The sequence below is a fragment of the Oncorhynchus mykiss genome, unplaced genomic scaffold (assembly GCF_013265735.2).
Source record: "Oncorhynchus mykiss isolate Arlee unplaced genomic scaffold, USDA_OmykA_1.1 un_scaffold_278, whole genome shotgun sequence".
In the NCBI taxonomy this organism is placed as follows: Eukaryota; Metazoa; Chordata; class Actinopteri; order Salmoniformes; family Salmonidae; genus Oncorhynchus; species Oncorhynchus mykiss.
In genome coordinates this window covers 108,262-180,350 of record NW_023493732.1, presented here as the reverse complement: position 1 = coordinate 180,350, position 72,089 = coordinate 108,262, and positions in this window count along the sequence as shown.

The window sequence follows — 72,089 nt, the reverse complement described above, 5'->3', positions numbered from 1 at the left end:
AATACAAGGTGTTATGTTTGTGACAAATCCAATACAACACATTACGTCAAGGACTTGGAAGTTTTTCGGAATATAACATAAATGGAATGTAGCTAAGCACAGGTAACATCCAAGAGGAAAACCTGGTTCAGTCTGCTTTCCACCAGACATTGGGAGATGAATTCACCTTTCAACAGGACAATAATTTGAAAACACAATGCCATGGTGTCTTTCACACATACATATACTGTACATATACATACAGTTGAAGTCGGAGGATTACATACACCTTATCCAAATACATTTAAACTCAGTTTTTCACAATTCCTGACATTTAATCCCAGTAAAAATTCCCTGTCTTAGGTCAGTTAGGATCACCACTTTTTAGAATGTGAAATGTCAGAATAACAGTAGAGAGAATGAGCTTTTATTTCTTTCATCACATTCCCAGTGGGTCAGAAGTTTACACACACTCAATTAGTATTTGGTAGCATTGCCTTTAAATGGTTTAACTTGGGTCAAACGTTGCAGGAAGCCTTCCACAAGCTTCCCACTAAAAGTTGGTTGAATTTTGGCCCATTCCTCCTGACAGAGCTGGTGTAACTGAGTCGAGTCAGATGTGTAGGCCTCCTTGCTCGCACAACCTTTTTCAGTTCTGCCCACAAATGTTCTATAGGATTGAGGATAGGGCTTTGTGAAGGCCACTCCAATACCTTGACTTTGTTGTACTTAAGCCATTTTGACACAACTTTGGAAGTATGCTTGGGGTCATTGTCCATTTGGAAGACCAATTTGCGACCAAGCTTTTACTTTCTGACTGATGTCTGGAGATGTTGCTTTAATATAACCATACAATTTTCTTTCCTCATGATGCCATCTATTTTGTGAAGTGCACCAGTCCCTCCTGCAGCAAAGCACCCCCACAATATGATGCTGCAACCCCCGTTCTTCACGGTTGGGATGGTGCTCGTCGGCTTGCAAGCCTCCCCCTTTTTCCTCAAAACATAACGGTGGTCATTATGGCTAAACAGTTCTATTGTTGTTTCATCAGACCAGAGGACATTTCTCCCAAAAGTACGATCTTTGTCACCACGTGCAGTTGCAAACCGTAGTCTGGCTTTTTTATGCCGGTTTTGTAGCAGTGGCTTCTTCCTTGCTGAGCGGCCTTTCAGGTTATGTCGATATAGGACTCGTTTTACTGTGGATATAGATACTTTGGACCTGTTTCCTCCAGCATCTTCACAGGGTCCTTTGCTGTTGAACTGGGATTGATTTACACTTTTCGCACCAAAGTACGTTCATCTCTAGGAGACAAAACACCCCCTTCCTGAGTGGTGTGACAGCTGCGTGGTCCCATGGTGTTTATTCTTGCGTACTATTGTTTGTAAAGATGAACGTGGTAACTTCAGGCATTTGGAAATTGCTCCCAATGATGAACCAGACTTGTGGAGGTCTAAACATTTTTTTATAGGTCTTTGCTGATTTCCCCAAGATGTCACGCAAAGAGTTTGAAGGTAGGCCTTGAAATACATCCACCTCCAGTTGACGAAATTATGTCAATTAGCCTATCAGAAGCTTCTAAAGCCATTACATCATTTTCTGGAATTTTCCAAGCTGTTTAAAGGCACAGTCAACTTAGTTGCATGTAAACTTCTGACCCACTGGAATTGTGATGCAGTGAATAATAAGTGAAATAATCTGTCTGTAAACAGTTTTTGGAAAAATGATGTGTCATGCACAAAGTAGATGTCCTAACCGACTTGCCAAAACCTATAGTTTGTTACCAAGAAATGTGTGGAGTGGTTGAAAAACAAATTTTAAATGACTCCAACCTAAATGTAAACTTCCGACTTCAGCTGCATATAAGCTCAGCAAAAAAAGAAACGTCCCTTTTTCAGGACCCTGACTTTCAAAGATAATTTGTAAAAATCCAAATAACTTCACAGATCTTCATTGTAAAGGGTTTAAACACTGTTTCCCATGCTTGTTCAATGAACCATAAACAATTAATGAACATGCACCTGTGGAACAGTCGTTAAGACACTAACAGCTTACAGACGGTAGGCAATTAAGGTCACAGTTATGACAACTTAGGACACTAAAGAGGCCTTTCTACTGACTGAAAAACACCAAAAGAAAGATGCCCAGGGTTTCTGCTCATCTGTGTGAATGTGCCTTAGGCAAGCTGCAAGGAGGCATGAGGACTGCAGATGTGGCCAGGAAAATAAATTGCAATGTTCGTAATTTGAGACGCCTAAGACAGCACTACAGGGAGACAGGACGGACAGCTGATTGTCCTCGCAGTAACACCTGCACAGGATCGGTACATCCAAACATCACACCTGCGGGACAGGTACAGGATGGCAACAACTGCCCGAGTTACACCAGGAACGCACAATCCCTCCATCAGTGCTCAGACTCTCCGCAATAAGCGCAATAATAGGACCTGTTGTAAGGCAGGTCCTAACCAGACATCACCGGCAACAACGTCGCCTATGGGCACAAACCCACCGTTGCTGGACCAGACCGGACTGGCAAAAAGTTCTTCACTGACTAGTCGCGGTTGATGTGATGGTGATGGTCGGATTCGTGTTTATTGTCAAAGGAATGAGCGTGACAGAGGCCTGTACTCTGGAGAGGGATCGATTTGGAGGTGGAGGGTCCATCATGGTCTGGAGTGCAGGGTCCGTCATGGTCTGGAGTGGTGTGTCACAGCATCATCGGACTGAGCTTATTTTCACTGCAGACAATCTCAACGCTGTGCGTTACAGGGAATACGTCCTCCTCCCTCATGTGGTAACCTTCCTGCAGGCTCATCCTGACATGACCCTCCAGCATGACAATGCCACCAGCCATACTGCTCGTTCTGTGCGTGATTTCCTGCAAGACAGGAATGTCAGTGTTCTGCCATGGCAGGTGAAGAGCCCGTATCTCAATCCCATTGAGCACGCCTGGGACCTGTTGGATCTGAGGGTGAGGGCTAGGACCATTCCATCCAGAAATGTCCATGAACTTGCAGGTGCCTTGGTGGAAGACTGGAGTAACATCTCACAGCAAGAACTGGCAAATCTAGTGCAGTCCATGAGGAGGAGATGCACTGCAGTACTTAATGCAGCTGGTGGCCACACCAGATACTGACTGTTACTTTTGATTTTAATCCCCCCCTTTGTTCAAGGACATATTATTCAATTTCTGTTAGTCACATGTCTGTGGAACTTGTTCAGTTTATGTCTCAGTTGTTGAATCTTATGTTCATACAAATATTTGCACATGTTAAGTTTGCTGAAAATAAACAGTTGACAGTGAGAGGACATTTCTTTATTTGCTGCGTTTTTATATATACACTGCTCAAAAAAATAAAGGGAACACTAAAATAACACATCCTAGATCTGAATGAATGAAATATTCTTATTGAATACTTTCTTTACATAGTTGAATGTGCTGACAACAAAATCACACAAAAATCGAAAACCACACTACAGGCTGATCCAACTGATGTAATGTCCTTAAAACAAATCAAAATGAGGCTCAGTAGTGTGTGTGGTCTCCACGTGCCTGTATGACCTCCCTACAACGCCTGGGCATGCTCCTGATGAGGTGGCGGATGGTCTCCTGAGGGATCTCCTCCCAGACCTGGACTAAAGCATCCGCCAACTCCTGGACAGTCTGTGGTGCAACGTGGCGTTGGTGGATGGAGCGAGACTTGATGGCCCAGATGTGCTCAATTGGATTCAGGTCTGGGGAACGGGAGGGCCAGTCCATAGCATCAATGCCTTCCTCTTGCAGGAACAGCTGACACACTCCAGTCACATGAGGTCTAGCATTGTCTTGCATTAGGAGGAACCCAGGGCCAACCGCACCAGCATATGGTCTCACAAGGGGTCTGAGGATCTCATCTCGGTACCTAATGGCAGTCAGGCTACCTCTAGCGAGCACATGGAGGGCTGTGCGGCCCCCCAAAGAAATGCCACACCATGACGGACCCACCGCCAAACCGGTCATGCTGGAGGATGTTGCAGGAAGCAGAACGTTCTCCACGGCGTCTCCAGGCTGTCACGTCTGTCACGTGCTCAGTGTGAACCTGCTTTCCATCTGTGAAGAGCACAGGGCGCCAGTGGCGAATTTGCCAATCTTGGTGTTCTCTGGCAAATGCCAAACGTCCTGCACAGTGTTGGGCTGTAAGCACAACCCCCACCTGTGGACGTCGGGCCCTCATACCACCCTCACGGAGTCTGTTTCTGACTGTTTGAGCAGACACATGCACATTTGTGGCCTGCTGGAGGTCATTTTGCAGGACTCTGGCAGTGCTCTTCCTTGCACAAAGGCGGAGGTAGTGGTCCTGCTGCTGGGTTGTTGCCCTCCTACGGCCTCCTCCACGTCTCCTGATTTACTGGTAGCGCCTCCATGCTCTGGACACTACGCTGACAGACACAGCAAACCTTCTTGCCACAGCTCGCATTGATGTGCCATCCTGGATAAGCTACACTACCTGAGCCACTTGTGTGGGTTGTAGACTCCGTCTCATGCTACCACTAGAGTGAAAGCACCGTCAGCATTCAAGTGACCAAAACATCAGCCAGGAAGCATAGGAACTGAGAAGTGGTCTGTGGTCACCACCTGCAGAACCACTCCTTTATTAGGGGTGTCTTGCTAATTGCCTATAATGTCCACCTGTTGTCTATTCCATTTGCACAACAGCATGTGAAATTTATTGTCAATCAGTGTTGCTTCCTAAGTGGACAGTTGGATTTCATAGAAGTGTGATTGACTTGGAGTTACATTGTGTTGTTTAAGTGTTATTTTTTTGAGCAGTGTATATATAGTCTCAACGTCAACAGTGAAGAGACAACTCCTTGATGCTGACCTAGGCAAAGTTCTTCTATCCAGTATCTGTGTACTTTTGCCTATCTTAATATTTATTTTTATTGGCCAGTTTGAGATATGGGTTTTTCTTTGCAACTCTGCCTAGAAGGCCAGCATCCCGGAGTTGCCTCTTCACTGTTCACGTTGAGACTGGTGTTTTGCGGGTACTATTTATTGAAGCTGCCAGTTGAGGACCTGTGAGGCATCTTTTTCTCAAACTAGACACTCCAATGTACTTGTCCTCTTGCTCTGTTGTGCACCAGGGCCTTCCACTCTTTCTATTCTGGTTAGAGCTAGTTTACGCTGTTCTGTGAAGGGAGTAGTACACAGCGTTGTACGAGATCTTCAGTTTCTTGGCAGTTTCTCACATGGAATGGCCTTCATTTCTCAGAACAAGAATAGACTGACGAGTTTCAGAATATAGTTCTTTGTTTCTGGCCATATTGTACCTGTAATCGAACCCACAAATGCTGACGCTCCAGATACTCAACTAGTCTAAAGAAGGCCAGTTAAATTGCCTTTTTAATAGCACAACAGTTTAACTGTTAGCCTTTTAAAATTATAAACTTGATTTAGCTAACACAATGTGCCATTGGAACACAGGAGTGATGGTTGCTGATAATGGGCCTCCATACGCCTATGTAGTTATTCCATTAAAAAATGTACCATTTCCATCTACAATAGTCATTTACAAAATCAACAATGTCTACACTCTATTTACGATCAATTTGATGTTATTTTAATGGACAAAAAATGTCCAAACCTTTGAACGGTACTGTACATATTACCTCAACTAAGCGGTGTACCCCCCTGTATATAGTCTCTCTGTTATTTAATGCTGCTCCTTCATTACTTGTTACTTTTATTTCTTATTCATATTTTTTTGAAACTGCATTGTTGTTTAGGGGCTCGTAAGTAAGCATTTCACTGTAAGGTCTACATGTATTCGGCGCATGTGACCAATAAAATTTGATGACATTTTTTACTTGAAGATAAAAAAAAATGTAGACAGCATTTGATGAGAATCTGTTGCTCCATGTCTTTACGATGGTTCCACTACAACTTTCAGAAATTAACAACAATTATGCATACAAATTATAATGAAAATGCAGTATGATTTATTGATCAACACCAAAACCCATTGTCACATACAGGACGACTTCGGCTTGTGCCATCTCGCTCTATACAGACTGGTTGCTCCGGCAATGTACCAATACTCCAGTTTAACATGTGTGTAGATGTTTCTGCATCATTTGAGACAAAGAGGACAAGTCGGAAATGGGAAACATGACACCGGTAACCTCGCTGCCGGATCCGCTTCTTGCCCTAGCTAAACATGAGCAGAATTACTGCCTGCATTTTGAACCCTGCCTACCCAAACTCTTAATTTGTTGAGAGTTATGTCTGAAGATTATCCTCCCGTAACAGATTTTTTTCCCCCATTTCGAAGTGTCAGAGTGCAGCCGACATCCTCTCCAGACCTTCTGCCGTTACCTAGCTTACGTTGTCTGACGACTCATGCTGAATTAATTTCTACTGCTCTATCGATTGCTACATACATTCTACATTCAGTCTCAACCTGCTATCCTAGAAGTCAAAATCAGTGGCATGGTACAAAACAAACTCAGCGATTGGATGGTCTTTCAGACTCATAGAGAAGAAATGTCAGTTGGCCGGAAAGATGTGGATGGGTAACCAGGCAATAGCTTACGATGCTACAAGGTCTAGGATATCAGAGACTGTCATCTCAGGTTTTGTTGAATGTGAAATGTCATATTACCACAATGATATTATTTCCCTGCACTGTCTCTGTGAATAGGTTGCGCAATATGAGCCTTACACGCTATTGCTGTCACACCCTAAAAAACTACAGCCTAAAAAAATAAAAAAAACACGTTCTCTGCGTCTAGCAAGTATAACCAGAATTGCACACACTTTACATCCACGGCAACGTTCCTTATTAGCCAAGAAGGCTCTGAGTTGAACAACTTGACAGGTTGAGTCAGCCATCCCTCACAGGGAGCATGTAGAAGTTCAGAAGCGATACATGATGCTGGTTAGAAACAAGTTGCACAAAATCATTTGCTTTTAGATCACCTATTGTATTGATCACTTTTGGGCATAGTGCCCAGCTAAAGGGCACAATCTTCAAAAGCAAGCTCCATTTTTGCAACCCATTACTTCATCTGGATTATAATAATAATAATAATAATAATAATAATAACAACATTTAATCTGTAGAGCATATTTCCCAAGCTCAATGAACATAAGGTATAAAACAAAAACAGCATCAGTACATCAGAAAGTAGAAACAACTATCACAAGACATTAAAACATGACCTACTAATGCAAAACATAGAAATTAATCAAATATTAAAAGCTAGCCTGAATAGGTGGGACTTTCGTTGTTTTTTAAATGAGGAAATGTAAGCTGCCTCATTGACATGTACAGCTAGAGTGTTCTAGAGCTGATGTGAGGAGTTCCTGTCACTTATGCTGTGCAGGTTTGTGGCCGGTATGACCAGGCTGTTTGAGCCTGATGATCTTAGGTTGAGTGCTGGTGAATAGTTCTCTAGAAGTTGGCATATATATTTAGGTGCATCACCCTTGAGGGCCTGAAATGTGAGCAGAATAATCCTGAATTTGATCCTATATTCAACAGGCAGCCATGGGAGGTTAAATAAAACAGGGGTGATTGCAGTGCATTGCAGTAGTCAAGATCAAATCAAGATTAAATCAAATTTTATTAGTCACATGGCCCGAAGAGGACAGTTGTAGACCTTACAGTGAAATGCTTACTTACAAGCCCCTAACCAACAATGCAGTTTCAAAATAAATATGTAAAGAAGATCAGTCTTCCGGAACAGCTAGTGCTCTCATGCATGTTTCAGTGTTATTTGCCTCGAAGCGAGCATAGAAGTAGTTTAGCTCGTCTGGTAGGCTCATGTCACTGGGCAGCTCTTGGCTGTGCTTCCCTTTGTAGTCTATAATGGTTTGCAAACCCTGCCACCTCCGACGAGCGTCAGAGTCGGTGTAGTACGATTCGATCTTATCTTGTATTGATACTTTGCCTGTTTGATGGTTCGTCAGAGGGCATAGCGGGATTTCTTATAAGCTTCTGGGTTAGAGTCCGCTCCTTGAAAGAGGCAGTTCTACCCTTTAGCTGAGTGCGGATGCTGCCAGTAATCCATGGCTTCTGGTTGGGGTATGTACGTACGGTCACTGCGGATGACGTCACTTATTGATGAAGCCAATGACTGATGTGGTGTACTCCTCAATGCCATCGGAGGAATCCCAGAACATATTCCATTCTGTGCTAGCAAAACAGTCCTGTACATTCAATAACAATAGAACAAAAGGAAGTCTATATATAGTGTGTGCAAATGGCGTGAGGAGGTAAGCAAATAAATAGGCCATAGTAGCGAAGTAATTACAATTTAGCAGATTAACACTGGAGTGATAAATGAGCAGATGATGATGTGCAAGTAGCGATACTGGTGTGCAAAAGAGCAGAATAGTAAATAAAAACAATATGGGGATGAGGTAGGTAGATTAGGTGGGCTATTTACAGATGGACTATGTACAGCTGCAGCGATCGGTTAGCTGATGTTTAAAGTTTGTGGGGGAAAAATAAGTCTCCAGCTTCAGAGATTTTTGCAATTCGTTCCAGTCACTGGCAGCAGAGAACTGGAGGGAAAGGCGGCCAAAGGAGGTGTTGGCTTTGGGGATGACCAGTGAGAAATGCTGTATAGTATACCATCTATTGCACCTTGCCTAAGCCGCTCAGCATTCGCTCATCCATATATTTCATGTATATATATTCGCATTCACCCTGTTTAGATTTGTGTATTAGGTAGTTGTTAGATTACTTGTTAGATATTATTGCACTGTCGGAACTAGAAGCACAAGCATTTCGCTACACTCGGATTAACATCTGCTAACCATGTGTATGTGACCAATACAATTTTATTTGATTTGGCTTAAGGTTAACAGTCTGGTTAAGGTTATGGTATAAGCGGAAATGACAGCATTTTAGGAAATCTAAGTGCTTGTTGACAAGCAAGCACTTAGATATGGTCATTTTCACATTTTCATAAATTCTTAGTATACTTCATTCCCATTTGTGAAAATTCTATAGCAATATAGTGTGGGAAAGCGGCCGTGCGTTTGGAAAAATGAATAGACCCTGCGGTAAATAACACCTAATAAAAACATATGTATTTTCTAGGACCAGAATTTATGCAGACCGGTGCGCCATAGCCAATCAGAGCTACTAAGCCTTTATGCAAACAAGCCATTTGCCACAAAGGCCTGCCATCATTCACTTTGAACTGGACTGTGTGTTTACAGGCAGTTGCAACAGCGTGACTTTAGATCAAAAGCCAAAAGCCATAAAACAAACCTGAATGGATTTCTGCAAATACGTCAATACCACGGGAGTCCTCTTACATTTGAACTTTACAATCCTATTGATCAAACAAACATGAAAAGCTAGGCTCTCTCTCCCTGAGTTATGCACATCAATAACAAGATCAACAACTAATGCTAGCCAGAGCAAGATTACCTCAAATCTAACTCAGGAACATTAGATAAACCTTCTTAAACTTTTTCAGCAAGTTGGCTGTTAAAATTGCCCTAATAAACAAATGGGTATTGTAGCCTACTCATCCTTCAACTGGCTAAAGTTGGCTAACTTGCTACCAAGCTACTTCATGACACAAATGAGAGAACACTTATTTACAATGACGGCCTACACAGGCCAAACCCGGACGACGCTGGGCCAATTGTGCGCCACCCTTTGGGACTCCAAATCACAGCTGGTTGTCATACAGCCTGGATTCAAACCAGGGTGTCTGTAGTGACCCCTCAAGCACTGAGATGCAGTGCCTTAGACTGCTGCGCCACTTGGGAGCCGAAGTTTAAAGTTAGCCTAGGCTATTACCCCCTGAACATAGACAGGATCCACACTGAAAATATGCTAAAACATTAGTTTGATAAAGACAAAGAGCATATTTTTATCAGAATCATTCATCCTAGGCCAACTAATCAAACAGATGTTGTGGCCATAATTCATCCCCATGCCGTGTTCACTGTAGAATTGTTAATCCATTTGCAAAATTCCAAGGAACAGGCAAGCTAAATTGAACGTCTGTATATCGAAAAGACGACACATTTTGGTTTGTAACCCTGAAAAATGTGTCTTTCAACTTGCCAAATTGAGCCCCGTTTCATATGATCACTCTGAGAATAACTGTTCAAGAAGCGAGATGCAAATCACTTCACACTGTTCTATTCCCTTATATTACATTATATTTTTACTATAAAATCAATATCTTGTCTGTTAACAAAACAAGGTTATGACATTGTACAGCCATAGGCTTCTACAAGCAAGGTCCACACTGCTGAGGTTAATACCTTTTTGTTCCAGGATATAACCAGTTGACATTACAGTTTCGTTAAATTAATCTTCAATGGTACTTGTTTTTTCATTAAATTAATATATAGTACCAGTCAAAGGTTTGGACACACCTACTCATTCAAGGGGTTTTCTTCATTTTTTAAACTATTTTCTACATTGTATAATAATAGTGAAGACATCCTAACTATGAAATAACACATATGGAATCATGTAGTAATTAAAATATATTTTAGATTCTTCAAAGTAGCCACCCTTTGCCTTGACAGCTTTCACACTCTTGGCATTCTCTAAGGAGGAATGCTTTTCCAACAGTCTACTGCCATCAAAAGTAACTTGTTACATTACACGGTTACTTACTGTGGAAGGTAACTCGCTAGTTGTTACATTACTTTTGCGTTACTAAAAACCAGCGGTGTAAAGTATTTCAGTAAATATACTTGAAAGTACTACTTAAGTCATTTTTAGGGGTAGCTGTACTTTACTATTTATATTTTTGACAACTTTTACTCCACGACATTCCTAAAGAAAACAATGTACTTCCTACTCCCCCCTGACACCAAAAGTACTCGTTACATTTTGAATGCTTAGCAGGACAGGAAAATGGTCTAATTCACGCACTTAGAGAAAATCCCTGGTGATCCCTCCTGTATCTGACCTGGTGGACTCACTAGAAACAAAACGCTTTGTTTGTAAATTATGTCTGTTGGAGTGTGCACCTGGTCATCCGTAAAATAAAATAAAGAATAATCATTGTGCTGTCTGGTTTGCTTAATGTAAGGACTTTAAATGATTTATACTTTTACTTTAGATACTTAACTATATTTTAGGATTTAATTTCTCTTTTGATACTTAAGTATATTTAAAACAAAATACAAGTAGGATTTCTGTGTGACTCACTTTTACTTGAGTTATTTTCTATTAATGTATCTTTACTTTTAAGTATAACAATTGGGTACTTTTTCCACCAATGCCAAAAACAGAAAAACCTCTTAAAATGCCTTGGGGGTGTTAGTCATTGTTATGCCCAGTAGACCACCCTACCTTAGAATGGCTTGCCTACTTCGTACTCGCGGGATATTCAAAGTGGAACTTTACGCTCAGCACCTAAAGGGTTGTCAATGCGCCACACTGTAGGCAGCACTGATGTCATCGGATATCACGGGAGAGCTCAAGACCGAGATCTGTCAGATTTCTCAATAGTTTCAGTTCTATTAGTAAATTGAAACGTGTATTTTGCAAGAAACAATGTCTTATTTTTTTAAATCTCATTATTATTTGGCCTTTGTAGTTCAGCAGCCTATTGAAATGTAACTGTTCCACAAAAAAATGTGTAATGGAGGAGAAATGTATACAGATTATGATAATAAAGAAAGATGTATGAATAATAGCCTTTGTCCAAGTGTTCTAACAAAATTCTACATTAAACCATCGACTGTGATGAATGCAAAGAAAAGTGTTGCATCACAACGAAATAAATATATCTAAATCCAACGGATCAAAGGAACATTGTCCATGAATCAAGAAGAACATTTAGGCAGCTTTATGAAAGTCACTAAATACAGCCTACTAAGTTACAACAAACCCGACCTGAAGCAATGACATGAACATTTAAAGAATCTGCCCACTAAACTGCTGACTATGAATGCAAACTGTCAAATAACTCCAGAACATAATGCATTGAAATAAATGGCATGCCATCAGGAATAACTTACAATCATCAAAGACGCATACATTTTTATTTAGTTCTGGGGGTGACAGGTTTAGACGAACAAAAATCTAACTTTTGCTGTTTTGGAGCAGAAAACCCGTCATACTCAGCGCAAACGGCTGGCGTGGGTCTTTCTCCACCAGTCTTGAGCTGTGCTTGTCCTGAAGGTGCTTCTTGATATTTGAAGTTGATTTTATTATTGTTTTTCTCATTTTCTAATACCAATTAAAAATAATGTGAATACTTCCACGGTGTTAAGGCTGTTGTCTCTGCCATCTTGCTAGCTGCCTTCCCGACACAGCGTTCTTGAAGAAACAGGAAGAGCGTGAATTTCAGGGAAAGGATTTACATTTTTGGGGGGGCCAAAATAATAAAAATGGAAATCAGATTTAAAAGTAACTAGTTATTTTAAATGATAACTAATTACTTAATTATGGCTTGAATCCCGCTAACGGGATTGATATGACAACAGCCAGTGACAGTGCAGGGCGCCAAAATCAAAACAAAAGACATCTCATAATTAAAATTCCTCAAACATTGAAGTATTGTACACCATTTTAAAGATAAACTTTTTGTTAACCTCTCTGTGCACCAAACCCGTTAGCGGGATTCAATTTGACAACATATGGTGATCGCTACATAAATAGTCATTAAACATTCATGAAAAAACAAGTGTCTCACATGGGTCGAAAGCCTAGAATCTTGCCAACCCAACTGCGTTGTCAGATTTTAAAAAAGGATTTACTGCGATAGAATACGATGTGATTATCTGAGAACAAAGCCTCAAAAAAATAACTATTTTAACCAGCACAGGCGTAACATCACAAATTGCAATAAAATAAATTGTTTACCTTTGACGACCTTCCTCTGTTTGCAATCCCAATGCTCATTGTTACACAATGAATGGTCTTTTGTTTGATAAAATCCATTTTTATATCCTAACACGAAACATTTTGTGAACCGCTTGTGCCGTGAATTCCGTCTCATTTCATTTGACGACATATTCGATGTAAATACACACACTAAACGTGATTTTTCCAGTCATGTTTGGTTTCATTGCAATCAACTGGTTTGTTTGTAACATGGGGCTTTGTTCTCAGATAGTCGCATCGTACTCTTTGGCAGTAAATCCTTTTTTGAAACACAACCAAACCTGATGGGTCATTTCGCGGGACGTATTGACTAAAAGAAACCGATTGGAAGACAACAAGTAATGACATCATTGTGCACCAATGATATGACCGCTGTTTTCGTTGATTGACTGTATTTTAACCCAATAACCACTGATTGTCTTGAAATCTAGCTGGGTAGATAGCCAATGAGCTGAGGTAAACGGCAATATGTAATGTTTATGTGTTGGAAGACCAACCTATGTAGTAAACTCCGGCATAAAGAGGTTAATTCGCCATTGAAGATTCATACCGGAAGGAGGCACGCATGTTACGCACAGCGTTGTTTTGGTAAAGCGCATCTTCAGCTGTTTATATACAGTGGGGCAAAAAAGTATTTAGTCAGCCACCAATTGTGCAAGTTCTCCCACTTAAAAAGATGAGGCCTGTAATTTTCATCATAGGTACACTTCAACTATGACAGACAAAATAAGAAAAAAATCCAGAAAATCACATTGTAGGATTTTTAATGAATCTTTTTGCAAATTATGGTGGAAAATAAATACTTTTGCCCCACTGTATCAATCAGTATGGCGACTAAGTCAGGGAAAGTTAAATCTAAGTCTAGATATACAGATGTACACACCATTTTAGAAGAAATTGATCGGTAAAGTGAGACAGATTGTTGGAGGACGATTAGTTTAGCGATTCCCAAATGGAGGAATATTTTTTGAACGGAGAGGACATCGTTCTGGACTGGTAAGTTCTTCTCATGCTAATGCCGTTGTTTGAAATGAAATAGCCTATGAGGCTGTTGAGGGGAGGGCAGGCCCACAACAATGGCCAAAGTGAAATGGAGACAGTAGATACAGCTGGTCTGTTGTAATATATTCAACCTTATGATCCCTGTACTCTATATAAATATATTTGTTTATTATACCTGTTTATACAGGGCTCATGTGAAACTATTCTAACTGAACATTTTTCACAGTGACACCGACTCCAAATGGGAGCCCCCAGTGCCACAAGTGGTGTTCATCTGCCCAAATGTATTTCTGCAGGCATGGATGTGCCTCAGGGCCAAAATGGCACAGCGTCGCTGTGTTCTTTGCTAAATGAAGTCCCCCATCACCTGCACCACATGGTTGGTGACCCTCTGCTTTACAGCAGAAAGAGACTGCTATGACACCTGGCATCCGCAGCACAATATTGTGTAGAGGACTGAGGGTCTTCCAAATATTGAAAGTGTTATTTTGTAAATGTATATATTCTCATGTTTATTCTAAAAAAAATGTTTTTGGGGGGGGGGGTGTGTTAGAATACCATTTTGGTATTTTGTATATAGTTATTCCATTCAAAATGTATAACTTCACCAATTTGGCCACTTGGGTACATTTGGGCTACTTGTGTGGGACACCTGGGTGACTTCATGATAAATGTCATGTAGCACACTCGTTTTGGAAGTTATCATTCTGAAACTTTGCATAAGCACTGTGGCCCTGTTATGTTTTTCACTGAAATTGTCCTCATTATCCTATCTGAATGTTTGTTTTGTCTTGTTCATTTTAAAGATTATTCAACAATAGAAATGAATAAACATGTTTTTTTTAATTATATTATCTAAACCAGATCTATTGTGTTACATTCTCCTACATTCAATTCACATTTACACAAACTTCAGAGTGTTTTCTTTCAAATGAAATCAAGAATATGCATATCCTTGGTTCTGAACCTGAGCTACAGGCAGTTAGATTTGGGTATGTCTTCAGGCGGGAAAAAAGTAGGGGGGTAGCTGTGAGAGGTTAATCTACCCATCGTGTCTGATTTTAAAAATGCTTTACAGTGAAAGCACAACATGATTATGTTAGGTCATAGCCTAGTTAAAAATATATATATATATATATATAGATAAAATTAATCACTAACCTTTGATGATCTTCATCAGATGACACTCATAGGACATCACGTTACACAATACATGTATGTTTTATTCGATAATGTGCATATTTATATCCAAAAATCTCAGTTTACTTTGGCGCGTTACATGTAGTAATGTTTGATTCCAAAACATCTGGTGATTTTGCAGAAATAATAAACATTGATAAAAGATACAACTGTTATTCACAGAATTAAAGATAGACTTCTCCTTAATGCAACCGCTGTGTCAGATTTCAAAAAAACTTTACGGAGAAAGCATAATCTGAGAACGGCACTCAGAACCCAAAACACCCAGAGGAATATCCGCCATTTTGGAGTCAACAGAAGTTAGAAATTACACCATAAATATTCACTTACCTTTGATGATCTTCATCAGAAGGCACTCCCAGGAATCCCAGTTCGACAATAAATGACTGATTTGTTCCATAAAGTCCATCATTTATGTCCAAATAGCCACTTGTTGTTAGCGTGTTCAGCCCAGTATTCCATCATCATGAGGCGCAGGCACTTTGTCCAGACAGAAACTCGGAAAGTTCCGTTACAGTCCTTTAGAAACATGTTAAACATGTTAAACGTAACTAGTCAGAAAAAGCATTATAAATATTCACTTACCTTTGATGATCTTCATCAGAATGCACTCCCAGGAATCCCAGTTCCACAATAAATGTTTGATTTGTTCGATAAAGTCCATCATTCATAAATACCTCATTTTTGTTTGGGCGTTTAGCCCAGTGATCCAAATTCATGACGCGCAGGCCTGACGGAAAGTAAAAACGTTCCGTTAGAGTCCGTAGAAACATGTCAAACGATGTATAGAATCAATATTTGTAACATAAATCTTCAATAATGTTCCAACCGGAGAATTCCTTTGTCTGTAGAATTGCAATGGAAAGCAAGCTACCTCTCACGTCAACGCGAGTGGTCAGCTCATGCCTCTCTGGCAGACCTCTGACTCAATCCCCTCTCATTCGCCCCCACTTCACAGTAGAAGCATCAAACAAGGTTCAAAAGACTGTTGACATCTAGTGGAAGCCTTAGGAAGTACAATATGACCCCATAGACACTATTTGATAGGCAATGAGTTGAAAAACTACAAACCTCAGATTTCCCACTTCCTGGTTGGATTTTTTTCTCAGGTTTTGTCTGCCATATGAGTTCTGTTATACTCACAGACATCATTCAAACAGTTTTAGAAACTTCAGTGTTTTCTATCCAAATATACTAATAATATGCATATATTAGCAACTGGGCATGAGTAGCAGGCAGTTTACTCTGGGCACCTTATTCATCCAAGCTACTCAATACTGCCACCAGCCATATGAAGTTAAATTGAAAACTAAAGTGTTAAGTTACTTTGGAACATGTCACTCCCAACACTAAGAAACTTATATGAAGTAGTTCTAAAAATCCCTTATGGAAAAACGATTGGAATCATTTTCAGGCTTTCCCGCCAGGTTGAATAAGCATTATTATGCATACTGGGGTACTCAATTCAGATGTGCCTTTTGTTAAGTAAATCAGGTGTTAAATGAAGTGAAAAGGAGACTGGAGTGCTGTCATGTATTGATTTGACGTACTGAGAGAGGATGCCAACACATCAGTAAAGGAACGTGAGTGGATTACACAAACATTGATGGAGTAAAGACATGCTGAAGTTTACCTCCGAGTCTGGTTGATTTAATTCAGTATAATATCTTAACTTACAACTCGTGCTAAGTATAAGATTGAACAATAGCGACCAGGATAATGTTTGAAAACGATAGTTAAATCTGAAAATTCAGTTAGTGTCATCGAGATGGAAAACACTGTGCCAAAGTTTGACTGCTACAGTGACCCTTCTATACAGCGTGTACCTGGTAGTAATTGCGGTCTGTAATTACAGAAGTGTAACAACGAATGCTTGTTACCATGCTTATTACAAATGGGCAGTGTTCCACTAAATTCACCAACTTAGTGTTTTGCTTTTTCCCAGCTGCATTCGATTCATTAACAACTGTGACAAAGGTTTGGATATCTTGTGGATTCTTTGGTTGTCTGAGAGATTATAGCCTATGCAGAGTAGGCTCTGATTACTTAACCATGAATGTGAACTGTTCAAAATCTATCTCCAGTCAACGTTGTTGCTAGCACTTTCCTCCAAAATAAAGCGTACCATCTGGGTTAACTTGGTTGAGTTTATGAGAAAAAAATGTATATGAGTGTCATCCCAGATGAGGAATAAGACACTATTTTAAAGCACATGTAATGTTTGCCTAAGTAGAATGTACTACACAGGATTTAGCTAGTAAGAATTCTAGTACATTACCTATCCTGGCAAGCTGTCCCTAATTTTGAAGCTTCTGGAAGTGTGATCCAGGTGGGAGAATAAACACATTTGCATAAGTATAACGTGATTACTAGTCGTTACACAGGATGTAGCTAGTTATAATGAAGTTTATCTTGAGGGGTACTTACTTGTAATTATAGTGTCCCAATAGTCATTGGTGGAAAAAGTAGCCAATTGTCATACTTGAGTAAACGTAAAGATACCTTAATAGAAAATTACTGTAAAAGGGTAAAGTAAAAGGGTCAAGTCACCCAGTAAAATACTTGAGTAAAAGTCTGAAAGTATTTGGTTTTAAACATACTTAAGTATCAAAAGTAAACGTATGAATAATTTCAAATTCCTTATATTAAGAAAACCAGACAGTAAAATAACAAATATAAAATATTTTGAATAGCCAATGGTATACTCCAACACTCAGACATAATTTACAAGCAAAACATTTGTGTTTAGTTAGTCCGCCAGGTCGAAGGCAGTAGGGATGACCAGGGATGTTCTCTTGATAAGTGTGTGAATTGGATATTGAATATTGAATTGAATATTTTCCTGTCCTGCTAAGCATCCAAAATGTAAGAGAGAAAATCTCAGCCATTTTCACGCACTGAACGACGGGTATAGTGGGTACTGTTTACTAAATACGGAAGTAATGTTCTGCAAAGAGCCTATAAAGGGAAGGTTATGAGTTCAATGGAAAAAATGGGTTCACAAACGGCTCATATCAAAAAAGTTTCAATTGTTAAATAATTTAATGGGGGATTTGACAATGGGTCAATTGCTTTAATCATCAATAAAAAAGTGACACATGTGCTTGCCAAATTGCAAGCTGTCACGTTCTGACCTCTATTTCCGTTGTTTTGTATTTATTTAGTATGGTCAGGGTGTGAGTTGGGTGGGCAGTCTGTTTGTTTTTCTATGTTTTGGGGCATTTCTATGTTTTCGGCCTAGTATGGTTCTCAATCAGAGGCAGGTGTCATTAGTTGTCTCTGATTGAGAATCATACTTAGGTAGCCTGGGTTTCACTGTGTGTTTGTGGGTGATTGTTCCTGTCCCTGTGTTTGTTGTCACGGGATAGGCTGTATAGGTTTTTCACGTTCCGTTTGTTGTTTTGTAGAGTTAAGTTATTTCATGTATCGTTCATTTTCCATTAAAGAAACATGAGTAACCACCACGCTGCTTTTTGGTCCGCTTCTCCTTCTACAGACGAACGTTGTTACACAAGCTTGGTTGAATAATGGTTTAAAAATGCACTTTAAAATGGTCATAAGACAAACTCTTAGTCCATCATGTAACCTTGCAATGTTGAATAGCATTCTCACTTTTGGATGTGATGCATTGGTGCAATTATTTATTTATTCCAGGCATGTCAAGTAATAAACGTTTAATGTCTCCCAATCTGTGTCACACTTTTAAAATAACAATGACCTCGAATGTTTGTAAAATAACAGGATCAACAAGGTCAATTTGAAAAATCTAGACATGACAGATTTCCGCAAAAGAAAAAAAAGTGTTGTAGACGAGACAAAAACATCAAGCCATGAGTACCCTTTCCATGCAATTTTTTTGTTGAGTTTTTTGGGCGATACATTAATTCTGCTGGACAATTTAGCATAGGAAGTTACCCATCTAGCTGGCATTTTCCAGCCACCTATCCAAGTGTTAGCTAGCTAAGTAGAAAACGTTATCCGGTGTTTTTGTTAGTTATCTAGCCTAGTTGATAGACCTAACAGTGAACAAAAATATAAACACAACATGTAAAGTGTTGGTCCCAGGTTTCATGAGTTAAAATAAAAGATCCCAGAAATGTTCCACAAGCACAAAAAGCTTATTTCTTTCAAATTTTGTGCACAGATTTGTGCTATTGATCCCTGTTATTGAGCATTTCTCCTTTGCCAAAATAATCCATCCACCTAACAGGTGTGGCATATCAAGAAGCTGATTAAACAGCATAATCATTAAACAGTTTCACCTTGTGCTGTGGACAGTACTGGTCTGATTGACACTCCAAAATGTGCAGTTCTGTCACACAACACAATGACACAGATGTCTCAAGTTTTGAGGAAGCTTGCAATTGGCATGCTGACTGCCTAGAATGTCCGCTAGAGAATTTAAGAAACTCAAACACCTTAAACGTCATACGAGACGTCAGGGAGACGTCAGAGAGTGATACAACTCCTAAAAAACATACCATCTTATGATATGTCATCTAATGACAAATCAGACCAGTGTTTAATCAACCATGATTTCTTATTGTGTGGCTAGTCACAGAACAGTGTAGTTATTGGTGGGCAGCAACACCTAAGACAACAATAAATCATCAGAATCACAGTTCAAACATTCAAATAGGGTTAAGTGTAAGAGTAAGTTGTACAATTCACATCTGATAAATATAAGTTGTTACGATTGGGTCAATGTAAATCACTGATCTAAAGACTGAACCACGAAGCAACTTGCCAACACGCTCTGACTGGGGATTTTGCCCTCTGCAAGATGACAATACGTTTTCTCTAAACTGAATACATTTATACCAGTTCATGTGTTAGTTTAGTTTACTATAGCAAGTAGCCATTGTATTAACAGGTTGGAGTTATATGAAAATAATCCACTTCACAGAGGTGTAAAGGAATGCATCAGGCCAATTTTGTTAGTTGAATAGTATAAATAAAGGTTATATATGCACCTGACTGGTTAAGTTTAAGGAAACATCTTGTATATATCATATATTTGTATATGATTCTGACTCCAAATCTGGATGGGCAAAAGTTGTAAAACCGATAAAGGGCTTTTCACATTGCTGAGCTGCACTCACAGCACTGTCTCCGTGAATAGGCTGGTGGAAAATGAGTCTTAAAGCTAGTCACACCCTAAAAAAGAAAATCACACCTTTGACGATAAACATACTCTCTAAAACCTGTGATGTGTTTACACCTAGCAGGTATAACTGAAAAACACATGCATACATTCGTGGCAGTCAGTCCTTATTATTCAAGAAGGCTTGAGACAGTAACAATTAGACATGTTGAGTCAGGCATCACACCCAGGAATGTACATGTTCACAAGTGATACCCACATGCTGCTGGTTAGAATGAAGCTCCTCTCCCAAATTGCGTAAATAAATAGTTTGTGTAACACTTTGTGAATGTTAAAACTATCATGCATAACAACCTTCATATTATTTTAACATCATTCACAAGGAACCTTCATTAGTTATTTTTTAATTCCATTAAGTAATTATTAAGTTCAATTATTTTAAATCAGTATTGTTGCTGGTGTTACTGACTGGGTTAGTCCTGTGCACCACACGGCTGTATTAGTCTTTGCTGAGCTAAAGCCAAGGCATAATCTTCTGGCTCGATGGGGTTTAGTAAAGCTATTCCTGACCATCACTGATGTGAAAAGGGTTTTATAAATGAAATGTGATTGATTTGATCTAATACATGTCTTCAGGTATCAGGCAAAGGTACTCAACACGTTACAATGCCATCAATTGCTCTGACCTGGGTTCAAATAGTATTGAGCCTGTCTGGAGTGAGTGCCAGAAAGCAAGTCACACAACCCCTAAACTGCTACCTGGGTACTGCTCTGAGAATTAGCTGGTGCTCCCAGACTGTTGTGTGAATCGTATGTCAGAGGGTTGGGTACTGTGACAGAAGAAATACAAATGTTATTTGTACTGATATATAAAGAGCTTTTCGAGGGGACTTATGTTTAACCAATAACTCATAAATGATATTGACGAAATGTGTTATAATAGTTATGAATGTATATATATATATTTTTTTGTACCTTTATTTAACTAGGCATGTCAGTTAAGAACAAATTCTTCTTTACAACGTCGGCCTACACCGGCCAAACCCGGACGACGCTGGGACAATTGTACGCCTTCCCATGGAACTCCCAAATACGTCCGGTTGTGATACAGCCTGGATTCGAGCCAGGGTGTCTGTAGTGACATCTCTAGCACTGAGACCTAGTGCCTTAGACTGCCTTGCCGCTCTTTGAACATCTGGAAAAAGTGCCATTCAAATATATTATTTTTATTAATACAATTAATGAAGTCCAACTCCACATAAAACTAGAAATCAGAAATCCAAGATAATTTCCTCCATTGTTGGGCTCACCATGTGGGGTCATTGTGACCCTCAATCATAGTTACCAGTTGATTACAACAATCACTTTTGTTAGAGATTTATAAACTGAATCTACCTCTGAAATAAATGTTGTGTAAAAAGATATGGGAAGTAGCACATGTGTGTGTGTGTAGGACTGTTAAATAGAAAAAGGATGACTGCTTACATTAGGCCATTGACTAAAATAAATGAATGGCTCCAAAGTTAAGTCAATTAAGTACAATGAAGCACATTTCTGGCTAATTGTATTTGTCACCTAAACAGTTTACAATACAACAAGGTCAGTACATAACTGTTATTATACTCTCAAACAGATTCTTTGCCCCTCCCTTTCTTTCAATTTTATTTTGTCCATCCCACATTTTTTGTCAGAACACCTAACCAGTTTTCCATACCACGTCAGTACCTGGGGATATCTATTTTTTAAGCTAAGTAACTCTGACATGCATTCCTCTGTCCCTCCCTTTTTCGTCACCTTTATTTTATTATCTTTGGTGCCTCCCAAAATATTACGTCACCTGAAAGACAGACAATTTGTGGCATCAAACCAGCCCTATAGTAATAGAAACTAGAATTACATTTTCATGACAGTATGCCTACTGTATCAACAATTGTAAGCCACCTCAACCCCATATTGTTATTTATATATATATATATATTTAGTTGTTGATTTTTTTTGTTGCTATTTTGCACCCATTATCTCTACTTGCACATCATCATCTGCACCTCTATCACTCCAGTGTTAATGCTACATTGTAGTTATTTCGCCTCTATGGCCTATTTATTGCCTTACCTACCTAATCTTACTACATTTGCACACACTGTACATAGATTTTTCTATTACTGATTGTAAGTTTGTGTTGTGTTATTGATTGTAAGTTTGTTTGTCCCGTGTGTAACTCTGTTGTTTTTGTCGCACTGCTTTGCTTTATCTTGACCAGGTCGCAGTTGTAAATGAACTTGTTCTTAATCGGCCTACTTGGTTAAATAAAGGTGAAATTAAAAATACATTTTTAAAAAAGCTTGAAATGTTTAACAGAACTAGAAAGATAATGAGATTTTAGAGTAGATATAAGCTAGATATTGTGATTGGTTAAAGACAAACAAGACATTGCTCAATTAATATTTGGAGAAATTACAGAAATAGAAGTGTTTGCTGTTAGTAAGTAATAACCTTTACTGTATAATGGAATATAAACATGGAAAGGTTTGATAAATTTTTTTTTTAAATAAATTGCACACAGTACAAAACATAGAAATACATACAAATATATCAAGGTAAAATGGTCTTATAAGAAAGGATAACAATCCCAAATTGATAATGTAAAGCAAAAACATTGAAACTTTGAAGATTATGGTTATTATGTATGTGTTATATATGAACACCATTACACTTTAGATTAACTACACCTACTATTCTGTCACAGAATATGGATAGGATTCAGAGTGAGTTGCTGGCAGACCATTTGAAAACTTTAAATTACTTCCTCTTTTTTTAAGTAACAGTTACATGATTTACAGTGCCTTCAGAAGGTATTCATTCATACCTCTTGACTTATTTCACATTTTGTTGTGTTACAGCCTGAATTCAACATTGATTAAATAGAGATTTTACAACATTCTCAAACAGAGAATTAGTGAACATAAAAGTTCAATCAGGAGAAACAACAGGAATTATACATTTTAATGACCAAAAACATGACATTTCTACCTTGAAATTTTGAGGCATAGAGAAAGTCAAGATATCAGACCAGGGAGTTGACATAAATAATACTCTGAGCAAAAGAGAATGTTTTGGGATTTTCACCCTCCAGATATGAAAAGCCCATGCATGTTATGTAAATGTGAACATGAGTTAATTCTGCCACTTCAGATCACTCTGACGGTTTTTCTTATACAGTACCCAATGATTTATGAAAACTTCCTTGATAGGTCGATGTCCTCATTGTGATTTCACAGTCTTGTTTAATACATTTTATGTACACACTTTATTAGAATTATAAGAATACTTATGAAATGCCTGTTGTTATGCTAACATGCTTGTTTTCCTTAAACTCCAATCCCATTCAATGCATTGAACGGATGTGGGTGGAGCAATGTCTACATAAGGGCGTAAATTAAAAAGCTCTGATCAAGGCCTTGAGGCCGATATGTAAAGCTTAATACAGAGCAGTGATATTAGCAAGAGCAGTGTGCAGGTTTCTTATTTATTCATATCTTTTGAGGAATATAGAAATTGGATTGGTAAACTTTTGATAGCCAAGATTACTTTCAAGAGAAATCAGTAAAATGCTGATTTCTCTTGAAAAATTGCAACTCTAATATATTATTTTATGTATTATATTTTATATTTGAAACATCCACTTTGATGAACTACACCAATTACTTTCACAGAATATGTATAGAATTCAGAATTAATTGCTGGGAGCTGGCAGACCATTTGAAAATTTGAAATGACTTTTCTTCTTTTATGAAGTAACATGATTGACGTGATGCAGTAATAGGCTGATTTCTCATGCAAAAAATGAAATACAACTGGATTTTACTCTGTAATTTCACTACGGTGAATACATCCATGTTCACAGCAGTTATAGTGGCTATTGTGAAATTATTCACACCCATGAAAACCTTTATTCAATGAGATGTCTTGCATGCATAGTTATTCACACCTCTGGCACAACAAAATGAGTTCAAGTGCATACATTTGCTTAACAAGTGTCGTGGCATTTTTCTACTTTACCAAATGAGGAGAGTTACAAACTACACACCAGTCAGAGTTATACTTAAATGACATATTTAATAATAATAAGAGCTTTGCAATAGCCTTTTTTCACTTTCAATGATGCGCTATCTCTAATGAACCATTGAAAAAAATGTCATTATCACACTGCTGTAACATCTATTAGTTTAATTATATTACCACACTACTGTAAATAAAAAATGCAACTCAGGTGTGGTAATCTCAATAAGGTATTATAGGTAATATTATTATCAATCAAGGGAATCATTTCAGTATTTAATTTATGTAGCTATAAATTATAATTGTTTATTGTATATAATCAAGATGTAAAAAAACTGAACCATGTTGATGAAGGGTAATCTTGGAAATAATGTTATTGTGCACAATAAACAAATGAACCATTCATCTAATAAACCAGTGTTTTTATGGTGGATTATCCTTGGAGTTCTGACCACAACTGCAGTTGACACATCTGCAGCTCCTACTACATCGACCACAACTGAAGCTCCTACGACAACTGTAGCTACAACTACAACAACTATAGGTCTTATGACAACCACAACAGCACCTTCTACTGCAGATCCTACTACAACAACGGTAGCTCCAATGACCACTATGAATGCAGTACCTACTACGAAAACTACAACTGCAGGACCTACAATGACAACTGCAGATCCTACAATGACAACTGCAGGTCCTACAACAACTGTATCTCCTTCGACCACTACGACTGAAGCGCCTACTACCAAAACTGCAAGTGAAACTCCTATGACAACCACAACTGCAGCATCTGCTACGACAACTATAACTGAAGCTTCTAAGACCACTACAGCAGAATAACCTACGGGTACAATGACAACTGTAGCTCCTAAAACAACTTCAACTGCAGCACTAACTAAGACCAGTACAACTGCACATCTTCAGAACGATAACTACAGGTCCTACGACAACTGCAGCTCTTTTAAAAACTGTTGCTCACGAAACTACAATTGAAACTCCAACGCCAACCACACCTGCAGCACCTACTACTACAATAACAACTGAAGCTCCAAAGTCCACTACAACAACAGCTACTACGACAACTACAATTGAAGCTCCTATGACAACCACAACATCTACTACTACAATGACAACTGTAGCACCTACAACAACAACTGTAGCTCTTACTACTACAATGACAACTGTAGCTCCTACAACTTCTTCAACTGAATCACCTGCTACAACAACTGCATCTTCAGCTTCCAAGGCAACCACAACTGCAGCTCCTTTTACAACAACTTTAAATCCTACAACCACGAAAACAGAAGCACCTACAACAACAACTGTAGCTCATTCGACAACAACTGTAGCTCCTACGACCACTACAACTGCAGCACCTACTTCAACCACTGCAGCTCCTACGACCACTACAACGACATCTACAAGTGAAAATCCTACGACAACCACAACTGCCACACCTGCTACGAAAACTACAACTGAAGCCTCCACAACTACTACAACTGTAGCACCTACGACAACAACAGTAGCTCCTATGACAACAACTGTAGATACTACGACAACTACAACTGCAGCACCTACTTCAACAACCACCGCAGCACCTACTACTACAATGACAACTGCAGCACCTACAACTGTAACTCCCTTGACAATTTCAGCTTCTATGACAATCCCAACTGCAGCTCCTCCTACAACAACTTTAGATCCTAAACCTGTAACTGTAGCTCATACGACATCAAATATAGCTACTACTACAACAACCATGACTGTAGCTCCTACGACAACCGCAATTTTGGCTAAAGCTACAACCACAACTATAGCTCCTACTACAACCACAACAGCAGCACCTACATCAACCACTGCAGCTCTTACTACAACAACTGTAGGTACTACGACAACCGCAACTGCAGCTCCTACTATAACAACTGTAGCTCCTACGTCAACTGTTGCGCCTACGTCCACTACATCTACCGTACCTACAACAACAACTACAGCTCTTACTACAATAACTGTAGCTCCTACAACCAGCACAACAACAGCTGCTACGACAATCAATGAATCTCTTACTACAACAACTGTAGGTCCTAATACTGCTACAAATGCAGGATCTACTATGACAACTACAACTGCAGCTCTTACGACAACAACAATTGCTTCTAGATATGTTTCTAGATCCTAAGAGTATGACAAATGACTGGTTTAGAGTCATAGGTGGCTTTTTTCACATATACTGGACTATTAACAAGTGCAGGGAGTGAGGAACGTTGACAGGAGGCCTGCTCAATCAAAAGCCATCATTGTGTCGCATACCAGGTAAACTTTTGCAACAGAAAGACACAATGTTCAGATTAACAGCCCAATAATACAGTTTAAAGTGAGGAAGGCCATAGCCCCCCCTCTATCTTGTACTTGCATAACTGCTTCCTTGAAATTCTGGCTGCCTTGTTATCCCATAAAAATGGAATTACTATTGAATCCAGTTTCTTAAAATAGCTTTGTGGTATGAATTTGGTAGACATTGGAAGAGGTAAAGAAACCTGGGTAGGACAACCCTTTTAATAACGTTTATACGACCAACCAAGGAGATAGGCAGAGTTTTCCAAAAATCTATATTTTATTTAAGCTGATAAATTTGCATGTCCCAATTCGCTTTCAATAGCCGATCAAGTTCTCTTGTCATTACAATGCCAAGGCTTGTGAACTTGTCCATCACTGTTCTAAATGGGGTAGATTGCAGAAATAGCATATCCACAGTCCGTGATATCGGCATCAATTCGCTTTTTTGGCCCTCTTTGTTTCTTGGGACCTAGAACAAGCATTTCATTTCATTTCTGTTTTGTCCGAGTTTAAAAGTAGAACATTCGCCGCCATCCACTTCCTTATATCTGAAACACAGGCTTCCAGGTTAACATTATGTTTCCGAATGACATCACCAAGACGTAAAATATATAGTGAAAACAATAGTGGTCCTAAAACAGAGCTTTGAGGAACACCGAAATGTACAGTTGATTTGAGGACAAACCATCCCTAGAGACAAACTGATATCTTTCTGACAGATAAGATCTAAACCGGGCCAGAATTTGTCCGTGTAGACCAATTTGGGTTTCCAATCTCTCCAAAAGAGTGTGGTGATAAGATGACATCTCCCTGGAATCTCTATCTTTTTTTCAAAATCAGTGCTATTGTAGCCTCATACAGAGTTTGTGGGAGTTTGGCATTGTCTTTGGAATGTTTAAACATTCGCAACATAAGTGGAGCTAGACTGGCACAGTACTTCTTATAGAATTCTATTACATATCCATCAGGCCCAGGGGCCTTGCTGTTTGGAAATTGTGTTATCGCTGTGTTAATTTCCTCTAAAGTTATCCCAGCATCGAGTGCAGCAGCTGCCCCCCTGTCTAGTTTAGGAAGTTCACATTCAGTGAGAAAGTGTTCCATAGTTTGTGGATCAGTAGCATCACATTTTGATTGTTATAGCTCTGAGTAAAACTACGCAAAGCATTTATTAATATTCTGCGGTTAATATTCTGCGGATCTGTTACTATTTTACCCTTTGTGTCTTTTATTTTGTGAAAAGCTCTAGATGCCTGTACATGACTGAGCTGTCTTGCTAATAATTTATGTGGTTTGTCACCCAGTTCAAAACAACTTTGTTGCGTTCTAGCAAGTAAAGAGCCCATTCATATTTCAACTTTGATCTTCTCAAGGACTGCATTCGAGGAATTCTTCTGAAAAACGTTCTTATAATCCCCTAACTCTTTTTTATTTCTCTCATCCTAGTATTGGCACGTTTCTTCCTCTCTGATGTATAAGAAATCATGTAACCTCTAATCACAGCCTTTAGAGATTCCCAAAGGGTGGAGTCGTCAACATCCCCCGTGTCGTTAGCTCAAAGGAAAAAGGCAATCTGCTCCTTCAAATACTGACAAAAAGTCTCATCTTTCAACAAGTATGCGTCTAAGGGCCACGGTCGCCGACCTTTAGCATATTGTCGAGTTTCAGCACCATGGACAGGAGAGTGGTCCATAATTAGAGTAGGCTGATAGGTACCCGACGCAGCTGCTGAAATTAGTTTGGAGTCCAACAAAAAAACGTTAACTCTGGAATATGATTTATGAACTGACAAAAAGAAAGAATAATCCCTATCTGTTTGGTGCGTCAGTCTCCAAATATCGACAATGTTAAGGTTTGTCATCAATGTATTTAGACAGACACTAGCGTTTGAGTGTTGAAGTGACCTTGATAGCTATTTATCTAAAAGAGGATCTAACGTACAGTTAAAGTCACCTCCAACAACACTTGTATGGCTTTAAATACCATTTGAAAAAATAATAGATCATTGAAGTTGGGTCCATATAAATTGACCAAGGTAATTGGTTTCGAATTCAGTGTACCAGCCACAATAATATACCTACCATTAGGATCTTAAATCGAGTATGAGTAAACAAAAGAAATGTTGCTACCCCTCTCGCCTTTGCATCAAAATTAGACTGGTATATCTGACCGATCCAGCCTACTTGCAGTTTGACCCTAGCGTTTAATATGAGTTTCTTGAAGAAGCACTATGTCAGTGCCCAGTGATTTAAGATGAGAAAAAACATTAGCTTGTTTCATGAGATGCCCTAAGCCATTACAGTTCCAGCTGACTATCTTCATTCCACCAGGTCTACTCTGTGCTCGGTCACTGTGTGGCATTTCTTATTTTAGAGCAAATTGTTGCTGTCATACAAAACCCAAAAGAAAAATGTCCCGCCGTGTGGGAGCTTGTCCTGCCACCTGTATTAAATGTGAACATAAAACACAGACCCCATCCCCCCTCCCGTCCCATTACTTAGTGACTTCCCCGAACGAAGCACTCCTTGACTACCACACAAACCTTAGTGTGTCTAGACATACAGCTTGAACTAACTCATCATCTAGATATGCTCCACATATAAACTAATATTAAATAACCCTTCTCTCAAGTTAGGGGGTGAGTGGCGCTAAAACATGATATGGCTAATATAGCATTGTTTAACCTAACATCTCACCCATCATATAAGTCCCAAATTCTGATCTTCTGATCGAAAAGACATAGGCAGGAAATTCAAACACATTCCTGGCCTGTATTTAGCCATTTAGCCGGTTGACACAGCCGTTCTGTATCCTCAGCCAGGGAGCTTGCTTGACAAGAACAGATCGGACTCTTTTGGGTTGTCAAACATACGTGTTCATCCCTCGACTGTCACCTTAAACCAGGCTGGGAAGAGGAATCCATATCAGATGTTGGCAGCCCTGCATTTCTTGCATAACTCATCATACTCTTTCCGCTGGTTCCTCACCTCCAAAGTAAGATCTGGGTACAAAGACACCCTGGCTCCGTTGTAGTTAAGGGGGAACTTTTGAGAGGATATCTCACTCTGAGATATGTGGGACGCGAGCCAGGGAAAATGCAGAGCGCCAAATTCAAATACATTACTATAAAAATCTAACTTTCATTAAATCTAGGTGGCTCCCATTTTTGCTGTAGTGTTTCCAAGCGCGTGGAAGAGAGCGCGTTCTTTGGTACTTTTCTCCGGTAAAGACAATAACGATTCTCCGTCTTAAATGTTATCATTTATTTACATATTAGGGTACCTAAGGTTTGATTATAAACGTTTTTTGACTTGTTTGGAAAACTTTATTAGAAATGTTTGGGATACATTTTGTATGTATTTTGATGGAGGTTAAATGGGTGGATTATTGACTGAAGCGCGCCAGCTAAACTGAGTTTTTATGGATATAAAGAAGGACATTATCTAACACCATTTGTGATGCATCTGGGACCTTTTGGAGTGCCAACAAAAGAAGATCATCAAAGGTAAGGCATTTATTATATCTCTATTTCTGACTTTCGTGGCGCACCTGCCTGGTGAAAATAGGTTTTTCATGCTTTTGTATGCAGGGAGCTGTCCTCAGATTATCGCATTGTGTGTTTTTGCCACCAAGCCTTTTGAAATCTAACACAGCGGCTGGATTAACAAGAAGTTATGCTTTATGTTGATGTATTACACTTGTGATTTTATGAATGTTAAATATATGTATAATTCTGTAGTTTGAATTTCGCGCTCCGCAATTTCACCGGATATTGACCAGGTGGGACGATACCATCCCACCTGCCCATAAGAATTTAACTGCACTATGTGAATAGGTTGGACAATATGAGCCTTACAAACTAAAGTTGTAGAGATAAACAATACTTTCTTGGTGATGCGGATGTGTGCCTCAAATGAGAAGGTAAAAAAAAAAAAAAAGTTTCTGGTGGTGGGGAAGCTGCGATGGTGTCATCATCCAGAGAAAGGGAGAATGTCCTCAGCCAGCTCTATGCACTCTTCGAGCCAATATGCCAAGACATGTTTTGATGCAATTACGTTTCAGGAAGTTCAACTGCATCCATCTCTTGATTGCATCTAGACAGTCTGGCAGTTTAGTTGTAACAGTATGTAAGAATATGTCGAAGATAAATACAGCGCGTAGACAGAGGTCCATAGAGGGAAATAGTGTTTTTTCTGTAATAGGGAATTATTGATCAATGGTTCAGAAACATGGGAGGAATATGTCTTCTGAAATAGGATACTTGCTATTTGGCCATTGGTGTCACGTGTGCTCCCTCTATGGTCTCTAGGTCACCAGGCTGCTCGTTATGGCACACACCTGTCACCATCGTTACACGCACCTGCGTGTCATCAGACTCACCTGGACTCCATCACCTCCTTGATTACCTGCCCTATATATGTCACTCCCTTGGATTATGTTACGTTTATTTATTAAAACACCCACTCCCTGAACTTGCTTCCTGACTCGGCACACTCGGTACAATTGGCTAGTTTTATTGCAAGGAATTCTAATTGGTCAGGCTAGGGCTGGATAATAAAACTACATGCTGTTCCTTTGTTCAGTGGAGACAGGCTGAGGACAGGGGAGACTGAACATCTACCTCCAAGCATAACATCTATGATTATTCCTCTTTGAATAAACCTATTTTCCTCCCTCTGATTTGTTTGGGGGTTTGTGTAATTGAAGAATAACATCAACTGCTAACATTTAGTGCCGTGACCCGGATGAATTGGTGTGTGTTGGCCATAATTCATCCCCATGCAGTGTTCACCATAGATTTGATTAATCCATTTCCAAAATTCCAAACTAAATTGAACATCTGTATATCGAAAAGACACATTTTGGTTTGTAACCCTGAAAAATGTCTTTCAAGTTTCCAAATTGAGCCCCGTTTCAAATGATCACTCTTTGAGAATAACTGTTCAAGAAGAGAGATGTGAATCACTTCACACTGTTCTGTTCTATTTTATTCCCTTATATTACCTCATGTTTTTACTATAAAATAGATATCTTGACTGTGATAAGGGCTCCGTAAATAAGAGCTAAATTAACAAAACAAGGCTGACATTTTACAGCCGTAGGCGCCACACTGCTGAGGTTACCTTTCTGTTCCAGGATATAACTAGTTGCTATTATAGTTTCATTAAATGAATCTTCACTGGCACTTGTTTTATTATAATAATGAATTTATAGTACCAGTCAATTTTAGACAGACCTACTCATTCCTGGGTTTTTCTACATTGTAGAATAATAGTGAAGACATGAAAACTATGAAATAACACACATGGAATCCATGTAGAAACCAAAAAAGTGTTAAACAAATCAAAATATATTTTAGATTTTAGATTCTTCAAAGTAGCCAGCCTTTGCCTTGATTACAGCTTTGCACACATTTGGCATTCTCTCAACCAGCTTCATGAGGAATGCTTTTCCAACAGTCTACTGCCAATAAAAGTAATTTGTTACATTACACCGTTACTTACTATGGAAAGTAACTCGTTAATTTATTTTTGTGTTACCAAAAACCCTCTTAAAATTCCTTAGTTATTGCTATGCCCAGTAGAGGGTGTACACTACCGTAGAATGGTTGCCTACTTAGCAAGTACCATCACATGGGTGTGATCGTTCTACATTGGTCCCTGAAGCCTACGATCACACCCGTGTGATTAGAACTTAGTGTGTGAATGATGCAACAATCAGCATTTGAGCTGGCCACACTTTTATTTTGAAACTATTTACACAAACACAGTCCTTAAAAAGTTATGTCCAGAATGTGAGCAGTTTATTTTTGGATGCAATGTTCAGATATTCACAGAAGTATCTATAGCATAACACAAATCATCCAAACCGGAAAAATGTAGGCTACATTTGTCATAATGCTGAGGAAAGATTGACGCAACACAAGCGGTCATATTTTATAACTCTCGGCTGACAAAAACGACAATATGAATTAGCTAATAGCAATTACAATGTATAATTAATGACATCAAGGGTGAACTCACCATTGATTGAAATACTTGAGCAAAACACTGTCTAGAAATCGAAAGTAATCCGACGATTAGTTTCAGCGCCGCCATGCTTTTTTTCATCACAGAAACCAAAGATAAAAAGAGAAGACAAGATGAGTTTGGTCTGTTAATAGTAAACATGTTGAAGGGGTGTGTTGTCTACCATCGTTCACATCCCACCATTCACTTCCTGAAGTTCTCAAAAAACGAGTGAACCCTTACTCACCTCATTTTGTTATAGCAACTTTGGTCCGACAGACGATTACGTGAAACCCAGAATGCATTGTATGTCAACAAACATGGCTCCGTACACAGCTGGAATTGGCTTAGCTCATCATAATCAGTAAAACCTTCAAAAAAGTATTTTACACACATATGTGCCCATTACAAACTAGACAAGAATCAGAATGCATGATTTATCACCGGAACTTGAAAAACATGTGAATAAAACAGTAAATATATCAATAATTACCGCACAAAACATTTACTGATAGTGATTTTTTTTATACAAATGGTGCATGCAGGCAGTCAATCACTTAACCTCTCACTCTGAGCTATTCAGTGTTGTTGTTTATGTATGTAGCTAGTTAGATAAGCTGTAGCATTAGCAATGTATTTCAAAAGGTGACAACTCACAAATGTGGAAATTCTGCCGATTTAAAAAAAATTCTGACAGTGAGTCTGAAAGTCAGGAATCAGATTCTGACAGTGACAGTGAGGAGCTGCCTCCCAGCCATTGAGAACCCTGAATCTGAAGACCCCTTGTCCACTGACAAAGTCAAAGTTCCCTTTAAAGATGCTGGTGGTGATAGAGGCAGACCGACTGTGGATGAAGTACAGGAGTTCTGTGGTAGCTGGAAGGCTGCCAGCCATTTCACCCCTCCTGGCTCTGCTGTTTGCTTTGAGTCCCAGTCTGGAGTGCAACACCCCTTGCCATTTCCATCCGAGGCAGAGTGCTTCAAGTTGGTTCTGACAGAGGAGCTGGTGGGAGACATAGCAGAGACCAATCACTATGCCTTGGAGCTACAGGAGAAGAGAGAGCCAGGAGTTTGGGGGGGGGGGGGGGGGACAACCACAATTAGTGAAATGTGTACCTTCCCGGTGACAGTCCTTCTCGTCGGGATAGTAAAGAAGCACTCATAGTAAAGAAGAATTCACTATGAGAATACTGGAGCACAGATCCTATGTTTGCAACTCCCTTCTTTGCCACCGTCTTTTCCAGAGACTGCTTCCTAGTTCTGCTGCGATGACTGCATTTCATCAACAATGCTACTGCCATCCTAAATGACCCGTTGTACAAAATAAGAAATGTCAACAGCTGGCAGTAAAGTGTCATGACAAACGAGATATTCATGTCCTCTCCACTGTCCGTACAGTAACCATGTCGGCCACAGGAAGGAGGACCATCTGAGGAGAGAGAAAAATCAAACCAGAATGCGTGCTTGACTATAACCTCAAAATGGGGGCAGTGGATAAGGCGGACAAGTGATATAAGAAGATATTTTTAAAGTTTTCCAGGGTAACTTCAAAATACAACAAGACAACACTTCTCTGATGCAATTAACATTGTTTTACAGAGCTAATAGAAGAATGTAGCTAGCTACATGAGCACGATTGAATATAACACCATAAAGGTTATGAAATGAGTAACGTTACCTAGCATGTCCACTGTTATAAGGAATATACACAAAAATATTATGCTACAGTAGAAACGACAACACGACATGCAGAAACTATTATAACGTAATAAGGTACTTACTTTGATAGAAACACACACATTTCCAAAGTTATTATTGGTAACGAAAACAACTATGACTGCGATGAAGGCAACAGACGGAAAATGTGAACACGTGTGTGTGTGTGTGTGTGTGTGTGTGCAGGACCGGAGTTGAGCAAGTGTCTGCAGACTTGAACTGCACAAACAATTTGGAAGTGTTTGGGAAATTTTGTCCCGGTCAGAAATGTCAAAACAATGTATTGGTTCGCAACAGTAAAAATTACTACTTTTATGTGAATGAAGAGGTGGAGCACACATTTCAAACTGTTCTTAGAAAATAAAAAACTTGTTCAAAAATAATTTGAAATTGACAAATTGAAAACAGCCTATAAATAAAAACAGGCTGTGTGCGTTGGTTTGAGGTCAGCGCGGCCTAAATGTACTGTTGCCCAACAATCACATTCTAGAATGGAGAGAACATTCTAACATCACGTGCATAAAAACTCACGCTAGGGCGACCATTAGAGATATTTGGAACTCACACATGAAATTAGTACTCGCGGGATATTCAAAGTGGAACGTTACATGGAACCCAAACCGGCTGCGTGCGTGCGCCATCGTGCAGAAATGTATTTTGTCCCCCCACACTAAACGCGATCACAACACGCAGGTTAAAATATCCAAGCAAACTCTGAACCAATTACATTAATTTGGGGACATGTTGAAAAGCATTAAACATTTATGGAGATTTTGCTTGCTTGCACTTGCTAGCTAATTTGTCCTGGGATATAAACATTGAGTTTTTATTTTACCTGAAATGCACAAGGTCCTCTACTCTGACAATTAATCCACACATAAAACGGTCAACCCGAATCATTTCTAATCATCTCTCCTCCTTCCAGACCTTTTCTTCTCTGGACTTTATATTTTGCGATTAGCAACTTTCATAAATTAGGTGCATTACCGCCACCGACCTTGTTCGTCTTTCAGTCACCCACGTGGGTATAACCAATGAGGAGGTGGCACGTGGGTACCTGCTTCTATAAACCAATGAGGAGATGGGAGAGGCAGGACTTGCAGCGCGATCTGCGTCACAAATAGAACTGACTTCTATTTTAGCCCTCGGCAACGCAGACGCGTTGGCGCACCCGAGCAATGTGGGTGCAATAATTGAATAATCTAGATTTCAAAATTTATTTTGCCATGCTCACGCACGCAATACGAGCGGTGTAGTCAGGGTATTACGCTCAGCACCTAAAGGATTGTCAATGCGCCACATCATGGGAGAGCTCAAGACTGAGGTCGGTCAGATTCCCTAATAGTTTTTTCAGTTATTTTAATCAAATCAAATTTTATTTGTCACATACACATGGTTAGCAGATGTTAATGCGAGTGTAGCGAAATGCTTGTGCTTCTAGTTCCGACAACGCAGTAATAACCAACAAGTAATCTAGCTAACAATTCCAAAACTACTACCTTATAGACACAAGTGTAAGGGGATAAAGAATATGTACATAAAGATATGAATGAGAGATGGTACAGAGCGGCATAGGCAAGATACAGTAGATGGTATTGAGTGCAGTATATACATATGAGATGAGTATGTAAACAAAGTGGCATAGTTAGTGGCAGGTGATACATGTATTACATAAAGATGCAGTAGATGAGAGAGTACAGTATATACATATACATATGAAATGAATAATGTAGGGTATGTAAACATTATATTAGGTAGCATTGTTTAAAGTGGCTAGTGATATATTTTACATCATTTCCCATCAATTCCCATTATTGAAGTGGCTGGAGTTGAGTCAGTGTGTTGGCAGCAGCCACTCAATGTTAGTGGTGGCTGTTTAACAGTCTGATGGCCTTGAGATAGAAGCTGTTTTTCAGTCTCTCGGTCCCAGCTTTGATGCACCTGTACTGACCTCGCCTTCTGGATGATAGCGGGGTGAACAGGCAGTGGCTCGGGTGGTTGTTGTCCTTGATGATCTTTATGGCCTTCCTGTGACATCGGGTGGTGTCCTGGAGGGCAGGTAGTTTGCCCCCGGTGATGCGTTGTGCAGACCTCACTACCCTCTGGAGAGCCTTACGGTTGTGGGCGGAGCAGTTGCCGTACCAGGCGGTGATACAGCCCGACAGGATGCTCTCGATTGTGCATCTGTAGAAGTTTGTGAGTGCTTTTGGTGACAAGCCGAATTTCTTCAGCCTCCTGAGGTTGAAGAGGCGCTGCTGCGCCTTCTTCACGATGCTGTCTGTGTGGGTGGACCAATTCAGTTTGTCTGATGTGTACGCCGAGGAACTTAAAACTTACTACCCTCTCCACTACTGTTCCATCGATGTGGATAGGGGGGTGTTCCCTCTGCTGTTTCCTGAAGTCCACAATCATCTCCTTAGTTTTGTTGACGCAATATGGTTTATTTAAATTGAACTGTGTATTTTGCAAGAAACTATGTCTTATTTTTTAAAATCTCATTATTATTTGGCCTTTGTAGTTCAGCAGCCTATTGAAATGTAACTGTTCCACAAAAAATGAGTGATGGAGGAGAAATGTATACAGATTATGATAATTGTCACACCCTGACCATAGAGAGCCTTTGTTTTTTTATGGTATAGTAGGTCAGGGCATATTTGGGGGGGTTTCTAGTTGTTATTTTCTATGTGGGGTTCTAGTTTAGTTTTTCTATGTTGGTGTTTGGTAGGATTCTCAATTAGAGGCAGCTGGCTATCGTGATCTCTAATTGGGGATCATATTTAAATAGCATTTTTTTCCACCTGTATTTTTTGGGATATTGTTTTTAAGTTAGTGTCTGCTACACCTCTTTGTTACGGTTCGTTGTTTCGTTCTTGCTTTATTGTTTTGTGCATTTCAAATAAATAATGTGGAAACCATATTGCGTTGCAGCTTGGTCCGTTATTTATTCCAGTGAACGTGACAATAATAAAGATGTATGAACAATAGCCTTTGTGTTCTGACAAAATTCTACATTAAACTATCGAATGTCTGATGAATGCAAAGAAAACAAAATAAATCTAGCTAAATCCAACGCGTCAAAGGGGCATTGTCCATGAATCAAAAACAACATTAAGGCAGCTTTATGAAAGTCACTAAATACAGCCTACTAAGTCACAACAAACCCGACTTGAAGTATCGACATGAACATTTAAATAACCTGCGCACTAAACTGCTGACCACGAATGCAAACTGTCAAATAAATCCCAAAACATAAAGCATTGAAATAAATGGCATGCGATCACAGGAATTACTTACAATCATCAAAGACGCATACATTTTCATTGTGTTCTCGGGGTGACAGGTTTAACCGAACAGAAATCTAACCTTTACTGTTTTGGAGCAGAAAAACCTTCATACTCAGCATCAACGTCAATCGGCTGGCTAGGGTCTTTCTCCACCAGTCTTGTGGAGCTGTGCTTGGCCTGAAGGTGCTTCTTGATATTTGAAGTTGAGTTCTTCGCAGCTGACAGGCGCTTATCCCCGAGGCACCTTTTGCGTTCCAATTATTGTGAATACTTCCACGGTGTAAAGGCTGTTGTCTCTGCCATATTGCTAGCTATATTCCCGCCACAACGTTCTTGAAGAAACAGGAAGAGCGTGAGTTTAGGGGTGAGATTAGAACTTTTGGGGAGGCAAAATCGTATTTAAAAGCAACAAGTTTTTAAAAAAAGTAACTAATTACTTAAATTGAAAAACTAAAGCATTAAATTACTTTGGAACATGTCACTCCCAAAACTAAGAAATGTATATGAAGTAGTTTTAAAATCTCATATGGAAAAAAAACATTGGAACCATTTAAAGGCTTAACCGCTAGGTTTTATGGGCATTGTTGTCACACCCTGACCATAGTTTACTTTGTATGTTTCTATGTTTTGGTTGGTCAGGGTGTGAGCTGAGTGGGTATTCTGTTACATGTCTAGTTTGTCTAGTTCTATGTTTGGCCTGATATGGTTCTCAATCAGAGGCAGGTGTTCGTCATTGTCTCTGAATGGGAACCATATTTATGTAGCCTGTTTGGTGTTGGGTTTTGTGGGTGATTGTCCTTAGTGTCCTTGTTCCTGTCTATGCGTTAGTTTACACAAGTACAGGCTGTTTCGGTTTTCGTTACGTTTATTGTTTTTATAGTGTTTGTGTTTAGTGTGTTCTTTTCATTAAACATGAATCGCAATCGACACGCTGCATTTTGGTCCGACTCTCCTTCTCACCAAGAAAACCGTTACAATTATGACTCATACTGTGTTACTCAATTCAGATGTGCCTTTTGTTAAGTAAATCAGGTGTTAAATGAGGTGAAAAGGAGACTGGAGTTCTGTCATGTATTGATGTGACGTACTGAGAGAGGACGTCACCACGTCAGTAAAGGAATGTGAGGGGATTACAGACAGTGCTGGAGTAAAGACATGTTGAAGTTTACCTCTGAGTCTGGTTGATTAAATTCAGTATAATATCTTAATTTAATACGAGTATAAGATTGAACAATGGCGACGAGGATAACGTTTGAAAACGATAGTTAAATCTGAAAATGTCAAGATCGAAAACACAGTGCCAAAGTTTGACTGCTACAGTGAGCCTTCTTACAATAGGTCCACGCTGGACCAGGTGGTTGATGACATTTGAGCTGTTCGCAGATGGTAAAAGATTAATACTATCACAAGCCCATCAGACTGCTAAGCAGCAATCACTAATTCAGAGAGGCTGCTGCCCACATTGAGACCCAATCACTGGACACTTTAATAAATGGATCACTAGTCACTTTAAACAATGCCACATTAATAATGTTTACATATTTTACATTACTCATATCGCATGTATATACTGTATTTTATACCATCTACTGCACCTTGCCTATGCCGCTCGGCCATCGCTTATCCATATATTTATATGTACAAATTCTCATTCACTCCTTTAGATTTGTGTGTATTAGGTAGTTGTTGGGAATTGTTAGATTATTTGTTAGATATTACTGCACTGTTGGAATTAGAACACTCACATTAACATCTGCTAACCATGTGTATGTGACCAATAAAATTAGATTTGATTATTTTCCTACTTGGATGGCACTTCCAGAAGCTTGAGGGCCAGATTCTCAGGATGGGTAATGTATTGTATAAGTACATATTCATTACAAGTAAGTACTCCTCACGATACACTTAATTTTAACCAGCTAAATCCTGTGTAACAACTAGTAATTACATTGTATTTAGGCAAACATGACCTGTGCTTTGAAATAGTGTATTGTTCCTAATCTGGGATGATACCAGTGTTGCCAACTCCTCAGTAAGGAAAGTAGCTATTGGCTGTCCTAAAAGTCGCTAAATGACGCCATCACCTAATTTGCATAATTGGCCATGTAATTGTGATGGATGCTGTAGGAGAGAGGAATAACGTCATGGGAGAGACAAAAAGTGAGCAAAAAACACCCGAAATATGTTTAGAACTCCAAATGAACTTTCTTCTGTCGATTCTTGATTTCCAACCCTCCTCCTTTATCCGGCCTTGGGACTGGCAAAAGTGACCCTCTGGCGAAGTTACTTCGTTTTTTATTTGATTTATTAGATTTTTTTTTGTTTGTTTTGTTTTTTAACCTTATCGTCCACTTAGGAGCCTAAAACAAGTCACAGTAAAACAGTAAAACATGAACATTTTTAACCATAACATTTAAAAACAATTTTTTTTGTATACAATCTACATTAACAATCTAAATGGACCAAAAAGAGACAATAGAAAAAACTGTCAATGGCAATGTGAGAAAATTATGGTAACTAGTCTGGCCCTAATTCAGGTAAATTGTTTTGTTAATGTAAATCACTAGATTTTTTGCTAGTTGCTTTTTAGAAAATGTGTTGCTAGAGGAGTCTGAAAACTCACTAAATATAGCAACAAAGTTGGATTAGATCTGTTTTCATAAACTAAGCACTAACACCATCTTCCATGTCATAGCATTCAAACATAAAACAAGGAGGATGTTCCTTGTTATGGATGTAGAGGTATGTTCAATAGAACAGATTCTACAAGAAACTCAAACACCTTTCAACGTCACGGGAGACGACAGGAAGACGTCAGGGAGTGATACAACTCATGAAAGAACATTCCTTTTTATCATATGGAATCCAATGACAAGCCAAACCAGTGTTTAATCATCAATGATTGTTTAGGGTGTGGCAAGTCACAGAACGGTGTAGTTATTGGTAGACGGCAACAGCTAAAACAACAATAAATAATTAGAAAACATTAAATCACAGTAAATCAATATCCAAATTGTGTTAAGTGTAAGTTGTACAATTCACATCTGATAAATATAATAATAATGATTCAACTGGCGACATCGAGCGCCGGAGAGGGGGAATGGGTGTAGACGTGACAGTTGGGATGTTTGCCAAAAACAAATCACGGGTCAAAACACTGAGGCAACTTGCCAACACTTTTTGACTGGGGATAGTGCTCTTTGCAAGATGACAGTACATTTTCTTTCGGATTAATACATTTCTACCAGTAGTTAGTTTAGTTTAATATGGCAAGTAGCTGTTATATAAGCAGGATGGAGTTCTATGGAAATAATTCACTTCACAGAGGTATAAAGGAATGCATCAGACCAATTTTGATAGTACAAAAGTATAAATAAAGGTAATAAGTTTTAGGAAAAATACAGTATATCCTGTATTAAAACAGTCCTTATTAGTCAACGCGGCATGAGATAGTAACAATTAGACATTTTTTAAAATGATTTAACTAGGCAAGTCAGTTAAGAACAAATTCTTAATTTCGATGACGTCCTAGGGCATGTTGAGTCAGGCATCACACTCCAAATCTCCATGTTCACAAGTGATACCCACATGTTGCTGGTTAGAATGAAGCTCCTCACCCAAAATGCTAAATAAGTCGTTAATACTTTTAACACTTTGTGAATGTTAAAAGTATCATGCATAACAACCATCATATTTTAACATCATTTATTAGGAACCTTCAAAATAAGTGATTTTGTCATTACAGAAAGTTATTAAGGTATTATGAAGTTAAATTGTTTTAGTTGAAATTGTCTGGTCTGAGTGAAAAGTATTGTTGCTGGTGTTACTGACTGGGTTAGTCCTGTGCACCACAAGGCTGTATTAGTCTTTGCTGAGCTAAAGCCAAGGCATAATCTTCTGGCTCGATGGGGTTTAGGTCGGTTTCAGTAAAGCAATTCCTGACCAACACTAATTCATGAAGCCCTTTTTTTTACAGCAAATGTGATTGATTGATTTGATCTAATACATGTCTTCGGGTATCAGGCAAAGTTACTCAACATTTTAAAATGCCATCAATTGCTCTGACCTGGGTTCAAATAGTATTGAGCCTGTCTGGAGTGAGTGCCAGAAAGATGGCGGTTTTCTCTTTTGGGACTACTACAATGGTTCCATTGTGCCAGGCAAGCTCAATCACCGACCACAGTCAGTTAGAGTATTTGAAATATATTATTTACAGACAGGTCTGGATCCAACCCTTCTGCTCTTGTGGCCTTGAGCAAGTCACATAACCCCTAATCTGCTACCTGGGTACTGCTCTGAGGCTTCCCTGGTGCTCCCAGATTGTTGTGTGATTAGTATGTCAGAGGGATGTGTACTTTGACGGAATAAATCAAATATTTATCAAATTCCTCATGACTGATGTTGAATAAATGTGTTCTAATAGTTATTATGAATGACACTGGAACACTCGTCAAGGTGTTATGTATTACCCACCTTTGTTTCAGATCAACTAATGCAACATTGGCATGCAGAATTTTCCCCTTGGTTGAGAGGAACTCCCTGAGGAAGACAGGAAAACTGTGCATCAAGGTTTAACCCTAAATAAAGTGATACTGACAGTCAGCTGGAGAGGGAAAACCTGCATACTTCAGATCCACGTTTGCATTGCCAGGAACCTTGCAGAGGTTAAATGTGCACCCAGAAATAGGTCAATACTATTATGCATTTACTTTTTGATAGCTTTACTAAAGATTTTAGTCCTTAGTCCCCGAGTCCTTAATGGGGAAATCTGGGATTCAAACAACAACAATGCGGACACCCCACCACTTTAGTAAACGTAATCACTCTCAAATTCATAGATGTAGCTATGGATGCAAGGACTGACCATCCATGATATCAAAATAATGAGGACCAAGGCACTCTTCAAAATACTGAAACACTATTGTCGTGTCATGTTAATGTTCAATAGAAAATATAAAAAAATAACTTGAACACATTTCATTATCATAGAGAGATACAAGTCTTTAAATATGTATTTATTTTAAATCGAGCCACGATACAGATTTTTATTACTATCTCCAAATATATCAACTGTAAAGTCCAAAAAATGTAAATGTATTTCGCACACAATATTTTATCAGAATTTTTTTTGTTATTTTATTATACATTTCTTTCTTTCTTTTCAGCAGGTACACACAAATGTTTAGGTGTCAACATTCTTCATTGTAAGCAATCATTTAAAAATGATTTTAGCATCTGGAAAATGCTCCATCAGGAATCCAAGATAATTTCCTCCATTGTTGGGCTCACCATTTGGGGTCATTGTGACCCTCAATCATATTTACCAGCTGATTACAACAAATCTTGACATCACTTTTGTTAGAGATTCATAAACTGAATCTACTGTTAAAAGATGTGAGAGTGTAGAACTTTTAAATAGAAAAAGGCTGACTGTTTACTTCAGGCCACTGATTTAATTAAATGAATGGCTCCTAAGTTAAGTCAAGTAAGATTCTGGCAACAGAACATTTCATTTTTTTTGTTTGTGACCTAAACAGTTTACAATAAAAAAAAGGTCAGTACATAACTGTTATTATACTCTCAAACAGATTATTTTCCCCCTCCCCTTTTTTCAATTATTTTTAGTCCATCCCAAATTTTTGGTCAGAACACCTAACCAGTTTTCCATACCGCGTCAGTACCTGGGGAAAAAACAAAAACATTTTGAAGCTAAGTACTTCCCACCTGCATTCCTCTGTCCCTCCCTTTTTCGTCACCTTTATCTTATTATCTTTGGTGCCTCCCAAAATATTACGTCACCTGAAAGACAGACAATTTGTGGCATCAAACCAGCCCTATAGTAATATAAATACAAACTAGAAATACATTGGCATGACAGTAGACACGGGAACAGTTCAATTGTAAGCTTGAAATGGTTAGCAGAACTAGAAAGATAATAAGATTTTAGTGTAGATATAATCTAGATATTGTGATTGTTAATTGGCATTAACCAAGACCTTCCTCAATTGATATTTGGAGAAATTACAGAAATAGGTGGCTGGCATTGAAGTGTTTGCTGTAGGTAAGTAATAACCTTTACTCTATAATGGAATATATAAATGGAAAATACTTGATAAATATTTTTTTAAATAAATTGCACACAGCACAAAACATTTTGAAATATCATATACAAATATAGCAAGGTAAAATGGTCTTACAAGAAAATATCAAAATCCAAAATTGATAAGGTAAAAGCTTCAACATTGAAACAATGAAGATTATGGTTATTATGTACACGTTATATGTAAACATCCATACACTTTTTATTAACTACTAAACTGTCACAGAATATGTATAGGAAAATGTAGTTAATTGCTGGCAGACCATTTGAAAACTTTAAATTTACATGATTTACAGTGCCTTCAGAAAGTATTCATACCTCTTGACTTATTCCACATTTTGTTGTGTTTCAGCCTGGTCTTAATGATGAAATGCCCATGCATGTTATGTAAATATGAACATGAGTTAATGCCGCCACTTCAGATCACTCTGACGGTTTTTATTGTTCAGTACCCAATGATTTATGAAAACTTTCTTGATAGGTCGATGTCCTCATTGTTGTTTTACGGTCTTGTTTAATACGTCTTATGTACTCACTTTATTACAATTATTAGAATACTTATGAAATGCACATTGTTATATTATAGGGGTGGCAGGTAGCCTTTTGGTTAGAGTATTGGGCCAGTAACCGAAAGGTTGCTAGATCGAATCACAGAGCTGACAAGGTCAAAATCTGTTGTTCTGCCCCTGAACAAGGCAGTTAACCCAATGTTCCTAGGCTGTCATTGTAAGTCAGAATTTGTTCTTAATGGACTTGCCTAGTTAAATGAAGGTTAAATAAAAAATATAAATATTTGTAACATATGCTTGTTTTCCTTATACTCCAGGATTTTGAGAGTGTTTTTAATTTGCACCCTTATGTTGACATTGCTCCAGCCACATCCGTTCAATGCGTTTCATGCTTGAGGCCTAAATATGAACTTAATAGAGCAGTGATATTAGCAAGAGCAGTGGGCAGGTTTCTTATTTTTTCTCATCTTTTTAAGAATGTGGAAAATGGATTGGTCAACTTTTGAAAGCCAAGTTTAAATACTTATGTTTATTAAGCAGCAAAATGCGGATTTCTCTTGAAAAATTGTAACGCTAATGTGGATTTTACTATTTCATGTATTATGTTTTATATTTGAAAAAATGTTCTCTTCTTTTGATGAACTACACCGATTACTTTCACAGAATGTGTGAATTCCTGGTCTCTCGCAGACCATTTGCAAATTTGAAATGCCCTTTCCTCTTTTATGAAGTAACATGATTGGTGGGATGCGGTAATAGGCTGATTTCTGATGGGGGAAAAATGCAACGCTAATCTGGATTTTACTGTGTAATTTCACTAAAGTGTATAAATCCATGTTATAGTGGTTATAGTGACTGTTGTGAAATTATTCACAGCCTTGCAAAGTTTTCACATTTTGTTTCCTTGTTTTTTACATTATTCTTCACAAGCTACTTTTGTTCACAGCGATGTCTTGAATGAATAATTATTCACACCTCTTGATCTGGCACACCTAAATGAGTTGCATAAATTTGCTTAACAAGTTACAGATTAAGTTGAAAAGTGTCCACCGCTGAACATTAATAGTGGCTTATGACCTGTCAATAAAATGTATATTTTTCTTTCAATTCAGAAAACAACTGCATCAACTGAGTCCAAAATGAAGACACAGAAACTGACAGCTACTTTATTTACCATGGGTATGTAGTACACTGAATTTCATTCTGTGTTCATGTTTCTAACTCATTTTTTACTATTTGCTAACTTCATGCCAACTCGTGTATTAATCCTGAATTAAAATATTAACAACCAAAAAGGCAAGATGGTGACAAAATACACCATATACATTTGGATAATGTAATTAGAATAATGAGCAATGATGTACATGTTGTATGCATATGATGTTACTATGCTTATGATTTTTTTCTAAATATGTTTATTTTGACATTTCATGGGGGCAATTTTACATTTTGCCAAGGCTACTTTACTGTCAAATGTCTCCCCTCGATTTGATAGCTTTACTAAAGATTTTAGTCCTTAGTCCCCGAGTCCCTAATGGGGAAATCTGGGATTCAAACAACAACAATGCGGACACCCCACCACTTTAGTAAACGTAATCACTCTCAAATTCATAGATGTAGCTATGGATGCAAGGACTGACCATCCATGATATCAAAATGATGATATATGGTTTCCAAAATATAAAAAAGGAAAATGACTCAATTGTAAGCGGTAAACATTATCACACTGCTGTAACCTCTATTACTTGAATTATATTACCACACTACTGTAATGAAAAATGTACCCTCTTTTCAACAACAACAAAAATAGAACTCAGGTGTGGTAATCTCAATAAGGTATTATAGGTAATATTATTAACAATCAAGGGAATAATATGTAGCTATAAATTATAATTGTATATATTACATAATAAAGATGTCAAAAACTGCACCATGCTGATGAAGGGAAATCTTGGAAATGTTGATATTGTGCGCAATAAACATATTAACCATTCATCTCATAAACCAGTGTTTTTATGCTGGAATATCCATGGAGTTCTGACCACAACTGCAGCTCCTACGACAATAACTGCAGCTCCTACGACAATAACTGCAGCACCTACGACAATAACTGCAGCACCTACGACAACCACTACAACTGCAGCACCTACGACAACCACTACAACTGCAGCACCTACGACAACCACTACAACTGCAGCACCGACGACAACCACTACAACTGCAGCACCTACGACAACCACTACAACTGCAGCACCTACGACAACCACTACAACTGCAGCACCTACGACAACCACTACAACTGCAGCACCTACGACAACCACTACAACTGCAGCACCTACGACAACCACTACAACTGCAGCACCTACGACAACCACTACAGCTGCAGCACCTACGACAACCACTACAGCTGCAGCACCTACGACCACCACAACTGTACCTCCTACGACCACCACAACTGTACCTCCTACGACCACCACAACTGTACCTCCTACGACCACCACAACTGTACCTCCTACGACAACCACAACTGTACCTCCTACGACAACCACAACTGTACCTCCTACGACAACCACAACTGTACCTCCTACGACAACCACAACTGTACCTCCTACGACAACCACAACTGTACCTCCTACGACAACCACAACTGTACCTCCTACGACAACCACAAGTCTACCTCCTACGACAACCACAAGTCTACCTCCTACGACAACCACAACTCTACCTCCTACGACAACCACTACAACTGCAGCACCTACGACAACCACTACAACTGCAGCACCTACGACAACCACTACAACTGCAGCACCTACGACAACCACTACAACTGCAGCACCTATGACAACCACTACAACACCTACGACAACCACTACAACTGCAGCACCTACGACAACCACTACAACTGCAGCACCTACGACAACCACTACAACTACAGCACCTACGACAACCACTACAACTGCAGCACCTACGACAACCACTACAACTGCAGCACCTACGACAACCACTACAACTGCAGCACCTACGACCACCACAACTGTACCTCCTACGACCACCACAACTGTACCTCCTACGACCACCACAACTGTACCTCCTACGACCACCACAACTGTACCTCCTACGACCACCAGAACTGTACCTCCTACGACCACCACAACTGTACCTCCTACGACAACCACAACTGTACCTCCTACGACAACCACAACTGTACCTCCTACGACAACCACAACTGTACCTCCTACGACAACCACAAGTCTACCTCCTACGACAACCACAAGTCTACCTCCTACGACAACCACAACTCTACCTCCTACGACAACCACTACAACTGCAGCACCTACGACAACCACTACAACTGCAGCACCTACGACAACCACTACAACTGCAGCACCTACGACAACCACTACAACTGCAGCACCTATGACAACCACTACAACACCTACGACAACCACTACAACTGCAGCACCTACGACAACCACTACAACTGCAGCACCTACGACAACCACTACAACTACAGCACCTACGACAACCACTACAACTGCAGCACCTACGACAACCACTACAACTGCAGCACCTACGACAACCACTACAACTGCAGCACCTACGACCACCACAACTGTACCTCCTACGACCACCACAACTGTACCTCCTACGACCACCACAACTGTACCTCCTACGACCACCACAACTGTACCTCCTACGACCAACACAACTGTACCTCCTACGACCACCACAACTGTACCTCCTACGACAACCACAACTGTACCTCCTACGACAACCACAACTGTACCTCCTACGACAACCACAACTGTACCTCCTACGACAACCACAACTGTACCTCCTACGACAACCACAACTGTACCTCCTACGACAACCACAACTGTACCTCCTACGACAACCACAACTGTACCTCCTACGACAACCACAAGTCTACCTCCTACGACAACCACAACTGTTCCTCCTACGACAACCACAACTGTAGCTCCTACGACCCCCACAACTGTAGCTCCTATGACCCGCACAACAACTGTAGCTCCTACGACCCCCACAACAGCAGCACTTACAACGACAACTGTAGCTCCTACGACCACAAATGCAGCACCTACTACGACAACCACAACTGCACCTCCTACGACAACCACAACTGCACCTCCTACGACAACCACAACTGCAGCTCCAACTACAACAACTGTACCTCCTACGACAACCACAACTGCAGCTTCAACTACGACAACTGTAGCTCCTACGACCCCCACAACTGCAGCACCTACTACGACAACTACAACCGAAACTGCTACGACAACCACGACTTCAGCGCCTACTACGACAACTACAACTGCAGCTCCAACTACAACAACTGTACCTCCTACGACAACCACAACTGCAGCTCCATCTACAACAACTGTAGCTCCAACGACCACCACAACTGCAGCACCTACTACGACAACTACAACACCTACTACGACAACCACAGCACCTACTACGACAACCACAACTGAAGCTCCTACGATAACCACAACTGCAGCACCTACTACGACAACTACAACACCTACTACGACAACCACAACACCTACTACGACAACCACAACACCTACTACGACAACCACAACACCTACTACGACAACCACAACACCTACTACGATAACCACAACTGTAGCTCCTACGACAACCACAACTGTAGCTCCTACGACAACCACAACTGTAGCTCCTACGACAACCACAACTGCAGCTCCTACGACAACCACAACTGCAGCTCCAACTACAACAACTGTAGCTCCTACGACCACCACAACTGCAGCACCTACTACGACAACTACAACACCTACAACGACAACTACAGCACCTACTACGACAACCACAGCACCTACTACGAATACCACAACTGTACCTCCTACGACAACCACTACAACTGCAGCTCCAACTACAACAACTGTAGCTCCTACGACCACCACAACTGCAGCACCTACTACGACAACTACAACACCTACTACGACAACCACAACACCTACTACGACAACCACTACAACTGCAGCATCTACGACAACCACTACAACTGCAGCACCTACGACAACCACTACAACTGCAGCACCTACGACAACCACTACAACTGCAGCACCTACGACAACCACTACAACTGCAGCACCTACGACAACCACTACAACTGCAGCACCTACGACAACCACTACAACTGCAGCACCTACGACAACCACTACAACTGCAGCACCTACGACAACCACCACAACTGCAGCACCGACGACAACCACCACAACTGCAGCACCGACGACAACCACCACAACTGCAGCACCTACGACAACCACTACAACTGCAGCACCTACAACAACCACTACAACTGCAGCACCTACGACAACCACTACAACTGCAGCACCTACGACAACCACTACAACTGCAGCACCTACGACAACCACTACAACTGCAGCACCTACGACAACCACTACAACTGCAGCACCTACGACAACCACTACAACTGCAGCACCGACGACAACCACCACAACTGCAGCACCGACGACAACCACCACAACTGCAGCACCGACGACAACCACCACAACTGCAGCACCTACGACAACCACTACAACTGCAGCACCTACGACAACCACTACAACTGCAGCACCGACGACAACCACCACAACTGCAGCACCGACGACAACCACCACAACTGCAGCACCGACGACAACCACCACAACTGCAGCACCGACGACAACCACTACAACTGCAGCACCTACGACAACCACTACAACTGCAGCACCTACGACAACCACTACAACTGCAGCACCTACGACAACCACTACAACTGCAGCACCTACGACCACCACAACTGTACCTCCTACGACCACCACAACTGTACCTCCTACGACCACCACAACTGTACCTCCCACGACAACCACAACTGTACCTCCCACGACAACCACAACTGTACCTCCCACGACAACCACAACTGTACCTCCCACGACAACCACAACTGTACCTCCTACGACAACCACAACTGTACCTCCTACGACAACCACAACTGTAGCTCCTACGACCCCCACAACTGTAGCTCCTACGACCCCCACAACAACTGTAGCTCCTACGACCACAACTGCAGCACCTACTACGACAACCACAACTGCACCTCCTACGACAACCTCAACTGCAGCTCCAACTACAACAACTGTACCTCCTACGACAACCACAACTGCAGCTACAACTACGACAACTGTAGGTCCTACGACCCCCACAACTGCAGCACTTACAACGACAACTGTAGCTCCTACGACAACCTCAACTGCAGCTCCATCTACAACAACTGTAGCTCCAACGACCACCACAACTGCAGCACCTACGACAACCACTACAACTGCAGCACCTACGACAACCACTACAACTGCAGCACCTACGACAACCACTACAACTGCAGCACCGACGACAACCACCACAACTGCAGCACCGACGACAACCACCACAACTGCAGCACCGACGACAACCACTACAACTGCAGCACCTACGACAACCACTACAACTGCAGCACCTACGACAACCACTACAACTGCAGCACCTACGACAACCACTACAACACCTACGACAACCACTACAACTGCAGCACCTACGACCACCACAACTGTACCTCCTACGACCACCACAACTGTACCTCCTACGACCACCACAACTGTACCTCCTACGGCCACCACAACTGTACCTCCCACGACCACCACAACTGTACCTCCCACGACAACCACAACTGTACCTCCCACGACAACCACAACTGTACCTCCTACGACAACCACAACTGTACCTCCTACGACAACCACAACTGTACCTCCTACGACAACCACAACTGTACCTCCTAAGACAACCACAACTGTACCTCCTACGACAACCACAACTGTACCTCCTACGACAACCACAACTGTACCTCCTACGACAACCACAACTGTAGCTCCTACGACCCCCACAACTGTAGCTCCTACGACCCCCACAACAACTGTAGCTCCTACGACCCCCACAACTGCAGCACCGACGACAACCACCACAACTGCAGCACCGACGACAACCACCACAACTGCAGCACCGACGACAACCACTACAACTGCAGCACCTACGACAACCACTACAACTGCAGCACCTACGACAACCACTACAACACCTACGACAACCACTACAACACCTACGACAACCACCACAACTGTACCTCCCACGACAACCACAACTGTACCTCCCACGACAACCACAACTGTACCTCCTACGACAACCACAACTGTACCTCCTACGACAACCACAACTGTACCTCCTACGACAACCACAACTGTACCTCCTAAGACAACCACAACTGTACCTCCTACGACAACCACAACTGTACCTCCTACGACAACCACAACTGTACCTCCTACGACAACCACAACTGTACCTCCTACGACAACCACAACTGTACCTCCTACGACAACCACAACTGTAGCTCCTACGACAACCACAACTGTACCTCCTACGACCCCCACAACTGTAGCTCCTACGACCACCACAACTGCAGCACCTACGACAACCACAACTGCAGCTCCAACTACAACAACTGTAGCTCCTACGACCACCACAACTGCAGCACCTACTACGACAACCACAACACCTACTACGACAACCACAGCACCTACTACGACAACTACAACTGTAGCTCCTACGACCACCACAACTGCAGCTCCTACGACAACCACAACTGCAGCTCCAACTACAACTGTAGCTCCTACGACCACCACAACTGCAGCACCTACTACGACAACCACAACACCTACTACGACAACCACAGCACCTACTACGACAACTACAACTGTAGCTCCTACGACCACCACAACTGCAGCTCCAACTACAAAAACTGTAGCTTCTATTACCACTTCAACTGCAGCACCTACTTCAACTACAACAACTGTAGCTCTTACGACCGCCACAACTGCAGCACCTACTACGACAACGACAACACCTACCACGACAACCACAGCACATACTACGACAACCACAACTGTAGCTCCTACGACAATCACAACTGCAGCTCCAACTACAACAACTGTAGCTCCTACAATCACCACAATTGCAGCACCTTTTACGACAACTACAACTCCTACTACGACAACCACAACACCTACTACAACAACCAATGCAGCTCCTATGACAACCACAACTGATACTCCTACTACAACTTTAGATACTACGACCACTACAACAACACCTACAACCATAACTGTAGCTCCTATGACAACCACAACTGCAGCTCCAACTTCAACAACAGTAGCTCCTACGACCACCACAACTGCATCACCTACTACGACAACTACAACACCTACTACCACAACCACAACACCTACTATGACAACCACAACACCTACTACGACAACCACAACACCTACCATGACAACCACAACACCTACCACGACAACCACAACACCTACTACGACAACCACAACAGCACCTGCTACAATAACTACAACTGCAGCTCTTACAACAACCACAACTGCAGCTAAACCTACAACCATAACTGCACCTCCTACCATAACATTTTTAGCTCTTATGACCACTACAACAGCCGCACCTACAATGACAACTGTTGCTCCGACGGCAACTATAGCGCCTACGACCACTACATCTACCATACCTACAGCAACTAAAGCTCTTTCTCCAATAACTGTAGCTCCTTCAACCAGCACCACAAAAGCTGCTATGACAATCAATTCAGCTTTTACTACAACAACCATTGGACCTACCACCCCTACAACTGCAGCATCTACTACGACAACAACTGCAGCTTTTACGAAAAACCCAATTGCAGCTCCTACAACTGCAGCTCCAACAACTGCCACTGCAGCTCCTACAGCTGTAGCTCCTACAACTGCAACTGCAGCTCCTACAACTGCAACTGCAGCTCCTACAACTGCAACTGCAGCTCCTACAACTGCAACTCCTACAACTGCAATTGCAGCTCCTACAACTGCAATTGCAGCTCCTACAACTGCAATTGCAGCTCCTACAACTGCAACTGCAGCTCCTACAACTGCAGCTCCTACAACTGCAGCTCCTACAACTGCAACTGCAGCTCCTACAACTGCAACTGCAGCTCCTACAACTGCAACTGCAGCTCCTACAACTGCAAATGCAGCTCCTACAACTGCAGCTCCTACAACTGCAACTGCAGCTCCTACAACTGCATCTCCTACAACTGCATCTCCTACAACTGCAGCTCCTACAACTGCAGCTCCTACAACTGCATCTCCTACAACTGCAACTGCATCTCCTACAACTGCAACTGCATCTCCTACAACTGCAACTGCATCTCCTACAACTGCAGCTGCATCTCCTACAACTGCAGCTGCATCTCCTACAACTGCAGCTGATAATGCTGCTCTAATTCCAACAGCTATAGCTCCTACAACCACTACAATGGCAGTTCCTTCAACAAACACAACTCCAGCTCCTTCGACAACCACAACAAAAGCTGCTACAAAAACCACAACAGCAGCACCCACAACGACAACTGTAGAAGCAACCACACCCCCTCCTACTCTGTTGCTGACCACTCCTTTCAATACAACAAGTGGAGGATTTCCTGGCTGGGCTCTGGCCATTATAATCCCTTGTGGCATCGCTATCATTTTGGTACCTCTGTGGATCCTGCTATGTGTACGTATAGTATTGTGTTCTGTGTATACTGTTTACATATTTATTAAAAAAATATGCTACATTTCTGCAATGATTTAATTTTACATGTGAATCATACTTCTCCATCTTGTTTTGCAGTGCATTTTATGTGGAGGATGTGCAGCTATAAGGAGACGCTGGCACAGACGCAGATATTACAATGTACAGTACACCAGAAGAAACGGTCTCTTCTGAGGTGACAATGCTAACATCTGTGGCCAATTGTCATCACAAGAACAGCCAATCTATATCTGCTAATCACGGGACTTTAATGCATGGAACATCACTTGACTACACAGGACTGCATCTGAGAAGATCAAGTGAAAATTGATAATAAGCTTAAGGCCACATGTTTTTTGTGCAATGTACTACTTTTTATATTATGCATCTGATTGTTAATCAAAGTTACAGCTGAGCTGAACAAAGTATGTTTATATATTTATTAGTCATGTCATTTGTGGTTTCAAGCTGTGCTGTCCACTGACTAAAACGGTTGATCATCTATTTATTTTATTTATAATAAGCTTCATTCCAATAATTATTTTTTGTTTGTTATTTCCTCTCTTGATTAACTATGAAGTCATTTATTTTGAACTGCAATACAGTACTTGTCTCTTCAACTTACAGTTTGACAAATGTAATGAAGATACAAACCAGTATTATTTTATGAAAAGGTTTGACTAACGGGTGATTATAGACAGCACATCTACACATCAAATATAGTCCAAATTGTCCAACCTGGCACCTTAATATATGCAAACCTTATTAAAGACACAATTCATTCAAAAAACATGCTTTTTTTATATTTTGTATTCAGTGCCCTCAGAATGTATTCACACCCCTTGACATAAAAATTGTGTTACAGCCTGAATTTGAAATGGATTAAATTGAGATTTTGTGACAAATGGCCTACACACAATACTCCATACTGTCAAAGTGGTATTATGTTTTTAGATTTTTTTTTACAAATTAATTAAAAAAGTAAATAAGTATTGTTTGCATTACTGTCGTTAGTTTGGGAAATGTGTTTTTTTAAAACTTTTAAGCAGGTGTATTTTCACGGGACTGTTTTGCCCACACGTTAGTTTAGCAGAGGAGTGTTACCTCCGTTTTGTTTACTAGACAGCGTTCCTGTGTTCTTGTGGCTACGTTTGTGGTCATGTGCCTGTTGTGTTGGTGGACAGTCTTGGATATTCTTGCTCTCCTGGGCCTGACTCTACACCCACCTCTCCGAGGGAGAATCTGACACTTCCTCATCTCTGTACAACCACAAACACCAGGGGAGGTTTTCCAATGCCTCGCAGAGAAGGGCACGTTTTCGTAGATGGGTTAAAGAAAAAAGACAGACATTGAATAGCCCTTTGAGCATGGTTAAGTTATGAATTACACTTTATATGGTGTATCAATGCACCCAGTCACTACCAAGATACTGCCGTCCTTCCTAACTCAGTTGCTAAAGTGAAAGGAAACCGCTCAGGAATTTCACTATGAGGCCAATCGTCACTAAAACAGTCACAAAGTTTAATGGCTGTTATAGGAGAAAACTTAGGGTGGACCAATAACATTGCAGTTATTCCACAATACTAACTAAACTGACAAGAGTGAAACGAAGGATGCCCGTATAAAATGTAGCAAAGCAATTCACTTTTTGTCCTAAATACAAGGTGTTATGTTTGTGACAAATCCAATACAGCACATTACGTCAAGGACTTGGAAGTTTTTCGGAATATAACATAAATTGAATGTAGCTAAGCACAGGTAACATCCAAGAGGAAAACCTGGTTCAGTCTGCTTTCCACCAGACATTGGGAGATGAATTCACCTTTCAACAGAACAATAATTCGAAAACACAATGCCAAATATACACTGTCTCTTGGTGTCTTTCACACATACATATACTGTACATATACATACAGTTGAAGTCGGAGGATTACATACACCTTATCCAAATACATTTAAACTCAGTTTTTCACAATTCCTGACATTTAATCCTAGTAAAAATTCCCTGTCTTAGGTCAGTTAGGATCACCACTTTTTAGAATGTGAAATGTCAGAATAACAGTAGAGAGAATTATATATTTCAGCTTTTATTTCTTTCATCACATTCCCAGTGGGTCAGAAGTTTACACACACTCAATTAGTATTTGGTAGCATTGCCTTTAAATTGTTTAATTTGGGTCAAAAGTTTCAGGAAGCCTTCCACAAGCTTCCAACAAAAAGTTGGTTGAATTTTGGCCCATTCCTCCTGACAGAGCTGGTGTAACTGAGTCAGATGTGTAGGCCTCCTTGCTCGCACAACCTTTTTCAGTTCTGCCCGCAAATGTTCTATAAGATTGAGAATAGGGCTTTGTGAAGGCCACTCCAATACCTTGACTTTGTTGTACTTAAGCCATTTTGACACAACTTTGGAAGTATGCTTGGGGTCATTGTCCATTTGGAAGACCCATTTGGGACCAAGCTTTTACTTCCTGACTGATGTCTGGAAATGTTGCTTCAATACAACCATATAATTTTCTTTCCTCATGATGCCATCTATTTTGTGAAGTGCACCAGTCCCTCCTGCAGCAAAGCCCCCCCACAATATGATGCTGCAACCCCCGTTCTTCACGTTTGGGATGGTGCTCGTCGGCTTGCAAGCCTCCCCCTTTTTCCTCAAAACATAACGGTGGTCATTATGGCCAAACAGTTCTATTGTTGTTTCATCAGACCAGAGGACATTTCTCCCAAAAGTACGATCTTTGTCACCACGTGCAGTTGCAAACCGTAGTCTGGCTTTTTTATGCCGGTTTTGTAGCAGTGGCTTCTTCCTTGCTGAGCGGCCTTTCAGGTTATGTCGATATAGGACTCGTTTTACTGTGGATATAGATACTTTGGACCTGTTTCCTCCAGCATCTTCACAGGGTCCTTTGCTGTTGAACTGGGATTGATTTGCACTTTTCGCACCAAAGTACGTTCATCTCTAGGAGACAAAACACCCCCTTCCTGAGTGGTGTGACGGCTGCGTGGTCCCATGGTGTTTATTCTTGCGTACTATTGTTTGTAAAGATTAACGTGGTAACTTCAGGCATTTCGAAATTGCTCCCAATGATGAACCAGACTTGGAGGTCTAAACATTTTCTTTATAGGTCTTTGCTGATTTCCCCAAGATGTCAAGCAAAGAGTTTGAAGGTAGGCCTTGAAATACATCCACCTCCAATTGACAAAATGTCAATTAGCCTATCAGAAGCTTCTAAAGCCATTACATAATTTTCTGGAATTTTCCAAGCTGTTTAAAGGCACAGTCAACTTAGTTGTATGTAAACTTCTGACCCACTGGAATTGTGATGCAGTGAATAATAAGTGAAATAATCTGTCTGTAAACAGTTTTTGAAAAAATGATTTGTTTCATGCACAAAGTAGATGTCCTAACCGACTTGGCAAAACCTATAGTTTGTTACCAAGAAATGTGTGGAGTGGTTGAAAAACGAATTTTAATGACTCCAACCTAAGTGTAAACGTCCGACTTCAGCTGCATATAAACTCAGCAAAAAAAGAAACGTCCCTTTTTCAGGACCCTGTCTTTCAAAGGTAATTTGTAAAAATCCAAATAACTTCACAGATCTTCATTGTAAAGTGTTTAAACACAGTTTCCCATGCTTGTTCAATGAACCATAAACAATTAATGAACATGCACCTGTGGAACAGTCGTTAAGACACTAACAGCTTACAGACGGTAGGCAATTAAGGTCACAGTTATGACAATTTAGGACACTAAAGAGGCCTTTCTACTGACTCTGAAAAACACCAAAAGAAAGATGCCCAGGGTCCCTGCTCATCTGTGTGAATGTGCCTTAGGCAAGCTGCAAGGAGGCATGAGGACTGCAGATGTGGCCAGGAAAATAAATAGCAATGTCCGTAATTTGAGACGCCTAAGACACAGCGTTACAGGGAGACAGGACGGACAGCTGATTGTCCTCGCAGTAACAACACCTGCACAGGATCGGTACATCCAAACATCACACCTGCGGGACAGGTACAGGATGGCAACAACTGCCCGAGTTACACCAGGAACGCTCCATCAGTGCTCAGACTGTCCGCAATAAGCTGAGAGAGGCTGGACTGGGGTCTTGTAGACCTGTTATAAGGCAGTTCCTCACCAGACATCACCGGCAACAACGTTGCCTATGGGCACAAACCCACCGTTGCTGGTCCAGACCGGACTGGCAAAAAGTTCTTCACTGCGATGGTGATGGTCGTATTCGTGTTTAACGTCAAAGGAATGAGCGTGACAAAGGCCTGTACTCTAGAGAGGGATCGATTTGGAGGTAGAGGGTCCATCATGGTCTGGAGTGCTGGGTCCGTCATGGTCTGTAGTGGTGTGTCACAGCATCATCGGACTGAGCTTATTGTCACAGCAGGCAATCTCAATGCTGTGAGTTACAGGGAATACATCCTCCTCCCTCATGTGGTACCCTTCCTGCAGGCTCATCCTGACATGACCCTCCAGCATGACAATGCCACCAGCCATACAGCTCGTTCTGTGCGTGATTTCCTGCAAAACAGGAATGTCAGTGTTCTGCCATGGCAGGTGAAGAGCCTGTATCTCAATCCCATTGAGCACGCCTGGGACCTGTTGGATCTGAGGGTGAGGGCTAGGACCATTCCATCCAGAAATGTCCATGAACTTGCAGGTGCCTTGGTGGAAGACTGGAGTAACATCTCACAGCAAGAACTGGCAAATATAGTGCAGTCCATGAGGAGGAGATGCACTGCAGTACTTAATGCAGCTGGTGGCCACACCAGATAACGACTGTTAATTTTGATCCCCCCCTTTGTTCAAGGACATATTATTCCATTTCTGTTAGTCACATGTCTGTGGAACTTGTTCAGTTTATGTCTCAGTTGTTGAATCTTATGTTCATACAAATATTTGCACATGAAAATAAACACAGTTGACAGTGAAAAGACATGTCTTTATTTGCTGCGTTTTTATATATACACTGCTCAAAAAAATAAAGGGAACACTAAAATAACACATCCTAGATGTGCATGAATGAAATATTCTTATTAAATACTTTTTTCTTTACATAGTTGAATGTGCTGACAACAAAATCACACAAAAATGGAAAAACACACTACAGGCTGATCCAACTGATGTAATGTCCTTAAAACAAATCAAAATGAGGCTCAGTAGTGTGTGTGGTATCCACGTGCCTGTATGACCTCCCTACAACGCCTGGGCATGCTCCTGATGAGGTGGCGGATGGTCTCCTGAGGGATCTCCTCCCAGACCTGGACTAAAGCATCCGCCAAATCCTGGACAGTCTGTGGTGCAACGTGGCATTGGTGGATGGAGCGAGACATGATATCCAATTGAGCACATCTGGGACTCAGGTCTGGGGAACGGGAGGGCCAATCCATAGCATCAATGCCTTCCTCTTGCAGGAACAGCTGACACACTCCAGCCACATGAGGTCTAGCATTGTCTTGCATTAGGAGGAATCCAGGGCCAACCGCACCAGCATATGATCTTACAAGGGGTCTGAGGATCTCATCTTGGTACCTAATGGCAGTCAGGTTACCTCTAGCGAGCACATGGGGGGCTGTGCGGCCCCCCAAAGAAATGCCACCCCACACCATGAGTGACCCACCGCCAAACCGGTCATGCTGGAGGATGTTGCAGGCAACAGAACGTTCTCCACGGCGTCTCCAGGCTGTCACGTGTGCTCAGTGTGAACCTGCTTTCATCTGTGAAGAGCACAGGGCGCCAGTGGTGAATTTGCCAATCTTGGTGTTCTCTGTCAAATGCCAAATGTCCTGCACAGTGTTGTGCCGTAAGCACAACCCCCACCTGTGGACGTCGGGCCCTCATACCACCCTCATGGAGTCTGTTTCTGACTGTTTGAGCAGACACATGCACATTTGTGGCCTGCTGGGAGGTCATTTTGCAGGGCTCTGGCAGTGCTCCTCCTTGCACAAAGGCGGAGGTAGCGGTCCTGCTGCTGGGTTTTTGCCCTCCTATGGCCTCCTCCACGTCTCCTTATGTACTGGCCTGTCTCCTGGTAGCACCTCCATGCTCTGGACACTACGCTGACAGACACAGCAAACCTTCTTGCCACAGCTCGCATTGATGTGCCATCCTGGATGAGCTGCACTACCTGAGCCACTTGTGTGGATTGTAGACTCCGTCTCATTCTACCACTAGAGTGAAAGCACCGCCAGCATTCAAAAGTGACCAAAACATCAGCCAGGAAGCATAGGAACTGAGAAGTGGTCTGTGGTCACCACCTGCAGAACCACTCCTTTATTAGGGGTGTCTTGCTAATTGCCTATAATGTCCACCTGTTGTCTATTCCATTTGCACAACAGCATGTGAAATTTATTGTCAATCAGTGTTGCTTCCTAAGTGGACAGTTGGATTTCATAGAAGTGTGATTGACTTGGAGTTACATTGTGTTGTTTAAGTGTTATTTTTTTGAGCAGTGTATATATAGTCTCAACGTCAACAGTGAAGAGACAACTCCTTGATGCTGACCTAGGCAAAGTTCTTCTATCCAGTATCTGTGTACTTTTGCCTATCTTAATATTTATTTTTATTGGCCAGTTTGAGATATGGCTTTTTCTTTGCAACTCTGCCTAGAAGGCCAGCATCCCGGAGTTGCCTCTTCACTGTTCACGTTGAGACTGGTGTTTTGCGGGTACTATTTATTGAAACTGCCAGTTGAGGACCTGTGAGGCGTCTGTTTCTCAAACTAGACACTCCAATGTACTTGTCCTCTTGCTCAGTTGTGCACCAGGGCCTTCCACTCTTTCTATTCTGGTTAGAGCTAGTTTACGCTGTTCTGTGAAGGGAGTAGTACACAGCGTTGTACGAGATCTTCAGTTTCTTGGCAGTTACTCACATGGAATGGCTTTCATTTCTCAGGACAAGGATAGACTGACGAGTTTCAGAATATAGTTCTTTGTTTCTGGCCATTTTGTACCTGTAATCGAACCCACAAATGCTGACGCTCCAGATACTCAACTAGTCTAAAGAAGGCCGGTTAAATTGCCTTTTTAATAGCACAACAGTTTAACTGTTAGCCTATTAAAATTATAAACTTGATTTAGCTAACACAATGTGCCATTGGAACACAGGAGTGATGGTTGCTGATAATGGGCCTCCATACGCCTATGTAGTTATTCCATTAAAAAATGTACCATTTCCATCTACAATAGTCATTTACAAAATCAACAATGTCTACACTCTATTTACGATCAATTTGATGCTATTTTAATGGACAAAAAATGTCCAAACCTTTGAACGGTACTGTACATATTACCTCAACTAACCGGTGTACCCCCCTGTATATAGTCTCTCTGTTATTTAATGCTGCTCCTTCATTACTTGTTACTTTTATTTCTTATTCATATTTTTTTGAAACTGCATTGTTGTTTAGGGGCTCGTAAGTAAGCATTTCACTGTAAGGTCTACATGTATTCGGCGCATGTGACCAATAAAATTTGATGACATTTTTTACTTGAAGATAAAAAAAAATGTAGACAGCATTTGATGAGAATCTGTTGCTCCATGTCTTTACGATGGTTCCACTACAACTTTCAGAAATTAACAACAATTATGCATACAAATTATAATGAAAATGCAGTATGATTTATTGATCAACACCAAAACCCATTGTCACATACAGGACGACTTCGGCTTGTGCCATCTCGCTCTATACAGACTGGTTGCTCCGGCAATGTACCAATACTCCAGTTTAACATGTGTGTAGATGTTTCTGCATCATTTGAGACAAAGAGGACAAGTCGGAAATGGGAAACATGACACCGGTAACCTCGCTGCCGGATCCGCTTCTTGCCCTAGCTAAACATGAGCAGAATTACTGCCTGCATTTTGAACCCTGCCTACCCAAACTCTTAATTTGTTGAGAGTTATGTCTGAAGATTATCCTCCCGTAACAGATTTTTTTCCCCCATTTCGAAGTGTCAGAGTGCAGCCGACATCCTCTCCAGACCTTCTGCCGTTACCTAGCTTACGTTGTCTGACGACTCACGCTGAATTAATTTCTACTGCTCTATCGATTGCTACATACATTCTACATTCAGTCTCAACCTGCTATCCTAGAAGTCAAAATCAGTGGCATGGTACAAAACAAACTCAGCGATTGGATGGTCTTTCAGACTCATAGAGAAGAAATGTCAGTTGGCCGGAAAGATGTGGATGGGTAACCAGGCAATAGCTTACGATGCTACAAGGTCTAGGATATCAGAGACTGTCATCTCAGGTTTTGTTGAATGTGAAATGTCATATTACCACAATGATATTATTTCCCTGCACTGTCTCTGTGAATAGGTTGAGCAAAATATGAGCCTTACACGCTATTGCTGTCACACCCTAAAAAACTACAGCCTAAAATAAAAATAAAAAAACACGTTCTCTGCGTCTAGCATGTATAACCAGAATTGCACACACTTTACATCCACGGCAACGTTCCTTATTAGCCAAGAAGGCTCTGAGTTGAACAACTTGACAGGTTGAGTCAGCCATCCCTCACAGGGAGCATGTAGAAGTTCAGAAGCGATACATGATGCTGGTTAGAAACAAGTTGCACAAAATCATTTGCTTTTAGATCACCTATTGTATTGATCACTTTTGGGCATAGTGCCCAGCTAAAGGACACAATCTTCAAAAGCAAGCTCCATTTTTGCAACCCATTACTTCATCTGGGTTATAATAATAATAATAATAATAATAATAACAACAACAACATTTAATTTGTAGAGCATATTTCCCAAGCTCAATGAACATAAGGTATAAAACAAAAACAGCATCAGTACATCAGAAAGTAGAAACAACTATCACAAGACATAAAAACATGACCTACTAATGCAAAACATAGAATTTAATCAAATATTAAAAGCTAGCCTGAATATGTGGGACTTTAGTTGTTTTTTAAATGAGGAAATGTAAGCTGCCGCATTGACATGTACAGCTAGAGTGTTCTAGAGCTGATGTGAGGAGTTCCTGTCACTTATGCTGTGCAGGTTTGTGGCCGGTATGACCAGGCTGTTTGAGCCTGATGATTTTAGGTTGAGTGCTGGTGAATAGTTCTCTAGAAGTTGGCATATATATTTAGGTGCATCACCTTTGAGGGCCTGAAATGTCAGCAGAATAATCCTGAATTTGATCCTATATTGAACAGGCAGCCATGGGAGGTTAAATAAAACAGGGGTGATGTGTTTTTTTTTTTTTGGGGGGGGGGGGGGGGGGGGGGGGGAGAATATTCTGGCAGCTGCATTCTGGATCATCGGAGTTGAGACAGGAGCCTTACTGAGATTCCGGTCAGCAGTGCATTGCAGTAGTCAAGATCAAATCAAGATTAAATACAATTTTATTAGTCACATGGCCCGAAGAGGACAGTTGTAGACCTTACAGTGAAATGCTTACTTACAAGCCCCTAACCAACAATGCAGTTTCAAAATAAATATGTAAAGAAGATCAGTCTTCCGGAACAGCTAGTTTCGTGCATGCATGTTTCAGTGTTATTTGCCTCGAAGCGAGCATAGAAGTAGTTTAGCTCGTCTGGTAGGCTCATGTCACTGGGCAGCTCTTGGCTGTGCTTCCCTTTGTAGTCTATAATGGTTTGCAAACCCGGCCACCTCCGACGAGCGTCAGAGTCGGTGTAGTACGATTCGATCTTAGCCCTGTATTGACACTTTGCCTGTTTGATGGTTCGTCAGAGGGCATAGCGGGATTTCTTATAAGCTTCTGGGTTAGAGTCCCGCTCCTTGAAAGAGGCAGTTCTACCCTTTAGCTGAGTGCGGATGCTGCCAGTAATCCATGGCTTCTGGTTGGGGTATGTACGTACGGTCACTGCGGATGACGTCACTTATTGATGAAGCCAATGACTTATGTGGTGTACTCCTCAATGCCATCGGAGGAATCCCAGAACATATTCCAGTCTGTGCTAGCAAAACAGTCCTGTACATTCAATAACAATAGAACAAAAGAAAAAGTCTATATATAGTGTGTGCAAATGGCGTGAGGAGGTAAGCAAATAAATAGACCATAGTAGCGAAGTAATTACAATTTAGCAGATTAACACTGGAGTGATAAATGAGCAGATGATGATGTGCAAGTAGCGATACTGGTGTGCAAAAGAGCAGAATAGTAAATAAAAACAATATGGGGATGAGGTAGGTAGATTAGGTGGGCTATTTACAGATGGACTATGTACAGCTGCAGCGATCGGTTAGCTGATGTTTAAAGTTTGTGGGGGAAAAATAAGTCTCCAGCTTCAGAGATTTTTGCAATTCGTTCCAGTCACTGGCAGCAGAGAACTGGAGGGAAAGGCGGCCAAAGGAGGTGTTGGCTTTGGGGATGACCAGTGAGAAATACTGTATACTGTATTCTATACCATCTATTGCACCTTGCCTAAGCCGCTCGGCATTCGCTCATCCATATCTACATATTCTCATTCACCCTGTTTAGATTTGTGTATTAGGTAGTTGTTAGATTACTTGTTAGATATTATTGTCGGAACTAGAAGCACAAGCATTTCGCTACACTCGGATTAACATCTGCTAACCATGTGTATGTGACCAATACAATTTTATTTTATTTGGCTTAAGGTTAACAGTCTGGTTAAGGTTATGGTATAAGTGGAAATGACAGCATTTTAGGAAATCTAAGTGCTTGTTGACAAGCAAGCACTTAGATATGGTCATTTTCACATTTTCATAAATTCTTAGTATACTTCATTCCCAAACATTCTAAGGCATTTGTGAAAATTCTATAGGAATATAGTGTGGGAAAGCGGCCATGCGTTTGGACAATTAATAGACCCTGCGGTAAATAACACCTAATAAAAACATGTGTATTTTCTAGGACCAGAATTTATGCAGACCGGTGCGCCATAGCCAATCAAAGCTACTAAGCCTTTATGCAAACAAGCCATTTGCCACAAAGGCCTGCCATCATTCACTTTGAACTGGACTGTGTGTTTACAGGCAGTTGCAACAGCGTGACTTTAGATCAAAAGCCAAAAGCCATAAAACAAACCTGAATGGATTTCTGCAAATACGTCAATACCACGGGAGTCCTCTTACATTCAAACTTTACATTCCTATTGATCAAACAAACATGAAAAGCTAGGCTCTCTCTCCCTGAGTTATGCACATCAATAACAAGATCAACAACTAATGCTAGCCAGAGCAAGATTACCTCAAATCTAACTCAGAAACATTAGATAAACCTTCTTAAACTTTTTCAGCAAGTTGGCTGTTAAAATTGCCCTAATAAACAAATGGGAATTGTAGCCTACTCATCCTTCAACTGGCTAAAGTTGGCTAGCTTGCTACCAAGCTACTTCATGACACAAATGAGAGAACACTTATTTACAATGATGGCCTACACAGGCCAAACCCGGACGATGCTGGGCCAATTGTGCGCCACCCTTTGGGACTCCAAATCACAGCTGGTTGTCATACAACCTGGATTCAAACCAGGGTGTCTGTAGTGACCCCTCAAGCACTGAGATGCAGTGCCTTAGACTGCTGCGCCACTTGGGAGCCGAAGTTTAAAGTTAGCCTAGGCTATTACCCCCTAAACGTGGACAGGATCCACACTGAAAATATGCTAAAACATTAGTTTGATAAAGACAAAGAGCGTATTTTTATCAGAATCATTCATCCTAGGCCAACTAATCAAACAGATGTTGTGGCCATAATTCATCCCCATGCCGTGTTCACTGTATAATTGTTAATCCATTTGCAAAATTCCAAGGAACAGGCAAGCTAAATTGAATGTCTGTATATCGAAAAGACACATTTTGGTTTGTAACCCTGAAAAATGTGTCTTTCAACTTGCCAAATTGAGCCCCGTTTCATATGATCACTCTGAGAATAACTGTTCAAGAAGCGAATCACTTCACACTGTTCTGTTCTATTCCATTATATTACGTTATATTTTTGCTATAAAATCAATGTCTTGTCTGTTATAAGGGCTCCAGAAATAAGTGTATTGTCTGCTAAATTAACAAAACAAGGCTACGACATTGTCCAGCCATAGGCTTCTACAAGCAAGCTCCACACTGCTGAGGTTACTACCTTGTTGTTCCAGGATATAACCAGTTGACATTACAGTTTCGTTAAATTAATCTTCAATGGTACTTGTTTTTTCATTAAATGAATATATAGTACCAGTCAAAAGTTTGGACACACCTACTCATTCAAGGGGTTTTCTTCATTTTTTAAACTATTTTCTACATTGTAGAATAATAGTGAAGACATCCAAACTATGAAATAACACATATGGAATCATGTAGTAACCAAAAAAAAGAGTTCAACAAATCAAAATATATTTTAGATTCTTCAAAGTAGCCACCCTTTGCCTTGACAGCTTTCACACTCTTGGCATTCTCTAAGGAGGAATGCTTTTCCAACAGTCTACTGCCATCAAAAGTAACTTGTTACATTACACGGTTACTTACTGTGGAAGGTAACTCGCTAGTTGTTACATTACTTTTGCGTTACTAAAAACCAGCGGTGTAAAGTATTTCAGTAAATATACTTGAAAGTACTACTTAAGTCATTTTTAGGGGTAGCTGTACTTTACTATTTATATTTTTGACAACTTTTACTCCACGACATTCCTAAAGAAAACAATGTACTTCCTACTCCCCCCTGACACCAAAAGTACTCGTTACATTTTGAATGCTTAGCAGGACAGGAAAATGGTCTAATTCACGCACTTAGAGAAAATCCCTGGTGATCCCTCCTGTATCTGACCTGGTGGACTCACTAGAAACAAAATGCTTTGTTTGTAAATTATGTCTGTTGGAGTGTGCACCTGGTCATCCGTAAAATAAAATAAAGAATAATCATTGTGCTGTCTGGTTTGCTTAATGTAAGGACTTTAAATGATTTATACTTTTACTTTAGATACTTAACTATATTTTAGGATTTAATTTCTCTTTTGATACTTAAGTATATTTAAAACAAAATACAAGTAGGATTTCTGTGTGACTCACTTTTACTTGAGTTATTTTCTATTAATGTATCTTTACTTTTAAGTATAACAATTGGGTACTTTTTCCACCAATGCCAAAAACAGAAAAACCTCTTAAAATGCCTTGGGGGTGTTAGTCATTGTTATGCCCAGTAGACCACCCTACCTTAGAATGGCTTGCCTACTTCGTACTCGCGGGATATTCAAAGTGGAACTTTACGCTCAGCACCTAAAGGGTTGTCAATGCGCCACACTGTAGGCAGCACTGATGTCATCGGATATCACGGGAGAGCTCTGTGGCAGCACTGATGTCATCGGATATCACGGGAGAGCTCAAGACCGAGATCTGTCAGATTTCTCAATAGTTTCAGTTCTATTAGTAAATTGAAACGTGTATTTTGCAAGAAACAATGTCTTATTTTTTTAAATCTCATTATTATTTGGCCTTTGTAGTTCAGCAGCCTATTGAAATGTAACTGTTCCACAAAAAAATGTGTGATGGAGGAGAAATGTATACAGATTATGATAATAAAGAAAGATGTATGAATAATAGCCTTTGTCCAAGTGTTCTAACAAAATTCTACATTAAACCATCGACTGTGATGAATGCAAAGAAAAGTGTTGCATCACAACGAAATAAATATATCTAAATCCAACGGATCAAAGGAACATTGTCCATGAATCAAGAAGAACATTTAGGCAGCTTTATGAAAGTCACTAAATACAGCCTACTAAGTTACAACAAACCCGACCTGAAGCAATGACATGAACATTTAAAGAATCTGCCCACTAAACTGCTGACTATGAATGCAAACTGTCAAATAACTCCAGAACATAATGCATTGAAATAAATGGCATGCCATCAGGAATAACTTACAATCATCAAAGACGCATACATTTTTATTTAGTTCTGGGGGTGACAGGTTTAGACGAACAAAAATCTAACTTTTGCTGTTTTGGAGCAGAAAACCAGTCATACTCAGCGCAAACGGCTGGCGTGGGTCTTTCTCCACCAGTCTTGAGCTGTGCTTGTCCTGAAGGTGCTTCTTGATATTTGAAGTTGATTTTATTATTGTTTTTCTCATTTTCTAATACCAATTAAAAATAATGTGAATACTTCCACGGTGTTAAGGCTGTTGTCTCTGCCATCTTGCTAGCTGCCTTCCCGACACAGCGTTCTTGAAGAAACAGGAAGAGCGTGAATTTCAGGGAAAGGATTTACATTTTTGGGGGGGCCAAAATAATAAAAATGGAAATCAGATTTAAAAGTAACTAGTTATTTTAAATGATAACTAATTACTTAATTATGGCTTGAATCCCGCTAACGGGATTGATATGACAACAGCCAGTGACAGTGCAGGGCGCCAAAATCAAAACAAAAGACATCTCATAATTAAAATTCCTCAAACATTGAAGTATTGTACACCATTTTAAAGATAAACTTTTTGTTAACCTCTCTGTGCACCAAACCCGTTAGCGGGATTCAATTTGACAACATATGGTGATCGCTACATAAATAGTCATTAAACATTCATGAAAAAACAAGTGTCTCACATGGGTCGAAAGCCTAGAATCTTGCCAACCCAACTGCGTTGTCAGATTTTAAAAAAGGATTTACTGCGATAGAATACGATGTGATTATCTGAGAACAAAGCCTCAAAAAAATAACTATTTTAACCAGCACAGGCGTAACATCACAAATTGCAATAAAATAAATTGTTTACCTTTGACGACCTTCCTCTGTTTGCAATCCCAATGCTCATTGTTACACAATGAATGGTCTTTTGTTTGATAAAATCCATTTTTATATCCTAACACGAAACATTTTGTGAACCGCTTGTGCCGTGAATTCCGTCTCATTTCATTTGACGACATATTCGATGTAAATACACACACTAAACGTGATTTTTCCAGTCATGTTTGGTTTCATTGCAATCAACTGGTTTGTTTGTAACATGGGGCTTTGTTCTCAGATAGTCGCATCGTACTCTTTGGCAGTAAATCCTTTTTTGAAACACAACCAAACCTGATGGGTCATTTCGCGGGACGTATTGACTAAAAGAAACCGATTGGAAGACAACAAGTAATGACATCATTGTGCACCAATGATATGACCGCTGACTGACTGTATTTTAACCCAATAACCACTGATTGTCTTGAAATCTAGCTGGGTAGATAGCCAATGAGCTGAGGTAAACGGCAATATGTAATGTTTATGTGTTGGAAGACCAACCTATGTAGTAAACTCCGGCATAAAGAGGTTAATTCGCCATTGAAGATTCATACCGGAAGGAGGCACGCATGTTACGCACAGCGTTGTTTAGGTAAAGCGCATCTTCAGCTGTTTATATACAGTGGGGCAAAAAAGTATTTAGTCAGCCACCAATTGTGCAAGTTCTCCCACTTAAAAAGATGATGAAAATTACAGGCCTCATAGGTACACTTCAACTATGACAGACAAAATAAGAAAAAAAATCCAGAAAATCACATTGTAGGATTTTTAATGAATCTTTTTGCAAATTATGGTGGAAAATAAATACTTTTGCCCCACTGTATCAATCAGTATGGCGACTAAGTCAGGGAAAGTTAAATCTAAGTCTAGATATACAGATGTACACACCATTTTAGAAGAAATTGATCGGTAAAGTGAGACAGAGATTGTTGGAGGACGATTAGTTTAGCGATTCCCAAATGGAGGAATATTTTTTGAACGGAGAGGACATCGTTCTGGACTGGTAAGTTCTTCTCATGCTAATGCCGTTGTTTGAAATGAATATAAAATATTATTTGTGAAATGAAATAGCCTATGAGGCTGTTGAGGGGAGGGCAGGCCCACAACAATGGCCAAAGTGAAATGGAGACAGTAGATACAGCTGGTCTGTTGTAATATATTCAACCTTATGATCCCTGTACTCTATATAAATATATTTGTTTATTATACCTGTTTATACAGGGCTCATGTGAAACTATTCTAACTGAACATTTTTCACAGTGACACCGACTCCAAATGGGAGCCCCCAGTGCCACAAGTGGTGTTCATCTACCCAAATGTATTTCTGCAGGCATGGATGTGCCTCAGGGCCAAAATGGCACAGCATCGCTGTGTTCTTTGCTAAATGAAGTCCCCCATCACCTGCACCACATGGTTGGTGACCCTCTGCTTTACAGCAGAAAGAGACTGCTATGACACCTGGCATCCACAGCACAATATTGTGTAGAGGACTGAGGGTCTTCCAAATATTGAAAGTGTTATTTTGTAAATGTATATATATATATTCTCATGTTTTTTCTAAATTTTTGGGGGGAGGGGGGGGGGGGGTGTGTTAGAATACCATTTTGGTATTTTGTATATAGTTATTCCATTCAAAATGTATAACTTCACCAATTTGGCCACTTGGGTACATTTGGGCTACTTGTGTGGGACACCTGGGTGACTTCATGATAAATGTCATGTAGCACACTCATTTTGGAAGTTATCATTCTGAAACTTTGCATAAGCACTGTGGCCCTGTTATGTTTTTCACTGAAATTTTCCTCATCATCCTATCTGAATATTTGTTTTGTCTTGTTCATTTTAAAGATTATTCAACAATAGAAATGAATAAACATGTTTTTTTTAATTATATTATCTAAACCAGATCTATTGTGTTACATTCTCCTACATTCAATTCACATTTACACAAACTTCAGAGTGTTTTCTTTCAAATGAAATCAAGAATATGCATATCCTTGGTTCTGAACCTGAGCTACAGGCAGTTAGATTTGGGTATGTCTTCAGGCGGGAAAAAAGTAGGGGGGTAGCTGTGAGAGGTTAATCTACCCATCGTGTCTGATTTTAAAAATGCTTTACAGTGAAAGCACAACATGATTATGTTAGGTCATAGCCTAGTTAAAAAAAAAAATATATATATATATAGATAAAATTAATCACTAACCTTTGATGATCTTCATCAGATGACACTCATAGGACATCACGTTACACAATACATGTATGTTTTATTCGATAATGTGCATATTTATATCCAAAAATCTCAGTTTACTTTGGCGCGTTACATGTAGTAATGTTTGATTCCAAAACATCTGGTGATTTTGCAGAAATAATAAACATTGATAAAAGATACAACTGTTATTCACAGAATTAAAGATAGACTTCTCCTTAATGCAACCGCTGTGTCAGATTTCAAAAAAACTTTACGGAGAAAGCATAATCTGAGAACGGCACTCAGAACCCAAAACACCCAGAGGAATATCTGCCATTTTGGAGTCAACAGAAGTTAGAAATTACACCATAAATATTCACTTACCTTTGATGATCTTCATCAGAAGGCACTCCCAGGAATCCCAGTTTGACAATAAATGACTGATTTGTTCCATAAAGTCCATCATTTATGTCCAAATAGCCACTTGTTGTTAGCGTGTTCAGCCCAGTATTCCATCATCATGAGGCGCAGGCACTTTGTCCAGACAGAAACTCGGAAAGTTCCGTTACAGTCCTTTAGAAACATGTTAAACATGTTAAACGTAACTAGTCAGAAAAAGCATTATAAATATTCACTTACCTTTGATGATCTTCATCAGAATGCACTCCCAGGAATCCCAGTTCCACAATAAATGTTTGATTTGTTCGATAAAGTCCATCATTCATAAATACCTCATTTTTGTTTGGGCGTTTAGCCCAGTGATCCAAATTCATGACGCGCAGGCCTGACGGAAAGTAGAAACGTTCCGTTAGAGTCCGTAGAAACATGTCAAACGATGTATAGAATCAATATTTGTAACATAAATCTTCAATAATGTTCCAACCGGAGAATTCCTTTGTCTGTAGAATTGCAATGGAAAGCAAGCTACCTCTCACGTCAACGCGAGTGGTCAGCTCATGCCTCTCTGGCAGACCTCTGACTCAATCCCCTCTCATTCGCCCCCACTTCACAGTAGAAGCATCAAACAAGGTTCAAAAGACTGTTGACATCTAGTGGAAGCCTTAGGAAGTACAATATGACCCCATAGACACTATTTGATAGGCAATGAGTTGAAAAACTACAAACCTCAGATTTCCCACTTCCTGGTTGGATTTTTTTCTCAGGTTTTGTCTGCCATATGAGTTCTGTTATACTCACAGACATCATTCAAACAGTTTTAGAAACTTCAGTGTTTTCTATCCAAATATACTAATAATATGCATATATTAGCAACTGGGCATGAGTAGCAGGCAGTTTACTCTGGGCACCTTATTCATCCAAGCTACTCAATACTGCCACCAGCCATATGAAGTTAAATTG